General features: G+C 37.4%; 3 protein-coding genes and 1 pseudogene across 3 annotated transcripts; 3 read left to right on the forward strand and 1 right to left on the reverse strand.

The window, feature by feature from the left end:
• Nucleotides 1-3798: 3798 nt before the first annotated feature.
• On the forward strand, nt 3799-4747 carry OR6M2B (olfactory receptor family 6 subfamily M member 2B). The gene is given in 2 exon segments (NM_001388801.1): nt 3799-4155; nt 4157-4747. Coding segments are annotated over 2 exon segments (948 nt in total).
• Nucleotides 4748-21024: 16277 nt separating this feature from the next.
• Nucleotides 21025-21972, reverse strand: OR6M2 (olfactory receptor family 6 subfamily M member 2). The gene is given in 1 exon segment (NM_001388802.1): nt 21025-21972. A coding segment is annotated over 1 exon segment (948 nt).
• A 15780-nt stretch (nt 21973-37752) lies between these two features.
• Nucleotides 37753-38694, forward strand: OR6M1 (olfactory receptor family 6 subfamily M member 1). Its single transcript, NM_001388803.1, is given in 1 exon segment — nt 37753-38694. A coding segment is annotated over 1 exon segment (942 nt).
• A 452-nt stretch (nt 38695-39146) lies between these two features.
• LOC119872051 lies at nt 39147-39246 on the forward strand (annotated as a pseudogene).
• Nucleotides 39247-72089: the final 32843 nt, after the last annotated feature.

Genomic DNA, 72089 nt, shown 5'->3' on the forward strand with positions numbered 1-72089 from the left:
CCAAGTTTCTAGTTCCCTGAGGCTTCAAAGCAGCTCTCTAAGTTTCTCTTTAAATAAATAAAATAAACAACCAAGAGAATGTCCCAGGAGACCCTAACTTTTATAATGTGATTAGTTACTTCCAATCTAATGTTCTGTGATTGCAATAATAATAATTAACCTTTTCTTATGCCATAGTCCCAGGTGCCATTGTAAACCAAATCTCTGAAGAAGAACACAAAATCTCATTAAATTTCAGTTTATCCCATTGTAATCATTTTAATATAGGCAGGGTAATGTTATTATCTGAAGAGAGTAAATAAAGGCGGTTATATGTAAAATCAAGTCACAGTATACCTGATAAATGAACAGGGGTGACCCAGGTAAATAAAATTCTCACCAAGGGTGAGAGTTTAGACAGATGTTTCAAGGAATGCAAAAATGAAATCTTCTGACAATCAGGATGGATCCACAGAAGAAATGGAAATTTACTGAATAGATAAGAAGTCACATTCCCACAACTAAAAAAAAGAAAAAAACCCAGCTGAGATTTGGGAAGTCCGGGCCACTTTTGGCAGAGATCCAAAATAGAAGTCAGAGGACCTGCTCTAGCTAGATACAGGTGTGTGACTGCTGCATTCACCACCAACCCCCCCCCCCCCCCATTCTGTCCCTCTTAACAAGAATGTGCTCCAGAATCCATAGGACTTGAAACTCTGAGGAATATTCTCAGGTTGACATACACGGTCACATGAAAGATGACAAGGTAATATAACACTAGGACTCATTCCTAGTGTAAATAGAGACTTCGCTTTTCCTGTGGAAATACAAAAAGAATGGAGAAAAATCCACAGAGGTAATGAAGAAGGACAATTTCTCATTCAGAGGAAGAAGGATGGAGCACTGAAGCCAAAACTGAATAACCATTTGGTGTGGTTTTGATTAGCTACTTCATGGGGAACCGTCTCAGATGAGGACTGAGATTTACACACAATTCAAGGCTGAAGCATCACAGAATTGAAAGAATAACAGAGGGAATGCAGCAGGAAAAACAGCCAGCATTCCAGTTTCCTTGCATACTCGAATAGAGAAAATACCAACTGTGCCACAATCAGTATGATGTGAGTATACTTTATTATGCAATTATCCATATTTATATGTTAAATAGTTCGAGTCTCCCTAAATTTGTTTACATGTATAGTTTATGAATTAAAGTGTAATTATGGCTGTCCCTGAAATGACAGTGATGGCAGCTGTCAAGTATGATAGCTTTACTGTAAGTATGTAAATGAAAGTCCTTAATGTACTTTGGTTGCAATTAAATTTTGTCACGTTTTACTGACAGCGGCAAAGATCCCAAATTATCTCTTATCCCCACCCCCACCACATCTTAGTCCTTTTCTGTTCCTCCTTCCCCATCCCAATGCTCTTAACAAACATGTACCAAACACTAAGTATACATACATCACGGTATATAGAGGCCCTAGCTGAGGACCTCAATCTGCCACTGTCGTTATCTGCATTTTACAAAGCAGATGGTTAGGACAGGATGTTTAGGAGTCTCATTAATGCCACTTTTCAAGGATCCACAAATGGTAACGAAGAATAATCTTCCCGCAAAATGAAAGCCTTAACTTGGCAAGGTTACAGTTAAATCCTTAGACACAGATTGTCATAATCCAGAACCTTTCCCCCTGGACAGGATGGGCTCTAGAGAGGTCATCTGGAGAAGACCAACACAAAGCCAGCTTGCTCTCCAGGATCATGAAGTTAAGAGACTCTCCAAAGACAACAATGTTGCATCTCTAGTTCTTCTCAGAGTTTATTTGACCCAAATACAGCAGAATAGAAAGCTCTCGATGCCATTTTTCCCATTCATATGTGACCCAATGACAACCATGGCAAACGGTAACTGTATTTGTCTTCAACTATCTTGGAATCTTGCTGAAAAATGGCACAGTGCTTCTGCAGATCCCATCTTGTCTAACTTTTACAACACCGGGAAGGAATCAAGCTCCTATCAGGACAATCAGAAACTGAATACCCAAGAAGAAAAATGGAGGACTTTAGGGAAGTTGGGAAACAATTGGCTAGACAAATGGAAGCAACACTGGAATAGATGGCAGGCAGCTGCATGAGAATCCACATTCGTCCTCTTTAACACCTGCTATTCTCTAGTATGGTCAGTAAGGAAGGTGGGAGAGGGGAAAATGAAAGGGAATTTCAAAGCATTTCCACTTGCCCACATATCATGCTCTATTCTATTTTTATGTTAGATCTCAGTAACATTAACACGTATCCACCCAGACATGGTCATGCCTTTTTATGCTATAGTAATTAGTCTTGAGGTTTATTACCTGGGTATAGGATAGTGGGAGGAGGGGTGAATATCATCATATTTATGATGGAAGCATACCTACTGGTACCAAGGCCCTATTTTAATAGATCACCCTTTTGAGGTCCTTCGATAACTTAAAAGCAGTTTATCTTTGGAATTAATGAATCATGAATAAAAAAAAAAAATGAGCAACTACGGGAACCGTAAAAGTCACAGCAAACTTTTCAAATGGAAATCCATTCAGAGAAGTTTTTTTTTAAAGTCTTTAGGGCAAAAAAGGCTGCTATGAATTACTTTTCTCAGAGAGTATTAGGTAAATGACCTACTTTCAAGAGGAACCTCGCGGGCTCCAAGCCTGTAGGGATCCTAGCTCTTGTTCATAAATTAGTCATTTTAACATAAAACTAAAAGATTAGTCACAAAATAAAATACCAAAGGACAGAACTTCAATTGAATTAATCAGGCATGTAGTAGACATTCACCAAAGTTGAGCAGTATTCCATGAGAAGCATTTCAAACACCATCCATCTGCATCCACTTTCTTGGACTACCATTTACAATAAATGTCCAAATTGCTGAAAGAATATAAGGCAAAGTGCCCTATTTAAGAGAATCTGTAGGAATTCCCAATCAGGGAATGGGAGGGAAAAGTTTTGTTATTCTTCTGGATGTTGCCATACACACAACATTGCAAGGAACAAAGATTATTTTCCAAAAAGATGTTTTTCAAATGTATGAAATAGGTTATGTAAATTATGATCCATACATCATACACCTACTTGCTCCATAACAGAGTAGACATCAAAAACTTTTTACCAGTATAAGCAATAAGAACAACCTATCCAGCCTCATGAGAGACTGATTATTAGTACATCCGAACAATGTGGGTACAGCCATATATCACATTGAGACTCACACAATCCCAATAATAAAAGTGAGGGGAGACAAATGCAGGTCAGATTCCCTTTCTTTGGACTTTCTTGGTTTCTATTCTTTTATGTGGACAATACCTGAAGGGTCAAAATAACTTGGGGGGAAAGGAACTCAACTTTTGTTAACATTCCCTTGCACCATTTTGCAAACCAACTGGCTGGATTCTCAGTTAAGTATTCTCTCTTCTCAGGCACAGAACTTAGCTGGGAAAATAGTAGATTGAGAAGAAAGAAAGAAGAGAAGAAGCACTGGCTCAAAGACAAAAACCATTGCAAAGAGCAGAGTTTAGTGGGACCGTGGAGGTAATTTCATTCAATCAAAAATTTTAAAAATGAGAATACTGAGGTTAGAGGAAGTCACGTAATCTATCCAAGGTCCTATGTATAGGAGAGAGAGTAGCAGCATGAAGTCACTCTTGACTCTTCATCCAAAGGTTTTACTACCTCATCTTCAGCACTGACATCGGAGAGTTGAAAACTTACTGAACCTCATTTTCATCTCTATAATTTTTTTTTCAGAGACGTGCTGCCCAGTAGCTATTGCGTGTGATGGATGTGCAAAATCAGACCAGAGTGACTGAATTTACACTGACTGCCTTCCCTGTTATCCGGAAGCTTCAGATCTCCCTCTTTGTGGTCCTCCTGTTTACTTACATGCTAACTCTAACAGGAAATACTGTCATCATTTCCTTAATATGGGCTGATAATCGCCTCCAAACCCCAATGTACTTCTTTCTCAGTAATTTGTCATTTTTGGACATTCTATACACTACCTCAGTTACCCCAAAGCTGTTAGCTTGTCTCCTAGAGGACAAGAAGACCATATCTTTTGCTGGCTGCATGACCCAAGTATACTTCTTTTTTTTCCTGGGGACAGTGGAGTTTATCCTCCTGGCAGTGATGTCCTTTTGACCGCTACGTGGCCATCTGTAACCCTCTGCGCTACACCGTTATCATGAACAGCAGGGTCTGTCTCCTGCTGGTTCTGGGCTGCTGGATAGGGGCTTTCTTTTCTGTGCTGTGCCCAATTATCGTGGTCTCCAGACTGCCTTACTGTTATAGGGAAATTGGTCATTTCTTCTGTGACATTGCCCCTTTACTGCAGGTAGCCTGCATAGACACTCATTTCATTGAGATGATAAACTTCCTCTTGTCCTCCTTTGTCCTCCTGACCTCACTGGTATTCACCATTGTGTCCTACACCTACATCATCTCTACCATCCTGCGCATCCCCTCAGCCCAAGGACGTCAGAAGGCCTTTTCCACCTGTGCTTCTCACATCACGGTTGTGTCCATTGCCTATGGGAGCAACATCTTCATGTATGTGAGGCCCAGCCAGAGCCATTCACTGGAGTTTGACAAAGTGACAGCTGTCATGACCATAATGGTGACCCCTCTTCTGAATCCCTTCATTTATAGTCTAAGGAATGAAAAGGTAAAGGAAGTTTTGAGAGAAGCAATCTTCAAAATTATGTCCTTATGGCACAAGAGAACTTGAAAGTTTTTTTCCTAAAAAGGCTATTTTTAACCCTGGACTCCATGTGAATAACAGCATGCTTGAAGACCATAAAATTTGTGGGAAGAAGAAAAAAAAAAAAATTTGTGGGAAGATATAAAAAGGCTTCATGCCGCATCAGATATAAAGTATTTTAGTCAAGATCCAGAGGAAGCAATTCAAGCATAGAGAAAATAATACATTTTAAATCTATGAATGGACCATATCACACACAGAATATCATGAATTAATTTAAAATACTTAAGTAAAGACACAGAACATGCATTTTATGCCTGGATATACTAGTTTTTTATCATATGACATTTACACTATCTGAACTTTTGTTTTCTCATTGGCAAAGTAGGAAATATTTTACACTTTTCCTTTCTCTTTTTCTTATTATAGGCTTAATCTAAATGGTCTAAGAAATCCAGCCACAGATAATTATAAGTTAATGCTTCTTCTAGGTATTATGATGATGCAACATGATTGGCTTCATTCTAGAAAACTAAATACCACAAAAAATACTCTATTATTACTACTACTACTACTACTACTACTAATAATAATAATAATAACAAAACAAGGAAGAGCAGTAACATATCCAATGTTTGTTTTTATTTAGGTCATTGTTAGATAAAGATTAATATAGTTGCCCCTTTGTGTTGTTTTATTGCTTTTCATGACTTCCCATGTTACTCAAAAGCTCCAATCTGCTATCACTACTACAGAAACGAAAATCCTGAGCCAGTAAGAGAATTTAAACATAATTTTGGTATCCAACTATATCTGGCCCCAGGTTGGGCCAGACTTGACACTGAAAATGTATAATAACTTCATAAACTCTGAAAAATAACATAAATATACCTTTTTACTTTTATGTTGATTATTATTCTTATGATCAACACTGTTATAATATATAATGTATAATAATACATTATTATAATATATTCTATTATAATATAATAATGTTTCTACATTGATTCTTATTAGATACTTGTCCCAAATGTGGTGATAGCTGGGAAATCTCTTACTTTTGCCATACTCAACTATAACTGGGTGTTTTAAATACTCTTTTTCAATATGGGAAGAAGAAAGGAATAGACCAAAATAACCTATAGAAATTTTAAAGCACATCCACTTGCTAGATGAACTATATCCCTCCAACTATGGACAAAGGGCATGACAACCAGAGAGCCACTGTTTTATGTAATGAATTCATTGATCCTTCCTCTTGCCAGCCAATTCTCACATATTCCTTCCTCCTGACTCAGTTGTAAGAAAATGTTCAGTAGCAACAACTGAACAGACATCTCAATTACATCACAAATTCTCAAAAGCTGCAGTGAAGTATACCAAAGGATTTATTATCGGTGGTCAAAAGTTTAGCTAAGCTACTCCATGGTAGCCATTTGGCCAAGCAGCCTGGTGACTATAAACTGACACTAGCCCCTCCCACAAGCACATGCCCTAGATAGTGTCCTGCAGAGTCACAAACAAATGTAACTTTCTGACATGACCTCCCCAACAGCTTTTGTGCTCAACCATCTTCCTCATCCACGAGAATCTTCCCCTTCTGGGTCCCTTAAATAAGGTCCCAGTGCAAGTTACCAAAACTTGCTCTTCTAAAGATTGTATTTTTTTAAGATTTTATTTATTTATTCATGAGAGACACAGAGAGAGAGACAGACACACAGACAGAAGGAGAAGCAGGTTCCCTGTGGGGAGCCCAATGTAAGACTGGATCCTGAGCTGAAGGCAGACACTCAACCACTGAGCCACCCAAGAGCCCCACATGGTACCTTTTTATCTTACCATAAATCTGACTTTCACTTGAGGGTACTAATAGCCCTGGGGTTCCTGTAAGCAAGTGGCCTCCCTTCCATATACCAGGGGGCTAGTGGTACAGGGCTGTAAGAACAGGCTCAGTATTATTGTTGCTATTGTTGACAGTGTTCTTTTGCTCCCAATTTCCACTTTCAAATCACCATTCCTCTGGTTTTTGATAAAACTTCTCCAAGGCTTATATTACACAATCTTGTAAGATTTATTTGTTTCTGTCTTTTATTACCTGAGTTTCAAGGAAGTTTCAAGAAAGAACTGTCATGGAGCATTCAGATAAGACAATGAGGAAGGAATTTTTTTTTAATTGAATTTCAAAACATGAAAACCACTGGTGACATATTGAGTAAAGACATTTTTAGAGGTTTGTGGTCTTCCACTTCATCCTACAGATTACTATCATTGTAGGAAACCTTAATATCCAGGAGGTGCCTGGGCGGCTCAAGGGTTGAGCATCTGCCTTTGGCTCAGGGAGTAATCCTGGGGTCCTGGGATCAAGTCCTACATCGGGCTCCCCACAGGGAGCCTGCTTCTCCTTCTACCTATGTCTCTGCCTCTCTCTCTGTGTCTCTCATGAATAAATAAAATCTTTAAGACAAAAAAAGAAACCTTAATATCCATGTGAACAGCTCATAAAATATACTAAAATTTGAATTTCTTAATCTTACTTCCAGTGAGTATCTCTTGCATTCCTGTTCAATCATCAGCTCCATTATAACCTTGATGTTGCCGTTATATAGAATTACTCAAACTCTGAAACCCCAAACCAAGGTATCAATGGTGGACCACAATTTCCCAATCCTATAGTTTTATTTCTTCAACATGTACTCCATGGCCTCACCTGGATCTCCAGCCTATGGATGACACATTTTTTCTTATCAGCCTTTCTGCCTGATATATGGATATTTGTAAAAATGTGTATGTATAGATATTACATGTTTTTAAATATATATTCATAATATATATCTTCTACAAATATACATATTTCTACAAAGAGAAGAGAGAAAGGGAAGGAGAAAGAGAAGAGAAAGTGAAAGGGAATGTATAGTTCCTTGCAGTGGAATGAACACCTCCAAAATGGAAGCTGGCATAAAAACAAGAGCCTGTGGGCAATATATTTCAGGGAAGATATATTAAAATGCCTACTATTTTATGTGTAGTCTTGATATCTTCAAGCCTCAAGGGCCTCAAAGGCCTAACTAAGTTCTTCTACTTTTGCCAGATATACTCCCCCACATCAGGAAAGGCCCCATTTACTTGGTTCCCGTCTCAGCCAGACCAGCTGCATTATACACAGTCCTCAATTGACTGATGAGTGGGTAAAGAAGACTGATGAATGTGTTTACACACACACACACACACACACACTGAAATATTACTCAGCCATAAAAGAGAATGAAATCTTGCCATTTGTAAAAACATGGATGGACTTAGAGAGTATTACGCTAAGTGAAATCAGTCAGTCAGAGAGAGATAAACTCCATATTGTATTGGAATTGAAGAAACAAAACAAATGAGCAAAGGGGAAAAAAAAGAGAGTGAAAGGCAAACCAAGAAATAGATTCTTAACTAAAGAGAACAAACTGAGGGTTGGGCGGGGATGTGGGGAAGAGGGGTGACATAGGTAATGGGGATCAAGGAGTGCAGTTGTCATGATGAGCACCGGGTGTTATATGGAAGTGTCAATCACTATATTGTTCACCTGACACTAATAGTACATGTATGTTAACTAACTGGAATTTATTTATTTATTTTTAAGATTTTATTTATTCATGAGAGACACGCACAGAGAGAGGCAGAGACATAGGCAGAGAGACAGAGGCAAGTTCCATGCAGGGAGCCTGATGTGGGACTCAATCTCAGGACCCTGGGATCATGCCCTGGGCTGAAGGCAGGCGCTAAACCACTAAACTGCTAAACCCAGGAGCCACCCAGGGATCCCCAACCAACTGGAATTTAAATAAAAATTTAAAAACAATAACAAAACAAAACCAAAACGAAACCAACCAAACAAAAACCCCGAAAGGGTTTTGGCTGGCTGCCAACTAAGCAGTTGTTCATTCTGCCTCTGAGTGTATCCTCCATGTGGTCCCGCATGGCATGTGGCATCCTCCTTCCTTGGCTGTAGGCATATGTGACTAACACACTAAATGACAGTCCTATCTGTCCCATATCAGGAATCTTGTGTTCAGCCATCCTCACATCCCTAAGGCAGAACTCCATCCCTCACCAATGGGGTGAAGACTGTGAAGTTCCACATTTCTTTTCCAGCATGTGTGTGTTGTGTTGTGTTTGTGGTGTGGTGGTCTGTTGTGTTGTGTTGTGTTGTGTTGTTGTGTTGTGTTGTGTTTGGGATGCCCAGAAATGCTGTAAGTTGGGGAGCAGGTTAGAAGGAGTTCTGGTGAGAAAATATATAAGAAATAATAAATGGAAACAGTGGTAAATTAGATAGGACGGCATCTCATGATTGCCTTTAAATAGTTGCCATGTAAACATCTATTCTCTGTGTTCACCACTTTCAACACCCCAGCCACCAAAATCTAAAACAAATCCCTTATTCTTAACCCTTTAGAAAAATAAGATAATTTGCTTTTAAGGAGCCCCATATAAAAGGGATAAAATGTGGGAGGGGTGGTCTGTGGTATAGAGCAAACCTCTTCATTTACTGGCAAGCCAAAAGTGAGATTTTATAACAGATACATTTGACTTGAACACAAATTTTCTTTGGTGTTTTCCTGAATTTTCCTTCTCCTAACTCTACTCGATTATAGGAGATTTATTATCTATCTATATCTATATTATATTTCTAGAACTCTCTTCATTAGTGTTTAGTAAATGTGAACTGAATAGGAAGCTCAATGCCATAAAGAAATAATATTAAATTGGCAAACATAAGACAGGTTCTGGTTCTGTTCTCTTACCACCTCGATCTTGAAAATCCTACTCTCATTTTTCTCATTTGTAAAATGAAATATTTGAGAAAGATGCTCTCACAAGTCCTCTTATTGGTTTTCTTTGATTTTAGATCTGTATCTGTGGGAGGTACTCACCACAAATACTTTTATTGCAGTTTTTACCACAGAAGGGAACAGGATGGTGTAGGAAGTAGGAGCATGGCTTTTGAAGTTAGGCCCATGGTTTGACTCCACTCACTAGCTGAGTGACTTTGGGGCAGTTATTTAATCTTCAGCTCCTCAGTTAGCTCATCTGTAAAGTGGAGATGATAGTATCACTATAGGGTTATCCAATAGTGAAATAGGATAAAGCATGGACAACTTTAGCAAGTTGCCTTACACATGCACATGGTAAGCACTAAGCATTTTTATTAGCTGTGGCTGAGATTAAAGCTCATCAAGTCCCTGAGGATCAGTGCTTGAAGGAAGAAGTAGCAACGCTTTGTATGTTCCCTAAAATGTGGTAGCTTTGCTCCCGAAACACTTGTCTATGATAGACTGCTGTTGGACTAATAACTGAACTTGTGATAGGCCTTTATCTCCAAAGATAAATGGAGAAATATACTTCTGTCTAGAATTAAGCTACTTAACCCTGACTTTATAGACAGCTCATAAATATTTAAGGGAGTCTGAGAACTTGTACTTTCATGAAAAAATATAAATTTGTATTTGTGCATTTTCTTCCAGCAATAAGATTTTCCCAATAGGATTTATTTGATTTTATTTCTGATGCTCTCATTTTAATTACCTTGCTTGAATCTCATATTCTAACTCTGAAACTACAGGAACCCAAACACTACATTGTGAATTCTTGAACTCCTCAGCCTCTTCCAGTCTAATCTTTGTGGACTCAGGCAAGCCAGAGAACAGCAAATGTGGGAATAATTACCAAGGGAAGAAGACAGAGAACAAAAATGAGACAGAATCCAGAGGAGTAAAGTCTAATGAAGTAATTGTACATAGTTCTGCTCTAACACATTCAGAACCATCAGGAAATATGACCTGTGAGGAATTTTGCAACTTCAGGCATGCTGTTTTGTCTGTGAATATGCTGCCCACCTTAAATATTATTGGTTACTTACAATTTCTAGGGTAATAATCTTAAGATAGTTTATTTTCTTATATATACATATACTAATTTATTTTTAACTCATTCATTATGTACTGGATCCCTCTTTTGTGTCAGACATTCTGTTACACTTTTTCTATGATACCTTCCTGCTATGAACACTTGATTTTCTATGACTCTAGCTTAAATACATCATTATCCTTGAATAGAATTTTCCTTCTTTTTTTCATGAAATAGGCAGATAGATTCAATATATTGAAATTGTTTGGGAAGGACTCATTGAGCTACTAGTTGAACAATATTTTCATAAAGTATAACATTTCAGGAACAGCCCTCAACTGTTTCTCAAGTTATAAGCAAAAACCAAGTTCAACTGAGGTTGCATCTCGCCCTAAGGCCAGATGGACTATGACTCATTTGAAACAACAGTGACCCCTTTGAAACTTTTGAACACTTTACATAGTACATGCTCAAAAACATGTGAAGATAAGTCTGAAACTACGAAGGGAAAAGTACAATCAATTAAAATTCTCTTACAGAGATAATCATCGTTATCATACTGATGTAATTTCTCTTTTTCTCTCCTCTGTGCTCTACCCTTCAGGAGAATTGGCACTCAACCAGAGGTCTTTTCAGGTGGGTCACTGTGGACTGGTGTTCTTCTTGTCCACATGTACATGATATGGATATTGCTACAAAAGTAATTTCCACGGTTGAGGAACATGCTGGGTAAGTCCCTAGCTCCTGTCTGGCAACAAGGATTCCTGTTCTCCCTCAGATCATTAGGTACTTGAAAGCTACTGCTTTAACTCTTCACATCAGTCTTCACATTCACTGTCTTTGCCAAAAGTCAGATGTCCCTGCTGCTTACCGCAAGTGTGATAAGGGCCAACAACTCAGACACTTGAATGGCTTTTCCATTCTACCCTGAGATGAACTGTTCTTGGTTCTCTGAGTACCTGGTGCTGCCTCACTGGGAGCTGAGAATTTCTGAGCACATTGGCATCTTTACTTCCATGCTTTCCTGGTTGGGAGTTAAGCTGTTCTTTCCAATAGTCTCATTTTCCTTCCATCATTTTAACATGGATTTTCTTTTTCTTTTTTTCTTTTAAGATTTATGTATTTATTTGAGAGAGAGCACACGCACAAGTGGGAGAGGCAAAGGGACAGAGAAAAGGAGAGAGAGAATCCCAAGCAGACTGCATGCTGGGTGTGGAGCCTCACCCAGGGCTGATCTCACCATGCTGAAATTTTGACCTGAGCTGATCAAGAGTTGGCTTACCGGACTGAGCCACCCAGGTGCCCTGATTTTCATTTTTTAAACTAAACAGATTATATAATTAAAAGTGAATGAATTTTAAAAGTTTTTTTTTAATTTATTTTTTATTGGTGTTCAATTTACTAACATACAGAATAACCCCCAGTGCCCGTCACCCATTCACTCCCACCCCCCGCCCTCCTCCCCTTCCACCACCCCTAGTTCGTTTCCCAGAGTTAGCAGTCTTTACGTTCTGTCTCCCTTTCTGATATTTCCCACACATTTCTTCCCCCTTCCCTTATATTCCCTTTCACTATTATTTATATTCCCCAAATGAATGAGAACATATAATGTTTGTCCTTCTCCGACTGGCTTACTTCACTCAGCATAATACCCTCCAGTTCCATCCACGTTGAAGCAAATGGTGGGTATTTGTCATTTCTAATAGCTGAGTAATATTCCATTGTATACATAAACCACATCTTCTTTATCCATTCATCTTTCGTTGGACACCGAGGCTCCTTCCACAGTTTGGCTATCGTGGCCATTGCTGCTATAAACATCGGGGTGCAGGTGTCCCCGCGTTTCATTGCATTTGTATCTTTGGGGTAAATCCCCAACAGTGCAATTGCTGGGTCGTAGGGCAGGTCTATTTCTAACTGTTTGAGGAACCTCCACACAGTTTTCCAGAGTGGCTGCACCAGTTCACATTCCCACCAACAGTGTATGAGGGTTCCCTTCTTATATAGAAAAAGAGAAGTCACTCCTTCCTTCCCTTCTCTACTTCCTCACTCTTTTTCTTATAAGGAATTACTTTAAACACTGTTTTGTCTTCTAATATTACCTTCATATTTTAAATAAATGCTTATATTCTTTCTTAGTTTACCAAATTTACACATTGTCTATTAAATTCCTGTTATGAAATGAAAGTTGAGTGTTAAGTTCTTTGATCATTTTTCTTCCTCCTATATCTCCTGTACAGAGATATCATAATTTGGATTGAACAACCTGACTTTTTACACTATTGTGCTATATTAATACTGTTCACTGTTAATACAAGAAGGATATTTTAAGCACTTCTTTTTCTTTGGAAGATACTTTTTCTCAGAGACAAACCATAAGAAACTCTTTATCATAGGAAACAAACATAGGGATCGTTGGAGGGGAGGCAGGTGGGGGGGATGAGGTAACTGGGTGATGGACATTAAGAAGGGCATATGATGTAATAATGAGCACTGGGTATTATATAAGCCTGATGAATCACTGACTTCGACCTCTGAAACCAATAATACCTTATATATTAATTCATTGAATTTAAATAATTTTTTTTAAAAAGAAAGATACTTTTTTCTTAATATTAGTTCCATTATTTATTTCAAGGATTTTATTTTCTTAGAGCAATGCTGAGAGGAAGATACAAAGATTTCCCATATGCCCATTGCCCCTCTACGTGCACGGCCTCCTCCATGACCAACATCCCTCACCAAACTGGTACATTCGTTATCACTGACGAAGCCACGCTGTCACATGACACAAAGCCCACAGTTTACTTTAGGGCTCACTCTTGGTGTTGTACATTCGGTGGTGTGGACAAATGTACAATAACATGTATCCATCATCACAGTATTATACAGAGCATTTCACTGCCCTAAAAATGGTTGGTGCCTCGCCTATTCATTCCCCTCTAGTCACATCACCACTGATCTATTTACAGACAGACTCCATAGAATTTCATAGGGTTGGAATCACAGAGAAGTAGTTTTTTCAAATTAATTCTTTTGTTTGATACTATGCATTTAAATTTTCCTCCATGATTTTTTATGGGATGATAGCTCATTTCTTTTTAGCTTTAACTAATATTTCATCGTCTGGATGTACCACTGTTGATTAACCATTCAGCTGTCTTCTGCTTCTATTAAGATGAAAAAATAGTTTGTGTTAATGTGGTAAATTACCATTCTTGATATTTTAATGTCAAACCATTTTTGCCTTCCTGGGAAACACCCACCTCTTTTATATATTTTGTTTGCCAGGATTTTTGTAAGGATTTTTCTCATCTAGCTTCACCAGCGAGATTAGGCTGTGCTTTTCCTTTCTTATAAAATCTGGTATTGGAATCTAAATTAAAGTAGCCTTTAAAATTAATAACACGGAATTGTACATTTAAAAAATTCTCTTGGTGAGTTATAAGATTGAAATGATCTAGTCTCTGATATTTGGTAAATTTGCTTGTAAATTTGTCTGAGCTTGCGTTTTCCTTATGTGGGTGATATAAGAAAATTATTTACTGAGGCTTAATTTATATAAAAAGGACCATAATTTTAAAGTTAATTTAAAAGTTTTGATGATAGTATAGGACCGTAAACTACCATTTCAAACAAGATATAGAATGTTTTAATTATTCCAGAAAGATCCCCCATGTCCTTCCTCCTGTTTCTTGCAGTGATTTTATTTTTTTAATCTTTTTTCTTTTTTTTTGAGATTTTATTTATTTATTCATGAGAGACAGAGAAAGAGAGGGGCAGACACAGGCAGAGAGAGAAGCAGGCTTCCCACAGGAACCCGATGCAGGACTCAATCCCAGGACCCCAGATAACGCCCTGAGCAGAAGGCTAGCACTCAACCACTGAGCCACCCAGGCATCCCGAGATTTTCTGATTTCTAGATTTGCCTGTTTGTGGACTTCACAAAATGTAATCACATAGTTCTTTTGCATTGGAGTTATTTCTTAACATTTTTCAAAATTCATCCAGGTTATTGTATCAGTGATTCCTTCCATTTTAATGTTGAATAATATCCCATTGTAAAAACATATTATATCTGCTTATCCAGCATCCTGTGAACAGACTTTTGGGTCATTTTAAGTTTTTGGATATTATGAATGAAATGGTTTTGTAAATATAAGTACCGGTTTATGCTTTTGTTTCGTTTTTAAGTGAAAGAGAGAGATAGAGAGAGACATGAGCATGGGGAGGTGCAGAAAGAGTGAGAGAGAGAGAGAGACTCTCAGGTACACCTCCTGCTGAGCATGGAGATCCATGCAGGGCTCCATCTCAGGACCCTGAAATTATGATCTGAGCCAAAATCAAGAATCAGACGTTCAATAGACTGAGATACCCAGGCACCCCAAGTACTGTTTTTTTTTTTTTTCATTATCACTCTTGTGTCTGCTGCCTAAACAGAAGGAGACATGTTTGCCTAAATCAGTAAAATGACACACTGCATTTTTTGCATCCTCTCCTAAAGGATAACTCTGAATTCAGTTCTACATCAGGAGGATATATACATGTATTTCTGCACACTGGAAGAGACTATTTAAGTACTAAAGTATTATAATAACTTGATACTTAATTTACTGATTGTATATACTTCTCTATTTGACATGTTATTTCAAGTTCTTCTCTTTTACATTGACTGTGCAGTTATATGATGGTCAATTCTTTTCAAGATCTCTACTCAGAACACTAAAAACCTGGGATGCCTAGGTGGCTCTGTCACCTAAGCATCTGCCTTCTGCTCAAGTTATAATGCCAAGGTCCTAGGATCAAGCCCCAGGTGCGGGTCCCTGCTCAGCCAGAAGCCTGCTTCTCCCTCTCCCTCAGATCCTCCCTCTCTCTCCTCTCTTCCCCCTCTCCCTGCTCGTGCTCTCTCTAACGATTTCTCTCTCTAAATCTTTATTTTAAAAAAAATTAAAATAGGTTAAGAGTGAAAATATATTACTAAAAATTTTATAGCTAGAAAGAATTTATACATTATCATTTTCAACATTATCACCTTTTTTAAGGGGGAGGTTGCCTTACTTTCTGAAAAATGCTGAAGGTAAGAAAGCATATTAATGAATGAATCCTTAGCTTTAAACAATATACTTGGGGTGGGCCAGTAGTCCTAGATAATGAAAAAAAAATTGTTTTAATAAGATTTTAAAGTTCACAGAAGAACTACATGCCTCTGAAATGGACCACACATACAGACACAACTACTTTTTAGTACATTTCAAAAATGAAGTAAGTAGTCATATGTAGTTGTACCACCTTGTTATTAATTTATCAAGTTAACATTTCTTAAGTGGAGCAGAGGGTGCCAGATAGTGAGCTGTTGTTCAGCAGACCACAAGAGGAATTACAACAGAGTTTATTATTCACAGGTCCTGGCATGCCTTGGGGTGGGGAGCACCCTTGGAGAGACAGAGAGAAGCAGGTCCTGGGGCACATATTTTCATTAAAATCCATGGGTGGGGATCCCTGGGTGGCGCAGCGGTTTGGCGCCTGCCTTTGGCCCAGGGCACGATCCTGGAGACCCAGGCTCGAATCCCACGTCAGGCTCCCAGTGCATGGAGCCTGCTTCTCCCTCTGCCTGTGTCTCTGCCTCTCTCTCTCTCTCTCACTGTGTGCCTATCATAAAAAAAAATATATATATATATATATATATATATATATATATACATATATATATATATATATAAGAATCCATGGGTGGAGTGCGTTGGGGTTCCTAGGCCAAGACCAGATTGGTTAATTGCAACCAAAAGAGAAAATTTTGGTAAATCACACTGGAACCTTATTTAAGGGACCCAGAAGGGGAAGATGCTCGTGGATGGGGAAGATGGTTGAGCACAAAAGCTGGGGAGGTCATGTCAGAAAGGTAATATTTGTTTGTGACTCGGCAGGACACTATCTAGGGCATGTGCTTGTGGGAGGAACTAGTGTCAGTTTACAGTCACAGCAGGCTGCTTGGCCAAATGGGTGCCATGGAGTAGCTTAGCTAAACTCTTGACCACTGATAATAAATCCTTTGGTATATTTCACTGCAGCTTTTGAGAATTTGTGATGTAATTGAGACATCTGTTCATAGTTGTTGCTATTGAACACTTTCTTACAACTGAGTCAGGAGGAAGGAATATGTGAGAATTGGCTGCCAAGAGGAAGGATCAACTAATTCATTACATAAAACAGTGGCTCTCTGGTTGTCATGCTCTTTGTCCATAGTTGGAGGGATATAGTTCATCTAGCAAGTGGATGTGCTTTGAAATTTCTATAGGCTACTTTGGTCTGTTCCTCCTCTTCTTCCCATATTCCCATACTGAAAAAGAATAGTTAAAACACTCTTCTTCCCATATTGAAAGAGAGTAGTTAAAACACCCAGTTATAGTTGAAAAGTAAGAGATTTCCCAGCTATCACCACATTTGGGACAAGTAACTCAACTAATTAGAATCAATGTAGAAACTGATATTATTACTCTGTATTATAACAATGTTGGTCATAAGAATAATAATCAACATCAAAGTAAACCAGTATATTTATGTTGTTTTTCAGAGTTTATGAAGTCTTTTTAAATTTTCAGTGTCAAGTCTGGCCCAACCTGGGGCCAGGTATAGTTGGATACCAAAATTATGTCTAAATTATCTTATTCAGGGTACCTGGGTTGCTCAGTGGTTGAGCTCAGGTCATGATCCTGGGATCCTGGAATGGAGTCCCACATCAGGCTCCCTGCATGGAGCCTGCTTCTCCCTCTGCCTATGTCTCTGCCTCCTTCTCTCTGTGTCTCTCATGAATAAATAAATAAAATCTTTGAAAAAAATTTCTCTTATTCATTTAGGATTTTCTTTTCTGTAGTAATCATACAAGATTGGAGCTTTGGAGTAACAGAGAAACTCATGAAAAAACAGTAAAAGAGCACAAAGGGACAATTATATTCATCTTTACCTAACAATAACATAAATAAAAACAATCATAGCTGATATAAAATATGTATTTCCCAGATATTTCACTGCTTTTCACTAACCTCTTCATATTCTGAGATTTATAAATTCTTCTGATTCTAAGTGATGACAGCTAGAAAGAGTTTAGGATTGAGTATTGGCTTTAATAAATCATACCATGTTCAGTTCTTTATTTTGTCTTTTGTGGATCCTTACCACTGGCAACATAATGCTAAGAAGCAGAGCAGGGCAGCTGAGGTGGCTCAGCGGTTTAGCGCTGCCTTCAGTCCAGGGTGTGATCCTGGAGACCCGGGACCCTGCATGGAGCCTGCTTCTCCCTCTGCCTATGTCTCTGCCTCTCTCTCTCTCTCTCTCTCTCTCTCATGAGTAAATAAATGAAATCTTTAAAAAAGAGAGAGAGAGAGAGAGAGAGAGAAGCAGAGCAATCCATGCCCTAATCCCCAGAATCTGTGAATATGTTACGTTATTTGGCAGAAGGGACATTGCAAACGTAATTCAGGAAAAGGACCTTGAGTGGATTATACAATCCTGGGTATTAGGGTTGCCCCAATCCAATCAAATGAGTCCTTAAAAGTGGAGAACTTTGTCAGCCAAGTCAGAGAGGAGATGGAAGGAGGAGAAATTTGAAACTTGTGAGATACTTGCCCCCCTATTGTCGGCTTTGATAATGGAAGAAGGGGAGCATGAGCCAAGAACTAAAGCACCTTCTAAAAACTGGAAATGGCCCGTGGTTGATAGCCAGCAAGAAAACAGGACCTTCAGGGAAGGGGATTCTGTTAACAACTCAAATGAGTAGGAAGTGGATTTTCCCCTAGAGCACCTAGAAAGGAACGCAGCATGCTGAATTTGGCCTGGCGAGACTTGTGACCTACATAATGGTCAGATGATACATTTGTGTTGTTTTAAGCTGCCAAATTTACTATGACAGCATTAGGAAACCAATATAGTTACTTCCCAAATCTTATTTAGTGTCTTATAATGAGTAGAGAGCAGATCATTAGATGACTGCTTCATTGCTGGTGATATTGTCCTACTTTCTTTCAATCTTTAAACATTTGATCACTACAATATCTTCTGATGGACTATTTTCTTTTATGCTATTCTGAATCCATTCTTAAGGGCAGCACTTTCTCTACCTGCTGTCCTAAGATAGAGCCCATACCAATTGTTACGGTCTCTGCTTCATCCACAAATAGAAGGTTAATGACCACCTTGGTAGGACTTTTTTTTTTATCTTCTCTTTCTTCTCTCAGTACTGTGCTTTCTCCACAGCACCTGCCCAGTGGCTGAATAGAGGGCAATTTAACTCCTTGCCAACCTTACCTCCTACCAATGAGTGAATTAGGAGAAGACATCTCATTCTAATTGGATCAATCGGATTCTTCTTCCAGGAATTTGGATTTTGAATTCAGATCATTTTAAATATATAATCTAAATAAATTCTCTCTCTCTCTCTCCATATATATATATATATTTACTTATATTAGATATATATCTAAATAAATTCTCTATAAATACACACACATACATGCTAGTATATATGAATATATATCTATGACTATATGCATGTATTTACAAATGATTGAAACATCATTATCTCCTGGGTGCACAAAGAAGTGGAATAAAATAGTTGGCAGAGAGGGAAACAGAAATAAGATATGTATGGTTTGCTGCAGCTGCTGTAATAAATTACCATAAATTTGGGGTCTTAAAATGACACTAAGATACTCTATCACAGTCTGGAAACCAGAAATCCAAAATAGTTCCACGGTGCCTAAACAGGTGTCAGTGGGCTGTGCCACAGGCTCTACATAAGAAAGGACCCATTTCCTTGCTCTTTCCAGCTTCTAGAAGTGCATTCCTTGGCTCATGGCCCCATTCCCTATCTTCAGATCGTCAGCATAGCAATTTCAAATCTCTCTCTGCTTCCATTATCACATTACTGTCTCTTGTGTGGTCAAATCTCCCTCTGTTGTCTCTCACATGACACATGTGATTATAATTAGGACCCATCTAGATAATCCAGGGTAATCTCTCTTTCTCAAGATCTTTAATTTAATCACATCTGCAAAGTCCCTTTGCCATATGTACCTTATTTTTTATTTACATTCACAGGTTTTAAGGATTAGGACCTCGATATTTGAGGAGGGGCCATTATTTAGCTTACTGCAAGATATATGGAGAAAAATAGTAACACAGACATCATATGACCCCAGAGAGAGCAAGGGAAGAGGGAACTTGTCTTGGTTCCTCAAGATTTTCCAATTTCTGATTCTCATCCCTTAGCTGGTCTTCCTGTTCCTTATCTTCTGGGATTCTGTGTGGTGCTCTTGATTATTATTGTCATAAACACCCATTTTACTTAAGCTAGCTTGATTGATTTTTCTCCTAACCAAAGGAATTCTAGAATGCTTATTTTTTCTGCCTACGATTGTCCCATTGGCTGGCTGCCACAGTTGATTAGTCTAGACGCTTGGTCAGTTATGGCCTCAAGATAATTGATTTTCCTTTCAAACGAATTGCCTCTCAAGTCTATTGTGACTATAACCTGGTCTGCCCTGATCTGCAGTTCTGCCAAAGTGTTAGGACAGGCAGGAAATGCTCTAGCTTTCAGAAAAAGTGCATAACTTCAGGGGTTAACTCTTCCTCTCTCAAGTTTATTCCCATTTCATGTTTCCTGGTACAGTGAGGTGCTAAAGGAGACTGGAGTCTGCATTCTCTAAACTTGTGCCACCTTCTAGAGTGTAGTTTGGGGCAAGATGGTTAACCTCTGGGAACCTCAGCTTTTCTCATCTGTAAAATGGAGATAATAATATCAGCTTCTCAAGGTTGCTAAGATGATGAAGTGAGATATACACATGTACATATCTAAGTATACTGTACAAATTTGGGATATTCTTCTTCCTGGTTCCTCTAATTATCTGCAGTATTTAGCTATTGGGAATGAAGGCAATCATCTCAAACATCTGAGATGAACTGGTTAGAAAACCACACTTTTAGTTATCTGTGTTTGTATTTCTTAGACCATCTTGGCTAAGTTTATAAAGGAAAAGTGCCAACTGCATTTCCCACTTTATCAATGAGAAAACTAATATTCAGGTAGGCCACGTGTCATGTGATAAAAAAAACAATAGGCCCAGGCTTAAATTTCAGGTTTTCTGACTTCAGTTAAGTAATTTTCATTAATTTATGATATTCCGTGTGTGAGATAATCCAAAAATAGGGTTTAAAATGTATTATTATCTCTATAATTGAATTGCCTCCTCTGAGCCTTGACTACAATACTTTGTATCTAATGTGGCATGAAGCCTTTTTATATCTTCCCACAAATTTTTGACTTTATGGTCATCAAGCGTGCTGGTCTCCACATGGAGTCTGAGGGTTAAAAATAGTCATTATTAGCAAACAAACTTTCAAGTTCTCCTGTGCAATAAGGTTCAAGTTCTCTTGTGCCATAAGGACATAATTTTAAGGATTGCTTCTCTCAAAACTTCCTTTACCTTTTTATTCCTTAGACTATAAATGAAAGGGTTCAGAAGAGGGGTCACCATTGTCGTGAGGACAGCTGTCACCTTGTCAAACTCCAGTGAATGGCTCTGGCTGGGCCTCACATACATGAAGATGTTGCTCCCATAGGCAATGGACACAACCGTGATGTGAGAAGCACAAGTGGAAAAGGCCTTCTGACGTCCTTGGGCTGAGGGGATGTGCAGGATGGTAGAGATGATGTAGGTGTAGGACACGATGGTGAATACCAGTGAGGTCAGGAGGACAAAGGAGGACAAGAGGAAGTTTATCATCTCAATGAAATGAGTGTCTATGCAGGCCACCTGCAGTAAAGGGGCAATGTCACAGAAGAAATGACCAATTTCCCTATAACAGTAAGGCAGTCTGGAGACCACGATAGTTGGGCACAGCACTGAGAGGAAGGCTCCCACCCAGCAGCCCAGAACCAGCAGGAGACAGACCCTGCTGTTCATGATAACGGTGTAGCGCAGAGGGTTACAGATGGCCACGTAGCGGTCAAAGGACATCACTGCCAGGAGGATAAACTCCACTGTCCCCAGGAAAAAAAAGAAGTATGTTTGGGTGATGCAGCCAGCAAAAGATATGGTTTTCTTGTCCTCTAGGAGACAAGCTAACAGCTTTGGGGTAACTGAGGTAGTGTATAGAATGTCCAAAAATGACAAATTACTGAGAAAGAAGTACATTGGGGTTTGGAGGCGATTATCAGCCCATATTAAGGAAATGATGACAGTATTTCCTGTTAGAGTTAGCATGTAGGTAAACAGGAGGACCACAAAGAGGGAGATCTGAAGCTTCCGGATAACAGGGAAGGCAGTCAGCGTAAATTCAGTCACTCTGGACTGATTTTGCACATCCATCACACGCAATAGCTACTGGGCAGCACGTCTCTGAAAAAAAAATTATAGAGATGAAAATGAGGTTCAGTAAGTTTTCAACTCTCCGATGTCAGTGCTAAAGATGAGGTAGTAAAAGCTTTGGATGAAGAGTCAAGAGTGACTTCATGCTGCTACTCTCTCTCCTATACATAGGACCTTGGATAGATTACATGACTTCTTCTAACCTCAATATTCTCATTTTTAAAATTTTTGATTGAATGAAATTACCTCCACGGTCCCACTGAACTCTGCTCTTTGCAATGGTTTTTGTCTTTGAGCCAGTGCTTCTTCTCTTCTTTCTTTCTTCTCAATCTACTATTTTCCCAGCTAAGTTCTGTGCCTGAGAAAAGAGAATACTTAACTGAGAATCCAGCCAGTTGGTTTGCAAAATGGTGCAAGGGAATGTTAACAAAAGTTGAGTTCCTTTTCCCCGAGTTATTTCAACCCTTCAGGTATCATCCACATAAAAGAGCAGAAACCTTGGGTGCTAAATGAAAAATATATATGTACAGCCAAGAATACTTTATCCAATAGATGTCATTCAAATTAGGAGGGATAAAAAGCTTCCAGAACAAGCAGAAACTAAAACAATTTGTGATTACTAATCCAGGCCTACAAGAAATATTAAAAGGGAGCCTTTAAGTGACGAGAAAGCCCAAAAGTAACATAGACCAGAAAGGAGCAGAGAAAATATACAGAAACAGTGACTTTACAGGTTATATAATAGCATTAAATTCACATCTTTCAATAGTTACTCCAAGGGGTGCCTGGGTGACTCAGTCAGGTAAACATGTGATCTTTGACTCAGATCATCTATGTCTTTGACTCAGATCATGATCCTAGGGTTCTGGTATTGAGCCCTGCATTGGGCCCCCTGCTCAGTGGGGAGCCTGCTTCTTCCCCTCCTCCCTGATTGTGTTTTCTCTCACTATCTCTGTCTCTGTCTTTCAAATAAATAAATAAATAAATAAATAAATAAATAAATAAATATCTTAAAATAGTTACTCTGAATATAAGTGTACTAAATGCAGAAATCAAAAGACACAGGATATCAGAATTGGCGTAAAAAAGCAAGACTCATCAATATGCTGTCTGCAAGAGACTCATTTTAGACCCAAAGACACCTCCAGATTTAAACTGAGGGGGTGGAAAACCATTTATCATGCTAATAGACATCAAAAGAAAGCAGACACGGCAATCCTTCTATCAGACAGATTAGGTTTTAAACCAAAGACTGTAATAAGAGATGAGGAAGGACACTGTATCATAATTAAAGGGTTTATCTAATAAGAAGACCTAAAAATTGTAAATATTTATGTCTCTAACATGGGAGCAGTCAATTATATAAACCAACTAATAAGAAAATTAAAGAAGCACATCAATAATAATACAATAATAGTGGGGGACTTTAATACCTCACTCACTACAATGGACAGATAATCTAAGTAGAAGATCGACAAGGAAACAAGGGCTTTGAGTGACACACTGGACCACATGGACTTCACAGATATATTCAGAACATTCCATCCTAAAGCAACAGAATACACATTCTTCTCAAGGGCATGTGGAATATTCTCCAGAATAGATCACATACTGGGTCACAAATCAGGTCTTAACTAGTACCAAATGATTGGGATCATTGCCTGCATATTTTTAGACCATAATGCTTTGCTGAAACTCAATCAAAAAAGAGGAAATTTGGAAAGAACTCAAATGCATAGAAGCTAAAGAGCAACCTATGAAAGAATGAATGGGTCAACTGGGAAGCTAAAAAAGAATTTGAAAAATTCATGGGCACAAATGAAAATGAAAACACAATCATTCAAAACCTTTGGGATGCAGCAAAAGGTGGTCCTAAGAGAGAAATATATAGCAATGTAAGCCTTTCTCAAAAAACAAGAAAGGTCTCAAATACATAACCTCACACACCTAAAAGATCTGGAGACAGAACAGCAAATAAACCCTAAACATAGCAGGAGAAGAGAAATAATCAAGATTAGAGCAGAAATCAATGAAATAAAAACCGAAAGAATAGTAGAACATATCAACAAAACTAGAAGATGGTTCTTTGAAAGAATAATATTGATAAGCCCCTGGCCAGACATATTACCAAGAAAAGAGAAAGGAGCCAAATAAATTAAATCATGAATGAAAGGGGAAAGGTCACAACACCAAAGGAATACAAACAATTATAAGAACATATTATGAGCAACTATATGTTACAAATAGGCAATCTGGAAGAAATGGATGCATTTTTAGAGACATGTAAACTACCAAAACTGAAACAGGGAGAAATAGAAAACCTGCAAGGAAATTGAAGCAGTAAACAAAAAATCTCCCAACAAATAAAAGCCCAGGGCTAGATGGCTTCCCAGGGGAATTCTACCAAACATTTAAAGAACTAATACCTATTCTTCTGAAGCTATTTCAAAAAAAATAGAAATGGAAGGAAAACTTACAAACTCTTTTTATGGGGTCAACATTACCTTGATCCCAAACAAGACCTCGACCCCAACAAAAGGGAGAATTACAGACCAATATCCCTGATGAACATGGATGTAAAAAATTCTCACCAAAATACTAAGCAAGAGGATCCAACGGTCCATTAAAAAAATGATTCACCATGACCAAGTGGAATTAATTCCTGGGCTGCAAGGGTGGTTCAACATCCGCAAAACAATCAATGTGAAACACTTCATTAATAAAAGGAAGGACAAGAACCATATGATCCTCTCAATAGACACAGAGAAAGCATTTGACAATATACAGCATCCTTTCTTGATTAAAACACTTTACAGTGTAAAACCAGGGTGCCTGGGTAGCTCAGTGGTTGAGCATCTGCCTTTGGCTCAGGTTGTGATCCTAGGGTCCTGAGATTGAGTCTTGCATCAGGCTCCCCACAGGGAGCCTGCTTCTCCCTCTGCCTATGTCTCTGCCTCTCTCTGTGTCTCTTATGAATAAATAAATACAATCTTTACAAAACATTTCATAAAAACCATATATGGAAAGCCCACAGTCAATATCATTCTTAATGGGGAAAAACTGAGAGCTTTTCCCTTAAGGTCAGGAATATTACAGGGATGCCCACTCTCACCACTGCTGTTCAACATAGTACTAGAAGTCCTAGCCTCAGCAATCAGACAACAAAAAAAATAAAAGACATCTGAATCAGAAAAGAAGTCAAATTCTTACTCTTTGCAAATGATATGATACTTTATGTGGAAAACCCAAAAGACTCCACCCCAAAATTGCTAGAACTCATTTAGGAATTCAGCAAAGTGGCAGGATACAAAATCAATGCACAAATATCAATCGCATTTCTATACACTAACAATGAGACAAGAGAAAGAGAAATTAAGGAATTGATTCCATTTACAAATGGGATCAAATGGGTTTACAAAACCCTTAAGATACCTAGGAATAAACCTAACCAAAAGGGTAAAGGATCTGTACTCAGAAAACTATAGAACACTCATGAAAGAAGTTGAAGAAGACACAAAGAAATGGGAAAACATTCCACATTCATGGATTGGAAGAACAAATCTTGTTAATATGTGCATGCTACCCAGAGCAATTCATACGTTCAATACAATTATATCAAAATGCTGTCAACTTTTTCACAAAGCTGAAACAAATAATCCTAAAACTTATATGGAACCAGAAAAGACCCCAAATAGCCAAAGGAATGTTGAAAAAGAAAACCAAAGCTGGTGGCATGACAATTCCAGATTTCAAGCTCTATTACAAAGTTGTAATCATCAAGACAATGTGGTACTGCCACAGAAACAGACACATAGACCAATGGAACAGAATAGAGAACCCAAGAATAGACCCTCAACTCTATGGTCAACTATTGTTTGACAAAGCAGGAAAGAACATCAATGGAAAAAAGACAGTCTCTTCAATAGATGATGTTAGGGAAATTGGACAGCCACATGCAGAAGAATGAAACTGGACCATTTCCTTACACCATATACAAAAATAGACTAAAAAAATCAGTGAGAGACCTAAATGTGAGACAGAAATCCATCAAAATCCTAGAGGAGAACACAGGCAGCAATATCTGTGACCTTGGCCATTCAATATCATGATAGACACGTCTTCAAAGGCAAGGGAAACAAAGGCAAAAATGAACTACTGGGATTTCATTAAGATAAAAAGCTTTTGCACAACAAAGGGAACAATCCACAGAACCAAAAGACAACCAACATAATGGGAGGAGATATTTGCAAATGTCTTATTAGATAAAGGGCTAATATCCAAAATATATAAAGAACTTATCAAATTCAACACCCAAAGAACAAACAATCCAGTGAACAGAAGACATGAACAGACATTTCTCCAAATGGCCAACAGACAAGTGAAAAAATGCTCAACACCACTCGGCATCAGGGCAATACAAATCAGAACTACAATGAGATACCACCTCACACCAGTCAGAATAGTTGAAATTAACAAATCAGGAAACAACAGATGTTGGCAAGGATACGAAGAAAGGGGAACCCTCTTGGTGGGAATGTAAACAGTATGGAGATTCCTCAAAAAGTTGAAAATAGAGTACTCTATGACCCAACAATTGCATAATGGGTATTTGCCTCAAAGATACAAATGTAGTGATCTAAAGGGGCACCTGCACCTCAATTTTTATACCAGCAATGTCCATGATAGCCAAATATGGAAAGAGCCCAGATGTCCATTGACAGATTAATGGATAAGAACACGTGGTATAAGGGATCCCTGGGTGGCTCAGCAGTTTAGCACCTGTCTTCGGCCCAGGGCGTGATCCTGGAGTCCCAGGATAGAGTCCCACATCGGGCTCCCTGAATGGAGCTTACTTCTCCCTCTGCCTATGTCTCTGCCTCTCTCTCTCTGGTATCTCTCATGAATAGATAAATAAAATCTTTAAAAAAAACACAAGGTATGTATGTATATATGTACATATATGTATATGTATATGTATATATATATATACACAATGGAATACTACTCATCATCAAAAAATATTAAATCTTGCCATTTACAATAACATGGATGGAACTAGAGGGTATCATGCTAAGTGAAGTAGGTCAGTCAGGTAAAGACAAATAGCATATGGTCTCACCATATGTGGAATTTAAGAAACAAAATAGAAGATCATAGGGGAAGAGAGGAAAAATAAAACAAGACAAAATCAGAGAGGAAGACAAACCACATGAGATTTTTAAATATATAAAACAAACTGAGGGTTGCTGGATGGGAGCAGGTTGGGAGATGGAGTAACTGGGTGATGGGCATTAAGGAGCATTCTTGCTGAAATAGCACGGGATATTATATAAGACTGATGAATCACTGACTTCTACTCTGAAACTAATAATACATTATATGTTAATTAATTAAATTTAAATAAAAAATGAATAAACTTAAAAAAAAAAAAGAGCAGAAACCTGAGACTGGCCAAGAGGGTCCAATGAAAGGGAACCTGACCTGCATTTGACCTGCATTTGTTATTGGGATTGTGTTGAGTCTCAATGTGATATCTGGTTGTACCCACATTGTTTGGATGTAATAATAATTGATCTCTCATGAGGCTGCATAGGTTTTTCTTATTGCTTATACTGGTAAAGAGTTTTTGATGTTTACTCTGTCACAGAGCAAGTAGGTGCATGATGTATGGTTCATAATTTTCATAATCTATTTCATATATTTGAAAACGTCTTTTGAGAAAATGATCATTGTCCTTTGCAATGTTGTGTGTATGTCAGCGTCCAAAGGAATAACAAATCTTTCCCCTCCCATTCCCCAACTGGGAATTCCTACATGTTCTCTTAAATAGGTCTCTTATGTCTTATGTTCTTTTCAGCAATTTGAACATCAGGTTCTTAATAGTAGTTGAAATGCTGCTCTTGGAATACTACTCAACTTTGGTGAACATCTGTATGTCTGTAAAATTCAGTTGAAGCTCTTTCTTTTGGTGTTTTATTTTGTGACTAATCCTTTAATTTAAGTTCAAATGACCAATTTGTGAACCTGAGCTAGGATCCCTGTAGGTTTGGAGCCCACCAAGTTCATTTTGTAAAGAGATCACTTTCCTCACGATCTCTGTAGGGAAAAGTAACTCCCAGAAGCCATTTTTTACCTTAAAGACATTTTTTTTTTCTGAATGGACCTCCATTTGAAAAGTTTCCTGTGACTTTTTCTGATCCTTATAGTTGCTCTTTTTTTATTCATCTTTATTTATTTCAAAAATAAATTGCTTTTAAGTTACCAAAGGACCTCGGGGCCCCTGGGTGGCTCAGTTGGTTAAGCAGCTGCCTTTACCTCAGGTCATAATCCCAGGCTCCTGGGATTGAGCCCGGCATTGGGCTTCCTGCTCCACAGGGAGCCTGCTTCTCTCTCTCCCTCTGCCTGCTGCTCCATCTGCTTATGCTCTCTCTCTCTCTCTCTCTCTCTCTGTCAAACAAATAAAATAACTTTTTAAAAGTTATCAAAGGACCTCTAACATAAAAATAGAATAGAGCATGATATGTGGACAAGTGGAAATGCTTTGAAATTCCCTTTCATTTTCCCCTCTCCCACCTTCCTTACTGACCATACTAGAGACTAGCAGGTGTTAAGGCAGACGAATGTGGATTCTCATGCAGCTGCCTGCCATCTATTCCAGTGTTGCTTCCATTTGTCTAGCCAATTGTTTCCCAACTTCCCTAAAGTCCTCCATTTTTCTTCTTGGGTATTCAGTTTCTGATTGTCCTGATAGGAGCTTGATTCCTTCCCGGTGTTGTAAAAGTTAGACAAGATGGGATCTGCAGAAGCACTGTGCCATTTTTCAGCAAGATTCCAAGATAGTTGAAGACAAATACAGTTACCGTTTGCCATGGTTGTCATTGGGTCACATATGAATGGGAAAAAATGGCATCGAGAGCTTTCTATTCTGCTGTATTTGGGTCAAATAAACTCTGAGAAGAACTAGAGATGCAACATTGTTGTCTTTGGAGAATCTCTTAACTTCATGATCCTGGAGAGCAAGCTGGCTTTGTGTTGGTCTTCTCCAGATGACCTCTCTAGAGCCCACCCTGTCCAGGGGGAAAGGTTCTGGATTATGACAATCTGTGTCTAAGGATTTAACTGTAACCTTGCCAAGTTAAGGCTTTCATTTTGCGGGAAGATTATTCTTCGTTACCATTTGTGGATCCTTGAAAAGTAGCAATAAATGGCACATTTCAAGATTCCAGATTTAGTCAGAAAAATGTGGACTAATGGAAAAATCATAGCAGATTTGGAATCAGAGAACCTATGTTTTTTTTCTCCTTTGGCCACTTATAGCTTTGGATCTTTAATGAGACTCCTAAGCATCCTGTCTTAACCATCTGCTTTGTAAAATGCAGATAACGACAGTGGCAGATTGAGGTCGTCAGCTCGGGCCTCTATATACCATGATGTATGTATACTTAGTGTTCAGTACATGTTTGTTAAGAGCATTGAGATGGGGAAGGAGGAACAAAAAAGGACTAAGATGTGGTGGGGGTGGGGATAAGAGATAATTTGGGATCTTTGCCGCTGTCAGTAAAACGTGACAAAATTTAATTGCAACCAAAGTACATTAAGGACTTTCATTTACATACTTACAGTAAAGCTATCATACTTGACAGCTGCCATCACTGTCATTTCAGGGACAGCCATAATTACACTTTAATTCATAAACTATACATGTAAACAAATTTAGGGAGACTCGGACTGTTTAACATATAAATATGGATAATTGCATAATAAAGTATACTCACATTATACTGATTGTGGCACAGTTGGTATTTTCTCTATTCGAGTATGCGAGGAAACTGGAATGCTGGCTGTTTTTCCTGCTGCATTCCCTCTGTTATTCTTTCAATTCTGTGATGCTTCAGCCTTGAATTGTGTGAAAATCTCAGTTTTCACCTGAGACCGTTCCCCATGAGTAGCTAATCAAAACCACACCAAATGGTTGTTCAGTTTTGGCTTCAGTGCTCTATCCTTCTTCCTCTGAATGAGAAATTGTCCTTCTTCATTACCTCTGTGGATTTTTCTCCATTCTTTTTGTATTTCCACAGGAAAAGCTAAGTCTCTATTTACACTAGGAATGAGTCTTAGTGTTATATTATCTTGTCATCTTTCATGTGACACGTCCAGTGTATGTCAACCTGAGGATATTCCTCAGAGTTTCAAGTCCTATGGATTCTGAAGCACATTCTTGTCAAGAGGGATAGAATGGGGGGGGGGGGGGGGTTGGTGGTGAATGCATCAGTCACATACCTGAATCTAGAGCAGGTCCTCTGACTTCTATTTTGGATCTCTGCCAAAAGTGGCCTGGACTTCCCAAATCTCAGCTGGGTTTTTTTCTTTTTTTAGTTGTGGGAATGTGACTTCCTATCTATTCAGTGAATTTCCATTTCTTCTGTGGATCCATCCTGATTGTAAGAAGAATTCATTTTTGCATTCCCTGAAACATCTCTCTAAACTCTCACCCTTGGTGAGAATTTTATTTACCCAGGTCACCCCTGTTCATTTATCAGGTATACTGTGACTTGATTTTACATATAACCGCCTTTATTTACTCTCTTCAGATAATAACACTACCCTGCCTATATTAAGGTGATTACAATGGGATGAACTCTGAAATTTAATGAGATTTTTGTGTTCCCCTTCAGAGATTTGGTTTACAATGGCACCTGGGACTATGGCATAAGAAAAGGTTAATTATTATTATTGCAATCACAGAATATTAGATTGAAAGTAACTAATAGTAGTTATAAAGTTAGGGTCTCCTGGGACATTCTCTTCGTTGTTTATTTTATTTATTTAAAGAGAAATTTAGAGGGACACCTGGGTGGCTCAGTGGTTGAGTGTTTGCTTTGGGTTCAAGGCATGATCCCTGAGTCCTGGAATCAAGTCCCACATCAGTTTCTCCGCAGGGAGCCTATTTCTCCCTCTTGCCTATGTCTCTGCCTCTCTCTCTCTCCCTCTCTGTCTCTCATGAATAAATAAATAAAATCTATTTTAAAAATAAACAAAGAGAAACTTATCTGCTTTGAAGCCTCAGAGAACTAGAAACTCAGAAAACTTAAAACTTGTTTTTTTCTGAAATGATCATAATGTATTAAAATAAGCTTTAAGCTGTTTTCCAAACAGATTATTTACATAGATTTATATGTCTCTGTACCCATTTTAAATCCATTTCATTAGTGTACAATGTACACATAATACACAATTTAAGTATACAGTCGGTTGAGGTTCGACACATGAATCCATTCAGGTAGCCCCCAGCACCACTGTGATGGTTTATAATATTTCCATCATCTTAGGAACTGTGCCCTGTTGCAGAAAATGCTCTCCTCTCCCCAACTCAGCCCCTGATAACTACTGAGGTGTTTGTCAGGATAATTTGAATTTTCTAAAATTTTATATAAATGCAGTCTTACTGCATGTAGTCTTTTGTGTTTGTTTTCTTTCACTTAAACAGATACCTTGAGATTAATCCCAGGTGTTTCAGGTATCAGTTATTTCTTCCTTTGTTTATGAAGGATTATCTATAACATAGATTGTGAAGATGTATCACAGTTGGTTTATTCATCAGATGATGGATACTTGAGTTGTTTTCAGTATTGGCCATTATGAATAAAGCCTCTAAGAACAGTTCATGCTTTTAATTTTTTTTAAGATTTTATTTATTTTTCATGAGAGACCCAGAGAGAGAGGGGCAAAGACATAGGCAGAGGGAGAAGCAGGCTCCCTGCAAGGAGCCCAGTATAGGTCTGGATCCCAGGACTCCAGGATCACGAACTGAGCCAAAGGCAGACACTCAACCACCGAGCCACCCAGGCACCCTGAGTTCATGTTTTTACATGAATATTTGTTTTCACTTCTCTTAGATACATTCTGAGAAGTGGGATTACTATGTTTAAATGATAAGAATATGTCTAATTATAAGAAACTATCAAGATGCTCTCCAGAGTCATTGTATCATTTTCATTTGTATTGGCAATATATCAGACTCTCACAGTCCCACATCCTTAATAATGCTTGGCATTGTCAGTCTTTTTAATTTTAGCCAGTCTAGTGCATGTTGATGGAATAACCTAATGTATTATATTTTTTTATTTTTTAAGCTTATTTGATGTATAACTGTGACAAATGAAATTGCACATATTTAAAACATACATCATGAAGATTTGACATAAATATATATGTTGGGAAATGATTACCACAATCAATTAATTGACACATCCTTCACCTCATATAGTTACCATTTTTTTCGTTTTTGTTTTTGTTTTTGTTTTGGTGAGCATGTTTAAACTGTCTACTGGTTAGCAAATTTCAAGCACACAATTCAGCACTATTAACTGTAGTCACTGTGCTGGACATAAGATACCCAGAGCTTATTCATCTTATAACTAACTTGGTGCCTTTGCCTAGTATCTCCCCATTATCCTCTATTCCATATATGAGTGAAAACTTAATATATTTGTCAGATATGTTCATTGACTATCTACAATAGTCAAAATATGACACAGTTCAAGTGTCAATTGATGAATAAAGATGTAGCATATATATGCATATATACAGACACACACATACATTTATATACAATGGAATATTATTCAGCCATAAAAAATAATTAAATCTTGCCATTTACAACAACATGGATGGAGCTAGAGCATATAATGCTAAGCAAAATCAGTCAGAGAAACACAAGTACCATATGATTTCATTCATATGTGGAATTTAAGAAACAAAACAACTGAGCAAAGTGAAAAAAAAGAGAGAAATGCAAACCAAGAAACAGACTCAACTCTAGAGAACAAACTGATGGTTCCCAGAGGGGAGGTGTGTGAGGGATCGGTAAAATAAGTGATGGGAATTCAGGAGCACATTTGTTGTGATGAGCAACAGGTGTTGTGTGGAAGTGTTAAATCACTATATTGTAACACCTGAAACTATTATCATATTTTATGTTAACTAACCGGAATCTAAATAAAAGTTTTTTTTTAAAGGTAATATATTTTTTAAAAAACATGCTATGCTGATGGAGACAGAGGTAGTTGATGGCATCTGAAACTTGAGAATATTTATTGTCGGAGAGCATTTTCTATTGGATCAATGACTTAAAAAAAGGATGAAAAGTTTTTTAAGTATTATTTTTTCCTTTAAATAAGGCAAAATACCAAGCAAATCCCCCAGGAACCCCTAGCAGATTTGTTTGGCACCTTCTAAAACTTCATAATTGTGATTAGGTAGTTCAAAACCAACATTCTAAAAAAAAAAAAAAAAAAGGAAACAAATCAACATTCTTTTGTAACAATATTATTAATTAACTTTCTTTGACCTGTATCCCCAGGAGCTATTTTCTTCTAAGTCTCTAAGGCAAATAAGCCCAGGAAAAAACATAGTTCATCCACTTACAAAAGAAGAGAAAATTTACATAAGAAAGGAAGCTTTATAGAGAAAAAGAACAGGATAACTTTTAAAAAAATATTCAAGTCACTTTTAATCTGCTGATTTAGAGTATTCGAGGCCATTTAGTAAGCGGAAAATTTAATACTCTAGGAACCGTGAAGTTGGAACAAGACATCAAAAACTATATTAAGTCCCCGTCACTGGGCTGTCACTTGGCAAGAATGATGTAAGAAGGATTCTGCATCAGCCAATTCTGAGTTACTGTATGAGGTTCTATACCCAAAACAACCTGGCTTCTAAATAATTCTAACGATTGAGAATTAACCAAAGACTCAAAACTAGCCTTCTTGAAAGGGGAAAAATACCTGTGAATAGAGAATCAATGATTTTCTGGGATAATTCTTTCAAATAGAGTCAGGGATGATCTACTCTAATCCAGCTGATTAATGCCTGCAAGTTTTTCAAGCCTCTTAATATTTTGCCACCACATTCTCTGCCTGCAAAACCAGACTCTAGATTCATTTCTGTGTGGCACTCACTGGGAAGTTAGGGAGCAAAGGGGATTTCTAGATCATGGAGGTATTTAAGGGCTGCCATTTTGAAAAAAGGTCAGTATTTGGTTCGAAAAGTCAGAGCATGAGCATTTATTTGGAATTTACAAAGAAAGATTTTTCTATTCAACATAAGAGCTTTTTATTCAGCCAGTGCTAAAGCAAGATAGAGATTTCCCCCTCACTGAATTATCCAAGCCATGGCTGAATGTAAATGGTGGGGAGGATGCTAATCACAAGGACACATATTGGGGTTGGGTGGTTCAGTGACCCAGTAAATTTTATTTTATCTTTAAGAGATATTTCTATGAACTAGACATAAAAATAGAAGTGGCAAAAGAAAAATTTCAAAGTACAATATTTAGAGTAAATTCATGCACACATAATATCACAATTGGAGCCTCTTACTATGTCTACATGTACAAAACATGCTTGGAGAATCTTACATCATCTATACAATTGGTGAAATGTAAGTAAACTTTTTCATCTATGTTTTATTTACTAATACATTACTCTTGTTAAATGTATCTTCTCATGTATAGTCTCGCTAAAATCTGTCATATTCTTAGTGGGATCAGATGCAAATCTGGGGGATTCATGTTAAGAGTGCACTAAAAATATTCCTCAGTTCCAAATTAAACTTTCCATAATTTATTGCTATTTATTCAAGAAACAGTTTGCCCTAATTATTCACCTCCTTTAAATTTATCTCAATCCTTTCCAAACGAATTTTTTAACAAGAATCTCTTAATATTGTCACGTGTTTGATTTAATTTAAACCTCACAGTAGCTTATCTTGAATGTTGTATTTATCTAACACTTTAATCTGAAAGTGTGAACTATCATTTGTCTGTTGAACAACTTCATGGAAATAACAAGATGACACACACAAAAAAACAGACACGCAGTACCTCAGAGAGAAAGTTCATATGAGATTTCACACACTATTATACTGGTATAGATATTCATGATTAGCCACTTATGTGCAGTAATTTATAGGATCATTTGAGAGCTTGTTTACTAGAGCATAGATTAGAATCTTCATAGTGGGAAAGGGAATTGAAAACTAACTGGCAGCAGGACTTTAAGACATTGAATGGATCTTGTGAATGTGTAGTCCAACATTCTGATTTTTCAGATAAGAATACTGAAGTCCAGGCTGTCCCTGGCTGGCATAATTTGACGAGTTTGAACACACACACCTTCATAATATCATCACCAAAATTAAGGCAACACATACACTCAACACCTCCTAGAGTTTCCTTTACACAATCATGCTACCGTGAGATATTTAGCCAGTTGATTAGCATTGGTAATTTAGATGATCGACATTTCCTTCCTGTATAGATAATGACTGAGTAAATGTTCTTGCACGTAAATCACATAAAATTCATCAAATTATGAGTATTAAATATGGACTGTTCTTTGTTGTATTTTTTTAAGATTTTATTTATTCATGAGAGACACAGAGAGAGAGAGAGAGGGAGAAGTAGGCTCCTCACAGGGAGTCTGATGTGGGACTCGATTCCAGGACCCCAGGATCACACCCTGAGCCAAAGGCAGACACTGAACTGCTGAGCCACCCAGATGTCCCTCTTTATTGTTTTTAAGATTTTATTTTTAAATGACATCTACACACAACATGGGACTTGAACTCATGACCCCAAGATCGAGTCCCACTCTTCCCCAACAGAGCCAACCAGGTCCCTCATGTGCAGTTCTCTTTATATCAATTGTACTGCAAAAAAAAAAAAAAAAAAAAAAAGCCGATTTAAAAAAATGAGTGTGCAGAGTTCTAGTAATTGACATGGATTATTATATACAAAAAAAGAAACATTGGAAAAGTCAGTTACAAAATAGTATGTCAGCATCGTTTATTTTAGATACACATATGTATGTAATTTAATTTTGAAACAGGCTGGAAATACATTCGTCAAAATGTTGTCCCTGTATCTCTAACAGATTTGCTTACAGATTAAAATTTTCTTTTTTATATTTGCATATTCTAATTTTTTGCACTGAAAAATGTGAAGTTTTTTTTTTTTTTGTAGTGGGAAACAAAAAATGAAATAGGAAGGCAAAATTTTTATGTTGGAAAAGGGGTAGAGAGGGAGATGGGAAATGGAAATTGAGAGGTATAAACTCTATTTGTTAAGAATGAGCTAAGTAAAATCTAGACCAAAAAAGAGCATTGAGGTTAAAGCCTGGATGCTTTTAACCTGAAATGGGGATATCTGTGCCAAAGAACATTTCTCAGATACCAGGATAAAGAATAACTAGATGATCTTGATGCATAGTTTTATGATTTCAACTAATCAAGTAAATGGAGTGAGCTAAATAAATTACCTCTATTTTCCCCTCTTGTGTATAATCTGTACCTCTCTGATTTTATCACAATTATATCATGTCCCCTTAAATAATCAGCCAGACATAAGGGAGACAAAGAAAAATACCATATGATTTCACTTACATGTGGAATCTAAAAAACAAAACAAATGAATAACAGACTTGTAAATACAGAGAACAAGCTGGTGATTGTCAGAGAGGAGGTGATGGAGGAATGTGATTAAGAGGGTCAAATTTCCAGTTATAAAATAAATATGTTACAGGGATGAAAAGTATAGCATATGGAATATAATCAATAATATTGCAATAACGTATGGTGGTGACACATGGTAACTACACTTATCATGCTCAAACGAAGTAATGCATAGGATTATTGAATGAATATGTTGTATACTTGAAACACTGTGGATTAATCATCCTTCAATAAAAAATAATAATCAACCAGATATATGATGTATAGCCTACATACTTCACAGAATTTGTAGAAGATAGGTTTTGGACACAGGGCATAATCTAAAGATAAGATAAGCAGCACCATGCCCTTTTGATGTGTCACCTAAAGTGATGAGCAGGAACCATGAATCATTGTTCCTTTCAGATATTTCTGGTCTGTTTCCATAGATCTATATATGCAAGGAAAAGACTCAAAATGGACTCTGGAGATCACCAAATATCAGAAAAAAGAAATCAACCTTTATCTCTTACTCGTGGCAGGTCACCAATGTCAAGTGCCCAAGGGAAGAAAATTTGTTCTAGAAAGGGCTGGAAAGTATTTAAAAAGATTTCTCTCTCAGTAACTGTAAACTTCAGAAAAATAGTTCTAGTTAAAGTGTGGGTCGAGGGCGCTTGGGTGGCTTAGTGGTTGGGCATCTGCCTTTAGCTCAGGTCGTGATCCCAGGGTCCTGGGATCAAGTCCTGCATCCGGCTCCCCGCAGGGAGCCTTCTTCTCCCTCTGCCTATGTCTTCGCCTCTCTCTGTCTCTCATGAATAAATAAATGAAATATTTAAAAAATAAAGTGTGAGTCAGGTCTTCATACCACATTTTATTTATTTATTTATTTATTTATTTATTTATTTATTTATTTATTTATCTATCTATCTATTTTATTTATTTATTTATTTTCATACCACATTTTTAACCAGGAAAATGAAGCTGGCTGCAATGAAGAGAAGAGAAATTTCATTTAATGAGAATGAATAGAACTGTATTACTGAAAGAAAGCTTCAAAAAATTTTTAATTCACTCTTCTCCCTTGTTTTATGGGAAAAGTTGTGTCGAAATGGTATTTTGATTTTCCCAAGGATGCCCAATAATGACTTTCCAATAGAGGGTTGACCCGTCTCCCAGTGGAAGACACTCTCCATAACACATTTCCAACAGATATTTGTAAAATTTCGTCCTGAGCTGATTTTCCTTTTCTTGCTTCTTAAGGGAGACCCTGCCCACCTCGTAGCCATAGCCATGGGGAATTGGAGCATAGTGACCGAATTTACCCTAATTGCCTTCCCTGTTCTCTTAGAGCTTCGAATCTTCCTCTTTGTGGTTCTTTTGCTGACTTACACACTAACAGCAACAGGAAACATTATCATCATCTTCCTAATATGGACTGATAATCGCCTGCAAACTCCAATGTACATTTTCCTCAGTAATTTGTCCTGTCTAGATATTTTATATACCACGGTCATTACCCCAAAGTTGCTAGCCTGCCTCCTTGGAGAGAAGAAAACCATATCCTTTGCTGGCTGCATCACTCAAACATATTTCTACTTCTTTCTGGGGACAGTGGAGTTTATCCTCTTGGCGGTGATGTCCTTTGACCGCTACGTGGCCATCTGTAACCCCCTGCGCTACACCACCATCATGAACAGCAGGGCCTGCCTACTGCTGGTTCTGGGCTGCTGGGTCGGAGCCTTCCTCTCCGTGTTGGTACCAACCATTGTAGTGACAAGGCTGCCTTATTGTAGGAAAGAAATTAATCATTTTTTCTGTGACATTGCCCCTCTTCTGCAAGTGGCCTGTGTAGACACTTACCTCATTGAGCAGATAAACTTCCTTCTATCTGCCCTCGTCATCCTGAGCTCCCTAGCATTCACAGCTGGGTCCTACACCTACATCATCTCTACCATCCTGCGCATTCCCTCAGCCCAAGGCCGCCAGAAAGCTTTTTCTACCTGTGCTTCTCACATTACGGTTGTGTCCATTGCTTATGGGAGCAACATCTTTGTGTATGTGAGACCCAGTCAGAACTATTCCCTGGATTTTGACAAGGTAGCTGCTGTCCTCATTACAGTGGTGACCCCTCTTCTGAACCCTTTTATTTATAGCTTAAGAAATGAAAAGGTGAAAGAAGTGTTGAGAGAGACAATGAACAGAATCATGTCCTTGATACTAAGGAAAACTTGACATTCGTGTTTAGTATATCACACAACGTTTCTTATCTTCAATACATTCATTCTGCATCAATATAGTACCATGTTGACATTCCAGAAACCTGAGACTGTGTCAACAGGATGAGCAATGACTGTACCAAACTGAAGGAAATTCTGCTTACATCTAGAAAAAAAAAAATCTAAGCCATAAAAAAAAAAAAAAAATCTAAGCCATCAACTTGTATATTCAAGGCTTTAAACCATGAAACATTACCTAAATAGGATCTAGAGTTTCCCAGATCTAATCTCAGCTAAATCAGTGTGTTTTCTAGATGACTTTGACCATGTCACAACTTATCTAAGCCTTAATGTCTCCATCTCTAAATGAAATAATAGATAATAAAACATCACTACTTGTAGGAAGACAGTAAAGTTAGAACATTTAAGCTTCTTGGATTAGGCATTCTTGAAAATTTCAAGAGTTTCAGTTTTCACCTACACATACCACTAAAATTAGAACAATGCAAAGATTAGCATGGCCCTGCAGAAGGATAACATGCAAATTCATGAAACATTCCATATCATTTGGTGGCAGATGGTAATTAGACTTGTCATTTCATAATGTATAAAAATATAGAGTCACTATGATGTGTACCTGAAACTAACTTGTGTGTCAATTACATTTCAATTTTTTTTAAAAAAAAGGTACTTAAAAAAAAAAAAAAGCAAACCTGAGTGAAAGGTGGAGATATTTGCTGAGAAAAGGAACATAAGAAAGGCAGGTCACAAATGACTTTGGTAAAATATTTAATAGAATTTGGGGGGTAAAAGCCAAAATGAAGTAGGTACAATAATCTGAATATATAAAGAAACAATATAAATACAATCAATATTTTCAAGCAGGTTAGCTGAGATTATAAGCAGTATGATAATATAAAGGAAATGTGTGTTAGAAAATATTTTCTAAGAGGAGATGTGTTTGCTTTTTTCCAATACTAATTGGAGGAGGATAGTCGTGGCCTTAGGCTGAGGCAACAGGAGAGCATGAATGACTACTTTGATGGGTTACCCAAATGACCAAAGGTGAGGACATCAAGAACATGAAGGAAAGGATAGTTATTGGCAGAAGTTTGTATTACATACTAATAAATATGAATGGATGAATTCAGAAGTGGAACCTATAGCAACCAGGTGAAAATTGTCACAGTCCTTTGTGACGGATGGCCCAAAATGAACCTTAAGAAGAGGCTTAGCACCTAACTTTGGGTAGAAAAATGGCCAAAGAAAAAGTATAATTTATGTGTGAAGAATAGAGCAAATGACCTAGATCCCCATCCATCACATTCCTATTTATTTGTATGTAATACAAACTTCCACCAATAACTATCCTTTCCTTCATGTTCTTGATGTCCTCACCTTTGGTCATTTGGGTAACCCATCATAGTAGTCATTCATGCTCTCCTGTTGCCTCAGCCTAAGGCCACGACTATCCTCAGACATTGAATAACAAGCAGTGGAGGATCACGATTGCTGCAAGAGGGAATTGAAGTGAGCCTACAACTGCCCTGGGGTGCAGCCTAAATGCAGTTTCTAGACGGCAGCATGGGGCTGGAGCATTCAACCAGAGGCTGGCAGGGTCTCTGAATTGAGCAGAGATCAGAGTTTGGGAAGGTGGGTGACTTGTCTTTGTAGAGAAGAGGAGCAGGGATGAGAGACATACACAGAAAGAAAACTCTGGAGATAGGCAGAAGGATATCCTCAAGACTTCAGCTAAGTATAGAGCTAAGCATCCATTTAAAAAAAAATAAAACAAAAACAAAAACAAAAAAACAACCTGAAGGTGCAAAAGGATCCATGAGAAATAAATAAATAAATATTTTTTTTGTGATCACAAAGGGATGGACAGAGTTTTTTTTTCCTAGCAACCACAGTGAAAATTGAAACTACATGAGGCATAAGATAAAGTAATGGGGATAAATTACGCCAAAAGCAAAAGAAAACCCAGGTTTTTCTTGAAAGAGTTTCAAAATGAGATTTGAAAGGATTAACTTGATCCACAAGTAACTGAAGTGCCAAGGAGAACAACGTCTAACATGCCTTAAAAGAATTCAACCGATTCCAACACTTAACAAAGTAAAATACACGGCATCCAAACAAAAATGTGTAGGCAAAACAAAGAAGTAGGATATTGTAACACATAACCAGAAGGGAGGTCATCGACAAAAACAGACCCAGAAATGATGGGAATTACCAAGCAAAGAATATTTAAGTAGCTACTATAAATACATTCCATATGCCTGAGAATGTAGAATGTAAAATGATTTAATGGTGAAATCATTAAATGCATAAAATTAAAAATGACTAAAAGCATTTATGATATAACTACTCTCAAACAGTGGTCATAACCCTGCTCTATCATAACCTCCCCCTTCATCCTGCACTTTTAAAATCTTTATTTGTATTATTCAATGTTTTGTTAACAACCATTATTCTCAGACAGAATTGGCCATGATGATACCATATTCTCAAAGTATTAGACAAAGAGCTTTGTAGGAAATGTTTTTGCCTGAAATGCAATATACATAAACTATAGACAAAATGCCCAAGGTTTCCACTAGTTCTTCTACCCTTGATCTTGCATGCAAGATTACGTGTAATAGTTGGGACGCAATTTCCTCGTGACCTCACCAGTCTGTGAACATGAAGCAGGTCACAATAAAATTCCAAATGTCACTGGTGCTCGCCCTTCTCACCCAGACCATGTACCATAGGTTCTCACTCTCCTATGCGATTCCAAGTATTTCTTGGAATCCCCAAGAGATGTTTCATGTATAGTTATGAACTGTCACTTAATATTATCTGGCTCTGTCTGTCCTTTGCTGATTTATACCATCTTTGAAGTGGCTTGAAAATACAACTTTCTCATTGTCACTGCAGACTACTTCCTCAGTAAGAAAGTGGAAATAAGTGACAAAGAAGCTTTCAATGTCTTTGAGTGATCCTAAAATACCAGACCACTGAGATGCCAGAAATGCTGCTCTGAGCTCTGATATACCTGCTGTAGTTAGGGACACTAAGCCGTATCCCAAGCAGAAGTCAGGAGAACCCCCATTATCCACCTGGGCACAGATGTAAGAAGGCTTATGCCCTGTATCCCAAAGAGCCCCTCACTTTCTTCAAACAGCCCCTTTGTTTATAAGATTTAAAAATGATGGAGCACCTGGGTGGCTCAGCTGCTTGAGGGTCTGCCTTCAGCTCAGGTCATGATCTCAAGGTCCTGGGATAGAGCCCTGCATCAGGATCTCCACTCAGTGGGGAGCCTGCTTCTCCCTCTCTCTCCTCCTGTTGCTCCCCCTGTTTGTTCTCTCTCTCTCTCTCTCTCTCAAATAAATAAAATCCTTTTAAAAAAAAAGATTTAAAAATGAACCCACAGGGCTTGGGTAGACAACCAATATCTGAGACAGATGTCACGTTATCTTCCCCACCCTGGTGTTACCCACACATGTCCACCACCCCCAGCTGAAATTCTCATATAAGTTTATGGACTCAGAATTTCTTTACCTGCCAATGTGTCACATAGTCTCCACTTGACACCCCTAAGTCAAACAGAATTCAAATGTAGTATATTTGAATATCTGAGATGACTTTGTAAGAACTCTCATATCCCTTTCAATTCATGCCCCTGTCCTTTGGATAAACTGAAGAAACAACTAAAGCAAAGCTGTGCATGCTTGGTATTACCCTACATGAAACAGACACAAAGAAGAGTAAGATATTAAATTTCTTGGAATTGGAGTGCTCATGAATGCCTTAGAAGTTTGAAAGTGATTAGCATCTATTAGAAAAATTCTCTAGAGATTTTTATATTTATGAATTTAACCCCTAGTTTTTAATATAATCAAACGGAAAAGAAAGATTCAATGATAAATCCATCTTAGCGGCAAACTGATAATCCATGAAAATCCATTCTCTTAACTAAATTGAATTTAAATAAAACCAAAAAAGAAGAAGAAGAAGAAGAAGAAGAAGAAGAAGAAGAAGAAGAAGAAGAAGAAGAAGAAGAAGAAGAAGAAGAAGAAGAAGAAGAAGAAAAGAAAGAAAAGGAAAGGAAAGGAAAGGAAATCCATTCTCTCAATTAGTAATTTGCCAGGTATAGATCTTACTGATAGAAATTTGATGCTCTGCCCTTTAAATACCTAATCACAAGGCACCTGGATGGCTCAGTGGTTGAGCATCTTGATTTGGCACAAGTTGTGATCCCTGGGTCCTGGGATCCAGTTCCACATCGCCCCCCCACACACACACCCCCGCAGGAAACCTGCTTCTCCCTCTGCCTATGTCTCTACCTCTGTGTGTGTCTCTCATGAATGAATGAGAGAAAAGAAGAGAGAAGAGAAAGAAGAGAAGAGAAGAGAGGAGAGGAGAGGAGAGGAAAGGAGAGGAGAGGAGAAGAAGAGAAGAGGAGAGGAGAGGAGAGGAGAGGACCGGAGGGGAGGGGAGGAGAGGGGAGGGAGGGAGGGGAGGGGAGGGGAGGGGAGGGAGGGGAGGAGAGGAGAGGAGAGGAGGAGAGGAGAAGAGAAGAGAGAGAAGAGAAGAGAAGAGAAGAGAAGAGAAGAGAAGAGAAGAGAAGAGAAGAGAAGAGAAGAGAAGAAGAGGAGAAGAGAGAGAAAGAAGAGAAGAGGCCTAATCATTTTTTTGTTTGTTTTCATAATCATCATAAGAAGTTCTTGATCTTCGCAGGGTTAAATTTGAAAAATAAGTTTCATTCGCAACACACTCCAACCACAAGGGGGAGAACAAGACACACACAGCACCTGTCACACAGACACACGCAAAACCCCCAAGCACTTTACCTCCTCCTGTCAGAGGGGTTGTAATTACCCAGTTAACTGAATTGTGGTATTCCAGGGGATCACGGCTCACATTGTACTCTATGACATATTTCAAATTCAGGATCTATAAAGCCTATGTGTTCGGGGGCTTTAGATGTGATAAGCGCATCAGTTAAAATGGTTAAGAATCCTTGGAATCCATTTTTTCAGAGAAGTATATATACTGCACATATATATGGTTCAGTAAGAGAGACCTTCCTCCTACTGAGGAAGACAGGTTGCCCTTCCCCTATGATAATTCCCACATTAAACTATTATTGGTACAGGGCAGAGAGACATGACGTCTTTATTGAAGGCATGTGGCTCTAGGTCTTACAGACAAATTCTTTTTTTTCTCCCCCTAGTGTGCTTTCCCTTGGATTCTTTCCATACTTTTTCTTTTCTTTCTTTAATCTTTGAATATTTTGAAATATTTATTTTTTATAAACAAAATATTTCTCTCTGAAAGCTCATACCCAAAAAGTAATTTTATAAAAATGTAAAATGACTTATGCCCTTGTCCATTAAAGTAACCTCAATGATCTAAATATTGAAAATTAATAAAAAAAGAAAATTAATATCAATAGAATGAATATTTTTATATGTACTTTAATCAGTTTTTCTAAGAATGCATCTTTTTCCATTCAGTATTACTTTTTAAACATGTCAACAACTGGGGCACCTGGGCGGCTCAGTTGGTGAAGCTCCGACTCTTGATTTCAGCTCAGGTCATGATTTCAGGATCTGAGATCAGGCCCCACAGCCAGCTTGGCACTCAGCAGGGAGACTGAGATTTTCCCTCTCCTTCTGCCTTTCCTCCCATTGTGCATGCACTCTCTCTCACTCTCAAAACAAATAAATAAATAAACATTTCAACAACAAAAAATCTACAATTTTTTTCAAGTCTGCCTTTTTCTTAATTAAAAAAACTATACATACACAGAGTGACTGAAATACAGCTGTTTTCATCATGGGCTAATGGTGGATGTAATGAAATTTAGGGGAATTATTATCTTCGTTTCTGTAGCCACTTTAATTTTATACTGTTTGAAAGGCATTTAGATTTTGGTTGCATTTTGTTCAGAGTAAACCAACAATGTTCAACCAAACTTTTAACAAATGGAATGCCCAATAGCTTCACATTTTGAGGTGTTAGGAAATAGCAATTATTGAAAATGGAGTTTGCAAACATTAAGACATTGAAATTTATACATACTAAAGCAAGGGAAGAGTTGAGCAAGCTATAAAATTAAAACTCCAATGGCATACAATACTTAATTTTGAAATCCTTTTAATTTTTTAGGGTAATTTTGTGTATACATCCAGTTTGTTTTAAGGAAACAGATTTCTAGAATTAAAACTATTTAGTCTTGAAAAATATGAATGTTTTTAAAATTTAAATTGCCTTCCACAAAGTTTATATTAGTTTTAACTGCCAAATACTGTTTATAGAAACTACCTCTGACTTAAAACATACTCCTGAAAGAGTATAGTAGGCTCATCAAGATATAATCTCAGAAAACAAAGGTAGACTGATAGATAATAATATTAGTTAGTGAATAATTAATACTAAGTATGTCGTGATAGATTGCATTACTTTAAGAGTAATTTTTTTATTATAGTAGCAAGACTACTTCACATGAGATCTACCTTCTTAGAATTTTAAGTGTACAATATAGGATTGTAATCTATAAGCACAACTTTGCACAGCAGATCTCTAGAACTTGTTTAACTTACATAACTCAAACTTTAGATCTTTGAACAGCAATTACGCCCAGCCCCTGGCAACCACCATTCTATTCTCTGTTTCTTTTAATTTGGCCATTTTAGATTTTTCAAATAACTAGAATCATGCAGTATTTGTCCTTCTGCAAACTGCCTTACTTCATAATGGACTTCAAGTCCATCCATGTTGCAGGATGGTAGGATTTCCTTCATTTTTGAGGCTGACATTCAGCTATATACATTCCATTTAAGGTATACAGCACCCTTTTCTTTATCCATTAGCCATCAGTGGACACTTGGGTTGTTCCCATATCTTGACTATTGTCAATAATGCTACAATGAACAGGAGAGTTTAGAGGAGGAAAATGTTTTCTTCTCCTATTCCAAGTTCTTTGTCTGGACTAATAATTGGTATCAGACTGGGGCACCTGGGTGGCTCAGAGGTTGAGCATCTGCCTTTGGTTCAGGTCAAGATCCCAAGATCCTGGGATCAAGTCCCACATCAGACTCCCCACAGGGAGCCTGCTTCTCCCTCTGCCTATGTCTCTGCCTCTCTCTCTGTGTCTCTCATGAATAAATAAAATCTTTTTTTTAATGATATAAGACAGATTAACAGAAGAAAACCGAATTTAATTCCATATTACTGAAGTCACACAAAGAGGGCTCTGAGAAAATCAGGCAAATGAGGTTTGTATGCCATCCTGAGTTAGAGAAGGGGAAATGGGAAAAGCAAATGTTTGCCAGGTGGAGAAGTCATTAAGTTAAAAAAAAATAGAATCTTTGGTGGTAGCTCTCTTTCTGGCACAGGCTCCCTATCTAAATTCTTTTAGGCAATTAAAGAGGAGGTAAAAAGCTCTCCTTGAGTCTATTGGACCTTGATCGTCTTCAGCTAAAAATAATCTGCATGCTAAAGTGGCACAGTCTTGGGCGCTTGCTCTAAACCCATCGGGGTGCAGCAATCCTGATTCAAGATTGTGATTTCAAATAGTTTGGATATATACCCAGATTTCTGGATTATGTAGTAGTTCTATTTTTAATTTTTTGAGGGACCTGCATACAGTTTTCCATAGTGGCTGCACCATCTTATATCACATCAATGGTGTCCCTGGGTTCTAGTTTCTTCAATTCTTGCCAACACTTGCTGTCTTTTGTTTTTGTAAAATACCCATTTTAACAGGTGTGAGTTTATATCTCATTTTGGTTTTGATTTGCATTTCCCTGATGATTAGTAATGGTGAGCATCTTTTTCATATACCTATTGGCCATTTTTATGTCTTCTTTGGAGAAATGTTTATTCTTTTGCCCACTTTAATCAGCTACTTGGGGGATTTTTTGCTACTGAAATATAGGAAATCCTTATGTATTTTGGATATAATCTTTTATTAGATACATGGTTTGCAAATTTTTCTCCCATTCTGTTTCTGTCTTTTCAAGCTGTTGATTTTTTCTTTTATCATGCAGAAGCTTCTTCGTTTGAGGTAGTTCCACTTGTTTATTTTTGGTTTTGTTGTCTATGCTTTTGGTGTCAAATCATTGCCAGTCCCACATCATGAAGTTTATCCCGTTTTCCACTGTAAGCAGCCTTACAGTTTGAGATCTTATGTTTAAATCTTTCAATCCATTTTGAGCTGATTTTTATAGATGATGTGAATCCAGTTTCATTCTTTTGCATGTGGATAGCTAATTTTCTCAACATAATTTACTAAAGAGACTGTCCTTTCCCCTGTCCTTTCCCCATTGTGCATTCTTGGCTCCTTTATCAAATATCAGTTGAGTTTATATGCAGGGATTACATATGGACTATTTTGTTTATTAAAAAGAAAAACCACAGGCCCAAAATGGAGTCACTTAGGCCGAGTCAATGGCCTATTAAGTCTGGGGCTTAATATCTAACCTAACTGTAATTTCAACCTCCCCCAGTAATGTAGTCTTAACTGATCAGTCAGGAATTTTCTGGTCAGGACCAAAGAGGTAATCAGTGACATGGACCTCTCCATCCCCCAGAGGAAGATGAGGTAATCTGCATGATAAGATCCACTACTCCTTCCCTTAAGGGAACATGATCTTGCCTGAAACAATCCCTTCTTTTCCCTTTGCTAATTATCCCACTCTCTCTCTGTTTATAAAAATCCTTCCATTTTGTAGAGCTCCTTGGAGCTTTTTGCTGATTGCTAGGTGTGATGCTGCCTGATTCATAATCACTTGATAAAGCCAATTAAATGTTCAAATTCAGCAGAAGTTTGTTTTTTAACATGTTTCATTAACATGTTTTAAAGCCAATTAAATGCTCAAATTCAGAGTAGAAGCTTGTTTTTCAACATGTTTCATTGGTCTATATGTCTGTTTTTATGCCAGTGCCATACTGTTTTGATTACTGTGGCTTTATGATATACTTTAAAAATCAAGAAATGTGAAGCTTCCAGCTTTATTCTTTTTCAAGATTGCTTTAACTATCCTGGAGTCTTTTGTGGTTCCATATGAATTTAGGATTTTTTTTTCTATTTCCTTAAAAAAAATTACCATTAAGACTTTGATAGGGATTACATTGAATCTGTAGATCACTTTGGGTAGGATAGACACTTAACAATATTAAGTCTTCCAATCCATGAACATAGATGCCTTTCCATTATTTATTAATGTCTTCTTTAATTTCTTTCATCAGCAATTTATAGTTTTCAGTGTGCAAATCTTTCACCTCCTTGGTTAAGTTTATTCCTAAGTGTTTTATTTTTTGTATACTATTATAAGTGGGATTATTTATTTTTTGGATATTGTTAATGAATAAAAATGCAACTGATTTTTCTATGTCAATCCCCTTCTTTTTCTTTATGCCATCAAAATAGGAAGATATCAAGGACCAATATTAGAGTGTAATCCTGAGGTGTCAACTGAAGCTACTTTTAATGGTGGATCTACCTTCTTTTATAGGCAGGAGAAGTCTTGGCATCAAAGTCTCACATCAAAGAAATACATTAAGATTGCACTCCAAGACTAGTGACAAAGAGCATTTCTTTCCTGGCCTTATCGTCTAGGCACTCGTGGGAGAAGCTGCAGCTGCTATAGACAGCTGGTTGCAAAATTGAGAATTTGGTATCATGGGTCCCAGCCATCTCTCTTTCTATTGATTTCCACCTTAGACAAAAATTTTAAATTTTTGAGAGAAATGTATTGAGCATACATGAGAATTTGAGTTTTTATTATTTACAGATTATATTTTGGATAACAGAAATGAAGACTTTAGAGATACAGGTCATAATAGTTGGCTTTTGAAAAATTCAATAACTTACATAGCAATTTACTTCCAACTTCCAACCTAGAAGGGTCCTGGTGTTGAAGTAGAATCAGGTTCACAGAATGGAGAACTCAAATTTCATTTAATAAAGAATATTTTTTAAGACTTTATTTATGTAACACCGAGAGAGAGAGCATGGGGGTAGGGGCAGAGGGAGAGAGAGAACCAGGCTCCCCTCTGAGCAGGGAGCCCAATATGGTGCTAGATCCCAGGGTCCCAGGTTCATGACTCAAGCCAAAGGCAGATACTTAACCATCTGAGGCACCCCAACAAGTAACAATTTTTAAGAAAGTGAGAAACAGAAGTCTCCTATATCAAGTGTGACAAGGAGGTCCTAAATGGGCCAATTCTATAAACTTATAAAATATAATCATTTCTACAAATATTAGTAAGGCATCAGTGATATAAACTGGCAATTTGGGCCTAGGTCACATGGCATATTGATAGAAAGTCCAAGTGCACTCTCTGTTCTTCATGCATGAGAACATTCTGCAAGTCCACAATGCCAGGAGGCCACTGGCAGGAGGAACACACAGCTGTCTTCTATCCATGGATCATCATTGAACTGAGAAGTTAAGAGCAGCTGACAGGAACAGCTGAGGCTTACAACAAGCTGGCACAGATGAGAAGAGTGAAAACCTGACCAGGAATGAACTCTATGAAACCTGGAAGTGGCAGACTAGATGGTGGTTTAGAAATAACCCTTGAATGGGAATCAGATACTCTGGGTTCCAGTCATGGTCCAGCCACAAACTAGATCAGTAGCTTCACATAAGTCACTAAATTTCTGAGTTGCTTCCATGATAAAAGATGTGATTGTGTTTTATATATCAGGCCTTCATCCAATTCTATAACAGTGCTTCTCAAACTCAAATACACATACCAATTACCTGAAGAACTTCTGAAAAATGTAGATTCTAATCTACTAGATCTGATGTGGAGCTCAATCTTTTGCATTTCCAATTAGCTCCAATGAGATGCAATGCTATTTCTTTGCAGGTTGTGCTCTTGTAGAAAGGCACCCGAATTTGCTGGTTCAATACTCCTAGGCAGGATCAATCAATAAGGGAACATTAAGTGTCTGATTGGCCCTTTCAAATAAAGGGCTGAAGAAGGAAAGTAAGTAGAAGAGAGATTAGGCCAGGAAATTTGACAAAGGTCAAAGCACAACCCCAAAATATAAGGAACTGAAGTCAGGGCTTACCATGCAAGTAGATGTTCAATGGTTGTGTCAAATATCAAAATATATGAGCATTGCTAAGAACTTTTGAGTCAGTAAGGAACAGCAGCCCTAGGGGAATTTCATTTGTCAAGTGGGTTATGCTGCTAATGGTTAAAAATACTTGTAAAAAATAGTCTCCTAATTGGTCATTTGTGTATTAAACTTGCCCAAAGAGTACTTTGTTGAAAAGAAGTCTTAGTTTTGAGATAACTCAAATTTATCAATTCTTTGAGTTATAATTTATAGCTTTGAACTTTAGTTTAATCAAAACAAAAGCACTCACCCCAGATTACAAAGCCATTCTCCTACATTTTCTTCTGTACAATTTTGTTTTGTTTTGTTTCAGAGGACTCAGGCAAGAGCAGGGTGGTAGGGGAGGGGCTGATGGAAAGGGAGAGAAAGAATCTTAAGTAGGCTCCATGCCATGCAAGGAGTCTGACTCGGGGCTCCATCTCATCATCTCATGACCTGAGCCAAGATGAGAGTCAGATGCCCAACTGACTGAGCCACCCAGGTACCCCTCTTCTTTACAATTTGTTTTACTTTTTCCACATTGAGGACTTTAATCTGTAAGAATCTTCCTTTTCATGAGATGTTTCATACACAGTTTCAATTTTCTCTTCTGTTTGTCGCTCTATAAGCCTTCTCAATTAGAGATTTATTTTTTCCTAATTTTGGGAAATGTCTCTATTATTTCCTCAAATATGACCTCTCTATTTTTTTCTTTCCTACTGAAACTCCTCTGTATCTCTTAGCTTTAAATATATATATATATTTTTTTTTTCTATCTTGTCCTTCTTTCCTGCTGCCTTCTAGACAGTCTTCAGTGTGATCTTCCAACTCATTAGTTGTTCTTCAGTTATATCCATGCTACAATTTAGTTGTTTTCTTTTAATTATTAAATTTCACAGACTAACTTTTCTTGTTTGGTTCTTGTGTCTGACTTCCTATTCTTTTTATTTCTCTAGTATCTTCCCTTATTTCCTTGAATATTCTTACTTTGCATATTTAAATTGCCTTCTATTAGTATGCTACTTCAGTTGGTAGCTGGTGATCTTTTGTCTTTTTTTTTTTTTTTTTTTAGGATTTTATTTATTAACTTGAGAGAGAGAGCACAAGAGAGAGGACAGTGTAGGGGACAGAGGGAAGGGAAAAGCAGACTCCCCACTAAGCAGGGAGTCTGACTCTGGGCTTGATCCCAGGACCCTGAGATTATGACCTGAGCTGAAGGCAGATGCTTAACATCAAAGACTGAGCCACCCAGGTGCCCTCCTGTTTTGTCTTTTTTTTTTAAAAATAGACATTTTATTCTTTTTTGTCTATTGTTTACCTGTGAACTCATGTACCTTGGGAAACGCCAACTACTCTTTTTGGTAATTCATGTTGATAAGGAGCCAAAGGCCATGTACTAGTCTTTGATCTGATAAATGTAAGGCAGTAGTCTGCAAACTATGGCCCATGGGCCAAATTGGCCCCATTTTCCATTTTATAAAAATTATAAAATTTATAAATACAGTTTATTGGAGCATAGAAACTGCCATTTGTTTATATATTGCCTATGGCTGTGTTAGCACTCTAGGGACAAAGTTGAGTAGTTGCAGAGAGATCATATTATCCACAAGGCCTAAAATATTCACTATCTGGCAGTTTACAGAAAAAGTTAGTCAACCCCTGATTTAAGAAGTGGAGAGAGGGGACACCTGGGTAGCTCAGCGGTTGAGTGTCTGCCTTTGGCTCAGTGTGAACCCGGGGTCCTGGGATCAAGTCCTACATCGGGCTCCTTGCAGGGAGCCTGCTTCTCCTTCTGCCTCTCTCTGTGTGTCTCTCATGAATAAATAAATAAATAAGTAAAAGCTTAAAAAAAAAGAAGTGGAGAATTGAGACCCAAGGTAGGACAACTATCATAAACCCCTGTCGTAGTGTCCAACTACTGCTCCTCCATCAGGCAATACCTCTGATCTGGATCACACCTGGCAGTGTCTCCCTGAGACTGTAACACCCAGGCCTTGATGGTTTACAGGGGAGCCATGAGGGCACAAAGACTTGTGTGTGGTTGGTCCGTTTACACCTATTTCCATCACTTCCTCACTCAGTCCAGAGTTTGAACTGCCCTGATATTTCATGCTTAAACTGTTGCTACTTATTTTTGTCATGATAGGGCAAGCAAGGATTGTCTAAAGGCATTGCAGATGAAAAACAATCTAGTCTCCCAATGCTTCCTCTTCCTGCCAAGGACTAAGTGGCCACTGTCCACCCAGGAAAAAAAAGATGACCTTCTGTCTCCTTGGAGTTTCTTATGCTTTGTTATTGTCGTTTCATAGTAATTATCATTAGATTCTGGAAAGCCTGCTTCCCTCTTGTTCCTTTGGTTTCTCCCAGATTATTTTTTGTCAGGGAGCCAACAACACATGTTGCTTCACCCTTTGACAGAAACCAGAAGTCTCTGATGTTTATATAGATTAAGCTCATCTCCATAGTAACATCTTTTCCAAGCCCTTCTTCACTCATTCCTAATCCCTCCCAACACAAAACCAATACAGACATGCCTCCTTGCTTTATTTTATTGCACCTTGCAGATACTGCATTTTTTATAAATTGAAGGTTCGTGGCAACCCCGAATCAAACAAGTCTATTAGTGCCATCTTCCCACAGCATTTGCTTCCTCTATGTCTGGGTCACATTTCAGTAATTCAAAAACCATTTCAAACTTTTTCATTGTTATTTATATTTGTTATGGTGATCTGTGAATCAGTGATAATGACTTGCTGGTTAGCATTTTTTAGCAACAAAGTATTTTTTTCAAAGTATTTTTAATTAAGTTATGCCCATTTTTTTATACATAATGCTATTGCACACTTAACAGACTACAGTATAATGTAAACAACGTTTATATGCACTGGGAAACCAAAAAAAAATTTATTTGACTCATTGTATTGCAATATTCACTTTACTGCAGTGGTCTGGAACTGAACCTACAATATCTCCAAGGTACAACTGAAACTCAGAGGGAACTGGGGAGCCAAGAGCTAAGGAAGAGTAAGACTTATGGTGATTTTTCTCTAGGATTCTTATTTAGTGGTCCTTCCTTCTCATGGGCTCCACACAGCTTATAATATATATCACCTGCTGTTATGAACCCAAAATTCATAAGTCAAAGCACTAATCCTCAGCTGATAATATTTAGAGATAAGATCTTTAAGGAGGTAAATGAGGTTAAATGAGGTCATTAGGAAGACACCTAACCCAATATGACTGGTGTCATTAGAAAAAGAGACACCAGGAGTATACATAGAGAAAAGTCCGTGTGGGAAAGTTATAGCAAGAAGGTGACTCTCTATAAGCAAGAATGAAAGGGCCTCACCAAACACCAAGCACCTTGACCTTCATCTTCCAGCCTCCAGAACTATGAGAAAGTACATTTTTGTTATTTAAGACACATATTCTGTGGTATTCCACTATAGTAGCCTGAGTAGACCAACTAGCACTAAAAAGTGCCCAGAGGATTCTGGACATTTTAAACATCCAGATAGCAAGGTTGCTGCTTATAAAACATGCCTTCTCCAATATATCCAACACACACACACACACACACGTATATATGTATATATGTGTGTGTATATATATATATATATACACACACACAAGATTTTAAGAATTTATACATATGTGTATGTGTAAGAATTTAAGAATGTATATATATGTGTATGTGTGTGTATATATATATATATACACAAATATATACACAACACAAATTTGGTGTGAGATATATATCTCACACCAAATTTCATACATCCTATATCACAAATTCTGAGAAACAAAAGAACCCCAGTTGTAACTATCCAACTATATTCCAAATGCATACCATAAAAATATCCTATATGAAGAAAAGTCCTTCTCTGGTAGAGAAAGCAGATGTTGAATGTCTATTCCCACATACCATAACCCCACCTTGCCAGATAAAGAATGTCTTAAATCTGGATGAGGAAAGTGTGTTAATAGAAAAAGAATGATCCATCATCCAAGCACAGTCTAGAGTATCATAGAACTTTCGAGGCATTTGGAAGATAGTTCCTATGCTAATCACAGATAAAGAAAGGCAAGAATTTAAAAGCCTGGAAAGAACATATACTACCCAGAGCAATCTAGAGATTCAATGCACTCCCTATCAAAATATGAACAGCATTTTTCACAGAACAAACAATCCTAAAATTTGTCTAGAACCAGAGTAGACCGAGAACAGCCAAAGCAATCTTCAAAAAGAAAAACAAACCTGGAGGTATCAAAATTCCAGACATCAAGCTGTAGTAATCAAAACAGTATGGTACTGGTACAAAATAGACACATAGGTTAATGGAACAGAAAAGAAAGCCCAGAAACAAACCCCACAATTATATGGTTAATTAATCTTCCATCAAGGAGGCAAGAAAATGTGATGTGAAAAAGACAGTGTCTTCAACAAATGGTGTTGGGAAAACTGGACAGCTACATACAAAAGAATGAAACTGGACCAATTTTTTACACTATACACAAAAATAAACTCAATATGAGTTAAGGGTTTCAGTGTGAGATCAGAAACCATAAAAATCCTAGAAAAGAACAAAGGCAATAATTTCTCTGCATCAACCATAGCAACATTTTTCTAGATATGTCTCTTGAGGTAAGAGAAATAATAGCAAAAATAAATTATTGGGGCTATATCAAATATGCACAGCAGAGGAAACTCAACAAAACTGAAAGACAACCTACTGAATGAGAGAAGATATTTGCAAATGATGTATCCAATAAAGGCTTAGTATCTAAAACATATAAAGAACTTATACAACTCAACACCAAATAACCCCCCCAAATAATGCAATTTAAAAATGGGTAGAAAACATGGATAGCTCCAAAGACATACAACTAGTCAACAGACACATGAAAAGATGTTCAACATCACTCATCATTAGGGAAATAGATATTGAAACTACAATGAGATATCACCTCACACCTGTCAGAATGACTAAAATCAGAAACAAAAGAAACAGTAAGTTTGTGAAGAAAAAGGAACCCTTGTGCCCTATTGATAGTAATGTAAACTGGTGCAGCCACTGTGGAAAACAGCATAGAGGTTACTCAAAAAAATAAAAGATAGAATTACCATATGATCAAGTAAATGCACTACTGGGTATTTACCCAAAGAATATGAAAACACTAGTTCAAAGGGATACATGCACCCTTATGTATATTGCAACATTATTTACAATAGCCAAATTATGGAGGTAGCCCAACTGTCCAACAATAGATGAATAAAGAAAATGTGATATACATGATGGAACACAAGGGAATATTACTGAGCCATAAAAAGAATGAGATCTTGATGTTTGCAACAACATGTATGGATCTAGAGAACATAATACTAGGCAAAGCAAGTCAAATAAAGATACCATATGATTTCATTCATTTGTGGAATTTAAGAAAACTAACCAATGAACCAATGAAAAGAGAGAGAGAGAGAGAGAGAGAGAGATAAACCAAAAAACAGACTCTTAGCTATAAAGAAAAACCAGATAGTTCCCAGAAGGAGGTAAGTGGGAGGAATAGGTAAAATAGGTGGAGGGGATTAAGAGTACGCTTAACATTGATGAGCACTGAGTAATATATAGAATTGTTGAGTCACTATATGGTACATTTGAAACTAATACAACACTATATGTTAACTATATTAACTAACTAAAATTTTTGAAGAATGATAAGATTAAAAAAACTTAAATACATAAATAAAAGCCTGGAAAGAACAAAAAGATAAAGAATATAGTGAAGAGAGGTTTACATATTCCATTTACACCTGGCTATCCCCTTTCCAGCCCTCTCAACATATTGCATACAAGGGGATTGTGGGGTTCTCCAATCAGATAGGGGGCCACCAAATGTGGGGCATCCCACATTATGTGGGGGCTTACAGCCCAAGTGGTGAAAGAATTCACCCAAGGCAGAACAAAAGAGTTAAAAGAGTATTGAATACACTGCAAAGGAGCAGCAGACAGGACAACAAAGAAAAGAGTGTCTGCAATGACCTGGTGGTGAGGAACCACAGTTATAAAGCTGAGTGAAGAGGTACGGGAACATACAGAATTTTACCTTTTTGGTAATAGTGCCTGATTGTAAGTAGTCCATTGGTTAGTTAGGGCCTGTGGCTATGTCAAGGTGCATTGCTTAATGAGCCTGTTTGCATTGACCCCCCACCCCCGGGGGGGTGGGGGGGGCACTGTGAGCCCTTTTGCCTTGATCACAATTCCATGACTCAAGCCTGTTGCCTAAAAGTGGCCTCTACAGGGATCTTCTCCATGAATCATCATGAATTTTCTAAGATCCTTTAAATGGAGAGGATATTAGTTAATGTGGGTCCCCCTAAATATGTAAGACTTAATTGCAACATAAAGAAAAAAATTTTTTTAAATGTTTAAGCCAGACAAAATTTCCTTACATGGAAAATAAAAGTCAGCACACAAATTACCAATATTACACCCATTCCCCTTTCTGATTATGTACTTGTTGAAATCAGAAATCCTCCTCTGGGGACGCCTTGGTGGCTCAGTGGTTGAGTGTCTGCCTTTGACTCAGGGTGTGATCCCGGAATCCCGGAATCCCGGGATCGAGTCCCACATTGGGCTACCTACATGGAGCCTGCTTCTCCCTCTGCCCATGTCTCTGCCTCTCTCTCTCTCTCTCTCTCTCTCTGTGTCTGTCATGAATAAATAAATAAAATCTTTAAAAAAATATCCTCCTCTGTTAAGGAAATGGGATGCTATGATCCTGTATATAGAGAACCCAAAAGACTCCACCCCAAAATTGCTTAGAACTCATACAGTAATTCAGCAGTGTGGCAGGATACAAAATCAATGCACAGTAATCAGTTGCACTTCTATACACTAACAATGAGGCTGAAGAAAGAGAAATTAAGAAATTGATCCCATTTATAATGACACACAAAAAATGAGATGCCTAGGAATAAACCTAACCAAAGAGGTAAAGGATCTATACTCTAATAAAAAACTACAGAATACTTATGAAAGAAATTGAGGAAAACACAAAGAGATGGGAAAACATTCCATGCCCATAGATTGGAAGAATAAGTATTGTGAAAATGTCTATGCTACCCACGGCAATTACACATTCAATGCAATCCCTATCAAACCACCACGGACTTTCTTCACAGAGTTGGAACAAATAATCCTAAGATTGGCATGGACCCTGAATAGCCAGAGGAATGTTGATAAAGAAAACCAAAGCTGGTGGCATCACAATGCCTGACTTCAAGCTGTATTACAAAGCTGTGATCATCAAGACAGTATAGCACTGGCACAAAAACAGACACATAGATCAATGGAACAGAATAGAGAATCCAGAAATGGATGCTCAACTCTATGGTCAACTATTCTTTGACAAAGCAGGAAAAAATATCCACTGGAAAAAAAAGACAGTCTCTTCAATAAATGGTGTTGGGAAAATTGGACAGCCACATGCAGAAGAATGAAACTAGACCATTCTCTTACACCATACACAAAGATAAACTCAAAATGGTTGAAAGACCCAAATGTGAGACAAGAATCCATCAAAATCCTAGGGGAGAACACAGGCAGCAAACTTTTTTAACTTGGCCACAGCAATTTCTTGCAGGACACATCTGTAAAGACAAAGGAAACAAAAGCAATAATGAACTATTGGTACTTCATCAAGATAAAAAGCTTCTGCACAGCAAAGGAAACAGTCAACAAAACTAAAAGACAGGGATGCCTGGGTGGCTCAGCGGTTGAGCAGAGGTCTGCCGTTGGCTCAGGACGTGATCCTGGTTGTGGGATTGAGTCCCTCATTGGGCTCCCTGCATGGAGCCTGCTTCTCCCTCTGCCTGTGTCTCTGCCTCTCTCTGTGTGTCTCTCATGAATAAATAAATAAAATCTAAAAAAAAAATAATAACTGGCCAAACCCAACACCCAAAAAACAAATAATTCAGGCACGAACAGACATTTCTCCAAAGAAGACATACACATGGCCAACAGACACATGAAAAAATGTTCGACATCACTTGCCATCAGGGAAATACAAATCAAAACCACAATGAGATACCACTTTACATGGGTGAGAATGGCTAAAATTAACAAGACAGGAAACACATTGGTGATGGATGAGGAGAAAGGGGAACACTCTTGAACTGTTGGTGGAATGCAAGCTGGCGCAGCCACTCTGGAAAACAAGGTGGAGATTCCTCAAGATGTTAAAAATATTACCCTGCAATTGTACTACTGGGTATTTACCCCAAAGATACAGATGTAGTGAAATGATGGGACACCTACACCCCAATGTTCATAGCAGCAATGTCTGTACTAGCCAAATTGTGGAAGGAGCCACGATATCCCCCAACAGATGAATGATAAAGAATATGTGGCCTATATATAAAATGAAATATTACTCAGCCCTCAGAAAGGATGAATACTTACCATTTACATCAACGTGGATGGAACTGGAGGGTATCGTGTCAATCAAAGAAAGACAATTATCATATAGTTTCACTCATATGGAATATAAGAAATAGTGAAAGGTACCATAAGTGAAGGAGGGGAAAGTGATCAGGGAAAAATTACAGAGAAGACAAACCATGAGAGACTCCTAACTCTGGGAAGCAAAGGGTTGCAGAAGGGGAGGGGAGTAAGGGAATGGGGTAACTGAGTGATGGGCACTAATGAGGGTACTTGATGGGATGAACACTGGGTGTTATGCTATATGTTGGCAAATTGAATTTAAATTTTTAAATTTTTAAAAATTAAAAAAAAAAAAGGAAATGGGATGCTAAATGGTGAGCATGTGCTATGTGCTCACCTTGCAGGTTAAGGCTAAACAACAGTTCAAAGCAAATGCCATGGAAGAGAGTGTCCCTTGCCTAAATGTGCTCCCCACTACATCTAAAACAATTCCCTGCACATAACTTGTACATCATAAACACTCGATAAATGAAAAAAAGTAAAGAAGACGTAAGAAGGCACAAGACACAGTAAACTGATGCAAATGGAAATGTCACCATTATTGCTGATGGAATGGATAGGGGAACATGTGTTTGGCTCACCTCTACTCCATCCAAGAATCAGAGGTCACATGCTCTGGTCACGAGCAGTGCTATAAACAAACATCAGAGGAAGGTCTGCTCAGATAAGCCTACCCATGGTGACACAACAGACTGAAATACGGCGCACCCTCTCCGGAGGTGGCCACGTCTGAAAAACAAGAGCTCCAAAAAACTAAGTCAAACATGTTTAACTCTTTCTCCCAAACTTACTAACGAGATAAATATGTTGTCCTCCTTCAGATGAGTGGGTGGAGGTGTTCAAGTATCTCCACAAGATAACATGCCTCCAGGCATTCTTTGTTCTTTATTTTCCCACAACTTCTAAAGTTGGATGCTTGCCATGATCATTTTCAGTCCTTCTCCTTTCCTTAGATGCTTTTCTAAGCATTTAAAGCTATAAAATGCCTTTTATATACCACTTTAGCTATATTGCATATACTTTGATATTTAGTATTTTCATTATCATGCAGTTGCAAGCATTTTCTAATATACATTATGATTTCTCTCTTCAGCCAGGTGTTTCTTAGAAGTGTGATTTTAAAATTGCGAAGATAGGATATGTCTTTAGTTACCTGTTTAAAAAAAATTATTACTTTCATCTAATTTAATTTCATCATAGTCTGAGAAGGTGTGATCAATTATGATCCTGATTTTTAAAGTATTTTTTAGGACTCGATTTATGATCTATGTAAATATCCTGTGAATGTCTGAAAAGAATATGTATTCTCTAGTATGGGGCTAAAAGTCTTCACTCCCATATTAGAGAATACACATTCTTTTATCTATGTTCATTAGGTCAAGCACATTGTTATATGATTCCAGTGGTCCATAATCTTATCATTTTTGTCTTCTTGATCTATAAATTATTGAGAGAGATGTGTTAACATGTCCCACCAAAATAATCAATTTATCAACATCTCTCTGAACTGTCTCAAGTTTTGTTTATGTAGTTTGGAGATATTTATTGGGTGCATGAAGGTTTAGATTCCCATTGTGTCTATCTTCTGATGAGTTATATGTCATATCACTAGTAGTGTTATTCTTTATTTATAATAACACTTTTAAAAAATATTTTATTTATTTATTCATGAGAGACACACAGAGAGAGGCAGAGACATACAGAGAAGCAGGCTCCCTCTAGGGAGCCCGATGCTGGTACTCGATCCCAGGATCCCTGGGATCATGACCTAACCAAAGGCAGATGCTCAACCACTGAAGCACCCAGGTGCCCCTATAATAATAAATTTTTATCTTAAATTTCATTTGATATCATATAAATAGAGCTATACCTGATTTCCTTTGTTTTGTATTTCCCTGGTGTATAATTTTTGATGCTTTTACCTTTGACCTTTTTTTGTTCTTATATTTTAGGTATGTTTCTTGGAAATAGCATACAGTATGCTTCTTTTTTCAAATCTAATCTGATATTCTGTCTCTTACCTGAAGAGTTTAATTCATTTACATTTATTTTTATTATTGCTATATTTGAATTTATTTTTACTTATATTATTTTTTCATTTGTCCATATCAGTGCCTTTTTTTTTCTCTTCTGTTGTTGTTGTTGTTGTTGTTATTGTTAAGTAAACCACTACATTCAACATGGGCTCAAAATCATGACCTCAGGATCAAGAGTCACATGCTCTACTGACTGAGCCAAAAAGGTGCCTCTCTTACTTTGTTCTAAATTAAAATTTTGGTTGGTTTGGTTTACTGATTTGAGAGTTATTATATTTGTTTTCTTCTGGGAAATAAGTGGGAATTCTTGAGTTTTTTTAAGTGCACGTTTAAAGTGTATAAATTAATACCCTTCCCCTCCTTAACAATAAAAGACCTTTATATCTCCACTTTCTCCTGACTCAAGTACTATTGGCATCCACAAAGCTTTGCCTTTTTTAGGCTCTCAAATTAGATGTCTTAATAGAATTTTTTTCATTGAGACCCTTTTGGTAGCAAATGGTCTCAATCTTTGTTATTCTGAAAATGTCTTTTTGTTTGTTTTTTTAAGTTTGCTGGGTGTGAAATTCTAGGACGGCAGTAATTTTTTCTCATATTTGGCTACCATTGTATTGTGCCATAGTCAGTAGTCTATTTCATGTTCCTTCATGGATAATGTGTTTCTTGACTCATTTTATGGTCTGTTCTCTTTGGTGTTCTGCAGTTTCACTTTGATATGTCTGTGCGTTGAGTTCCTTTTATTTAATCCACTTGGGATTAAATTGGTGACTTTATGTTTCAGTGATTAAGTGATTCATTTTTTTAAATCTTGCCTTTCCCCAGTATCTTGATGCTCTCGTTTTTCTATCTGTAATTAATTAGTCATTAGAACACTAGTCCAAGGGTTAGCAAACATTTGTGTCCACTGGAAGCCATCTGGTTTTATAAAATTACAACTGGATCACAGCCACACCAATTTATGAATTGTCTGTGGATGCTTCCAGGCTACAACAGCAGACCTAAGTAGTTGTGACAGACATGAGAAGGGTCCCTGGGTGGCTCAGTGGTTTAGCGCCTGCCTTCCGCTCAGGGTGTGATCCTGGAGTCCTGGGATCAAGTCCACATTGGGCTCCCTGCATGGAGCCTGTGTCTCTGCCTCTCTCTGTGTGTGTGTGTCTATCATGAATAAATAAATAAAATCTTTTAAAAAATGGTTTTTTTTTAAAGAAACGAGAGGCTCACAATGCCTAAAATATTTAGGCATCTGACCCTATAAGAGAAAATTACCTGATTTCTGCTTCTAGCCTTTGTGACTTCTTTTTTTTTTTTTTACTTTTTCATTTTTTAAATTTGCTAAATTAAATTGCTTTTCTAAAAGCCTCATCATCTATTTCTTTTTCACATCTTACTTGGTTGTTTTTTCATTGTCTTTAGGTCTTAACTCATTTTTTATTCCTCTCATCTTTTTAAACACATTAAACATACCTTTTTTCTGGATTAAATAATTGTGATATTTTAATATCAAAGTTGTTACAAGCCTACTTCTGATGCTTATTGTTTCTGCCCATTCTTGTTAACAGTGCCTCATATCCTCATGAGTTTTGTACTTCTTTTTTTACCATGAGGTTGTATTTCTTATATCTCTATGGGGATTGTTTCAGGCCTGCTTTAGGAATGCTTTCCTCTGCAGAAGATTGCATTTGTTCCTGCCTATTGACTGGAGAGCACTACACTATCCGCCCAGCTCTACTTTAAATTACATTTACTGCTTATAGTTTTCAAAGAATAATGATGTAAGGGTCATTAAATCACAAAATGACTATTTTCCCTCAATTCATAGCCAAGGTCAAAATACAAAAATAGGATGGAAATCTTTTCTAATTCTCTCTTTTTCTGAGAGTATAGCTCTTCCTTGGTCTGTTTTATGTGAGGGGTTTAATCCTGCCTCCATACCCTTCTCGGTTGCAAGGCTTTGCCTCCCATACCTGAGGGTATTTCCATCAAAACCAAAGCTCAAGGCTACCTGGTGTCAGGAGGTGCCATGTACAGCTGGCTTGGTATCCCCACTCTCCTGGCTTGAGAGGCTGCCACTACTCTGTCAGGTTCACTTATGCAATTGAAAGACTGGGGTTTTATTTAATATTTTCAAAGGTTGTATAACATGAGACTTTTAAAATATGTGGTCTGTAATATTGCCAGGAGTAGGTCAAGGTTAATTATATTTAATTATTTTAAAACTAAAACTTCTGCACAATAGAAAACTCCCATTAATTGTGAGGTGATGAGAGATGCTTAGACAGAGAGATAATAATTGCAACACAAGAAATAATTTGTATACAGATTATACAAAGAATTAATTTTTTAAAATGGTTGAATTATCTCAGGAAAATAAGCAAAATAAAGGCAAAAAATACATGAAAGATGTTAAATTCAAGAGTAATAAGGAAAAAGTGAGTGTCTATGTCTTTGTCCGTTTGGACCACTGTATCAGAATGTCACAGACTTAAAAAAAATATTTCTTTATCACAGTTCTGAAGGATATAAAGTCTAAGATCAAGGCGCCAGCAGATTCACTGTCTGAGGAGAGCCCACTTCCTGGTTCATAAACAGCAGTCTTCTTGCTGTATCTTCCCATGGCACAAGGGGTAAGGAAACACTCTGGAGTCTCCTTTACAAGGGCACTAATCTCATTCATGAGGGCTCCACCCTTGTGACTTACTCACCTTCCAAAGGTCTCATATCCTAATACCATCATATTGGGGATTAAGGATTTCAACATATGGATGGGGAATGGGGGAACAAACATTCCGTCTATAGCTACTTAAGATCAGGCAAATTCACTAGAGAGATATATTATCTAAATATTACACTCTGCAGAAGATATGGGCAAGAAAATGGATACAATAATTTTCATTAGGGGATCCCTGGGTAGCACAGCGGTTTAGCGCCTGCCTTTGGCCCAGGGCACGATCCTGGAGAACAGGGATCGAGTCCCACATCAGGCTCCCTGCATGGAGCCTGCTTCTCCTTCTGCCTGTGTCTCTGCCTCTCTCTCTCTCTCTCTCTCTCTGTCTATCATGAATAAATAAATAAAATCTTTAAAAATAATAATAATAATTTTCATTATAACAAGTTATAATTCTGAAAAATTGGAAACAGTATCTGTTCAGCAGGAATCAAGTGAATCAACTCTAGTTTATACCTACACAAAATATTACACAATAGTTAGCAAAAATGAGTTCAAACTTGTATGTGTCAACTTGGACAAATCTAAAAAAACAAATTATTAAATAAAAAAAGACACAGTATAAGATAACAATTGTACTACAATAGCATTTATATACATTTTAAACACACAAAACAACACTGTATATTATTTATGGATACTTAAATATCTACAAAAATGTAAAAACATGTATGGGGTCAATACTTGAACTTTGGGGAAATATTTCCTCTAGCAAGAGAAGCAGAAAGAGAAAAGAATGGTGTTTTAGCACTACTTGCAATTTTCTTTTTAATAGAGACATATCTAATGCTATTACAGTAAAATATTAACATCTCAAATATTAATATGTTGGGACTCCTGGGTGGCTCAGCAGTTGAGCATCTGCCTTCAGCTCAGGAAGTGAACCCAGGGTCTAGGGATCGAGTCCCGAATCAGGCTCCTTGTGAGGAGCCTGCTTCTTCCTCTGCTGTGTCTCTGCCTCTCTCTGTGTCTCTCATGAATAAATAAATAAAATCCTTAAAAATATATATTAACATCTCAAATTTGGTGCTAATTATTTTCTGTGCACTTCTGAATGCCTAAACCACTTTATAATTATTTTTTTAAGATGAAAACAAAATTAGAGTGGAAAATTGCCAAATGTTTTTTTTTCCAAATTTTTTTGGACAAGAACACTTATGAACAGAGATTTGAATATATAAATATATGTACTACCATAAGAAAATAAAAAATTAATCGGGGTTTCAGAATATAGTCCAGAAACCAGCCCAAGTGTTGACCAGATTGTAAATTCCATAAGAAAAAGAATGTTAACTGTTTCCTTTTCCCTGAATTACCAGCACCCAAATAGAGACTAGCACATATTAGCATCTTAAAAATCTTAAATTTCTGCATGATAAAAGAAAGTATAATCAAAGTCAAAATGCAAATGATGGAGTACGGAAAATATTTGCAACATACATAATGGGAAAAGCTTAATATTACTAACATTTTGAAGACATCTACAAATTAATTACATATGAAGGGCAACCTAATAGGAAAAAAATGTCCCAGATACATGAACCAGCAAGTCATTAAAGAAATTGCAAATTGTCAACAGACACATGAAAAGATAGGCACTTTAATTATTAATTAGGGAGATATCAATTGAAACAATAACTTCTCTGCATATCTAATTGGCAAAAATTTCAAAAGACAAATAACATCCAGAATTGGCACTGGTACAGGGAAACTGACACATTTACAAACAGTGTATAAAACTATGACTGCAAAAGACAGCAAAGCCCCAAATATGCATATAAATAAATCCCTCAAATCATTGTCTGCCTCCTAAGATGCTCAAGAAACCCAGAGAAAAGCAACATCTGGAAGGCTGAGAAACCAATACTTCAGTTCCTGCTTGGGACAAAGGAAAGAAAGTTTGGAGCTTGAATTCTATCAATTTGGAAGGGTTAGTAAACAACTTGGAGTTTCCACCGAAATTGCTGAGGTCTAACAGCTGTGGCTCAACACTGGGTATTATACAAGACCGATGAATCACTGACCTCTACCTCTAAAACCAATAGTACATTATATGTTAGTTAATTGGATTTAAATAAATAAAAAATAAATAAAAGCTGTAGCTCAAAACTAAGGAGTTGTTCAAAGAATAAAAGCAAAACCAAAACAGACCAGCCTCTAAAAAGTATAAAAACAAACCTCCACTGGTTCAAAGTGATTGGCCAATTACTTGTTCCTGTATAGAAATGCTCTTTGGAGAAAGATTATAGAACACTGAGTCTCTATAAATTATCATTCTCTAGTACCCAGTATATATGACAACAACACAAGCAAATCTCATTAAATCTGTGAAACACGTGACCTGTAATCAAAAGAAAAAATAGTTAATAGAAACCAACTCATAGATGACCCAAACACTAGAGTCAGGAACAGCTTTAAAACAGATATTAAAAATATTTTTTAACTTAAAGAAAAATATGGTCAAAATCAATGAACAGATGGGGAAATCTCTGGAGAGGAATGGGAATATTCGAAGAAAAAAAATGGAAACTCAAGATTGAAAAGCAAAATATCTGGAATGCAAAAGCCATTGGATGGGTTTCATGGTAGAATAATGGTAAAATGAAGGATCAGTGACCTCAAAGACAGACCAGTAAAAATTATTCTATTTAATGAAATAGAATTTTTTCAATAAAAAACAGTATAGAATTTTCAGTGACCTCTGAAATAGTATCAAGGAAATGTGTAAGAATTAAGCCATTTCTATTTGAATTCCAATAGAGATGGGCATTCATTATAAGTATGCCAAACTCTTTTGAGTTGTTTAATTTTGTTCAAATAACTGCATTGCTAAATATGAAATTTTTATTCTATAAGATCTGAGGGATCAGAGATATTTTCTTTTTTTAATAAATTAATTTTTTATTGGTGTTCAATTTACCAACATACAGAATAACACCCAGTGCTCATCCCGTCGATCAGAGATATTTTCAAAGAGAATCTCAGTCATTCTGTAAATAATGAGAAAATAAAAAGAAGTATGTTAAAGAAAAGACGCCTGCTTGCAAGCACCACTTCTCTTTCTTAGCCCCTCCTTTCTCTTAAGTTTTTGGCCATTAAATCATTGCATGACTTGCTTTCTGATTATAAAAAAATTAACGTGAGATTTGTCTAGTTCAGAATGATAAAGTGTTTTGGGTAGGGGGAGTTAGAGAACAGAGGAGTTTAAGGTAATTGCTACCTAAAAACTAATGAGCATCTTTGATGGTGCCCTGCTTTGATGTCCTTTCCTTCTATTTCTTCAGTCCTTCCCTCCAATTCTTTTCCTTCCCCCACATATTTCTTTGAACTCAACTACAGCCTAAAATTAGTGCAAACACACATAATTGAATATAAATGTAAGGGACCTTTGATAAGACTATGTGGTCATTAAAATATTTATTCTGCCCAGGGCCTCAAATTTTATCTTCTATAAACTTCTTGGGTCCATCACCTTTCTCACAAGAGCCCTAGTGTCCTCTCATTCTTTCCTCATAACTGCCTAGTGTATACATTGGAAGAAATGTTTGTGTTTTAAGTAAAAAATGCTCTTACAAAGCTATTGCTTGGTCAACTATATTTCCTGGGAAATCCAACTCTGTCACATTTGTATGATCTCTTGAAACAAGAGCTGAAGATATAGATTTGAAGAAATCAGGCCTCCAGAACCCCATCACCCACAGAGTTTGCAACTGCAGGACAAGCTGAACAAGCTTGGCTAAGGCGAACCTGCCTGCAGCTGTTGGAGAATTATTCCCAGGAGTTTCTAGAGTTGAGGCTTCTTCCTGCCAAGTTCTCAGGATGTGACTCCTCTCCTGCCAGAATGCAATGTCATCTAAAATCTCTTCTCCCACCAGTTCTCACTCCTTTCTACTTTCCCCAAACCAGCTACTCTTCCCCTCCACACAATTTTATGATTCCTTTCTCTTGATGGTTTTGAAAATTTTCAAAATAAGACTGACTTTTTCTCCCTTTGTCAACTTTTTTCTAAATGCAAATTAATGCATGGTCATCATAAAAATAATTGTAAAACTGAAAAGACATATAGAAGGAGTTCACTTCACCCAAAGACAATTGATTTTAATTTTTTACTGACTGATTCTTTTTGGGTTGAAATCCATTGGAAAAGATAACCTCAAGAAGTGTGTGTGTGAATTAGATAGCCAACAACAATTATGTATCCAGCTGTAGAGCCCTATAGGGAGGCACTGCAATGAAATGTATGAAGGATAATATGGAGAGAGTTCTGGAAAGTTCCAGAAAACCAGTGTCCTATCCAGGTTCATCCACTAAATCACTGTGCAACAGTGATGAAAATCACTTTATCTCCCTGAGGTCAGTTTCTTTATCTGTATAATAAAGGAACTAGACTTGAAAACTTTAGGTTTACTTCCACCTGATATTATTAATTTTTTTTGACCCACCCAATTTGCACTTGACTTTCTTGTGCATTTGGGTTTTGTAATTATTTGTTTGTATCTGTGCTCCTCTGTTAAGTTAGTAAATTAGTCTTGACAGGGACAAGGTTGCCCCAAAATATGCCACTTTTGGCATATTATTTTGAGTTAAAATTATATGAGAAAGAGCCCATGCAAAAAGGACACTCTTACTCTCTTTTGTCTTCCTGAAAGCAGGAAATAAATCTGCCTTGTGAAAGGAACCCTCCCTGTACCAGGAGGAAGAGAGACATTCTTATCACCAGAGACAGAATTTAGGACCAGGAAGGTTGTTTAAATAAACCTTGTTACTTTACTAACTTACCATACCAAGCCCAAACTTCTTTGCCTTGTAGATTCCTCACAAATGTATTGTTTCTTTGGCTAAAAGATATAAAAGCTTTGGTCATTTATTTATTATTTGGTCTCATATTTCTATGTACTTCCATACATGTGAATTAAATGTGGTTTTCTCCTGGGATGTCCAGGTGGCTCCATGGATTAAGCATCTGACTCTTGATTTTGGATCAGATCATAATCATGCCCAATCCAGGTCCTGAGATTGAGCCCTGCATTGGGCATGGAACCCATTCAAGGTTCCCTCTCTCCCTCTGCCCCTCCCCACCCACTGGCTCTCTCTCTCTCAAAAAAAAAAATGTTTTTCTCCTGTTAATCTGTTTTATGTCAACTTAATTATTAGACCAGCCAAAGAACCTAAAAAGGAAGAAAGAAAAAATTTTCCCACCCCTACAGCCCTCTTATCCTATGCATCTGCCCAAATAGTGTTGGAGGAAAAAAAAAAAAAATGAAGACATTTGCCCTCCCATGATAGCAAACCAAGACTGAATTACAGTTTTAGCATACCCCAGAAATGTGACCTTTTAAAAGTCCATCTGAAATTTCCTGATCAGCTGCTAGTGAAGTAATGTGCAGATAAAAAACCCTGTTGTTTCCTTCCCCTGCAAAAGAACATGTCCCAGCCTGAAATAATTGTTTCTTTTCTTTTTCTAATAACCTCTTGTTCCACCCTCCATCCTATAAAAACCCTTCATTTTGTACAACTCCTTAGATCATCTCTCTACTTGCTAGATTGGGTGCTTTCTGAATCATAAGTTGCTTAATAAAGCCAAAGAGATCTTCAAATTTGCTTGGTCAGATTTTGATTATTAGCAATAGTTATAGCATCTAATAGGTGCTCAATAAAGGTAGGAAGGATGGAAGTGAAGGGATTCTTAAGAATATGGAAGATAGTTTTTACCCTTTCAAAGACTCAGATAACAGCTTGTAGAAAGTAAAACAGATTTACTTACAGATTTTACTAGAGTCTAGGCTTTTGAAGAATTGGCTCACCAAATAAAAGGAAGAAACAAAATCACCAAAGTTACCAAGTTTACAATTAATCTGTTCATAGTGGGAAATAAGAATATTCTAAAAGAACTGGTATAGTACCTCTGGATGGCTCAGTTGGGTAAGCCTCCTACTCTTGGTTTTGGCTCAGGTCATGATCTCACGGTTGTGGGATCAGCCCTGCCTTGGGCTCTGCACTTGGTGGGGAGTCCGTTTGTCCCTCTTCCTCCCTCTCTGTCTTGCAATCCATCTCTCTCTCAAACGAATGAATAAATCTTTAATATGTATATGTGTGTGTATACATAAAATACATATGTATACATAAAGTATATATATACAAAATATATACACACATTTATAGTAATATCCACAGAATGTCATTATATGTATCTTTACATAACAGCATTGTGAAGGCTAGGAGCAAAGTTGTTTTTGTTAGAGTCAGTAATCTATAGGAGTTGCTCAAGATTTCATTTATTTTATTTTAGGGACTCAAACCACGGAGAATGACCTTGTTTGTTTTCTTGGGGGGCTGGGGATTGTTTATCTCAGCACCAGGTGGCCATGGTGGTGTCCTTGTTCCTGTAGCATCTGGTGTCATTGACACTGCTCTTAACTATGGAGGCGCTGTGTACAATCACCCCCAGTTTGTTTGTTTGTTTATTTGTTTCAAATATTTTATTTATTCATGAGAGACACAGAAAGAGAGGCAGAGACATAGGCAGAGGGAGAAGCAGGCTTTCCCGCAGTGAGCCCAACTTGGGACTGGATCCCAGGACACAGAGCCAAAGGCAGAAGCTCAATCACTGAGCCACACAGGCATCCCAATCACCCCCAGTTTAAACGGGAAGGTAGCAGTTTCATTCCCCTAGCCGTTGAAAAGAATAAAATAGAAAAGGATTAAATGAGCCAGAACAAGAGTAAGAAGCAGATTTTTCCTATAAATATACAACAACGAAGACTTGCAGTAAAGATAGATTTCCCAGGTCATTCTAACTCTTTTTCCCTTGTTTGAAAATAAACTGAAATAAGAGGCTGAAAGGGAATTCTTTTGTCATGTAAATAATTTTGCTCCCAAATTCATTTGTTTGCAAATTACAGATTAAAGGTCAAGATTATAATGTGAAATATTCTGTGGAGTAATGTAAAGGGTTGTCCCATTGGGAAGGACCTGAGGAGAACTGGGGGTGCAGAGGAATTGTTCCCACTGTGGGAAGAATTTTTCCTCACGTTCACGTACACTTCCACCTCCATGCATCCTCCTCATCCCGCCTGCCAGTCTGGCCTTTCTTTTCATCTTATCTCATTCTTTACTTATTTTCTTGGGACAACTTTGAAGGCTCAGCTTGAGTTAATTTGGTGTGCCCTCCAGAAATGAAGCATGTTCTGTTATGTCTTGAGGCCTGGAAGGGATGGTGGGGTCAGGGATTTATTTGCCTGAAAATATTTGGAAGAAATGTGAGAGGGGCTTAAGATGTCATGGAGCAGATGTTTGTTGAACCAAAAAAATGGTTGTTTTTAGTCACCATTTCCATTGCCCTCTGTCTGTCCAGGATTGCAACCACCCAAGACACTTGGCTTAGAAGATCTCTATGCCTATTAATAAGTCATGAGAATTCATGTGCAAATAGTCTACTTGGGAAATTTTTGTGAAGAAGGTGAATATTGAGTAGAGCCTTCAAGTATGTAGACTTCATGTCAGGGTGAGATATGGCTTTATAAAGAGAAAAGTGGACATCTCAAGCAGAGAGTATACTGTGTACCAAAGCTAAATGATGAGGTAAAAAGAAATTTTATATATATATATATATATATATATATATATATATATATATATAGTAAAATTGATATCGATTGTGGATAAACATTGGCTTTGAAGCTAATAAAAGTAAAGAAATTTACCTGCTGGGTATTGGTTCTCTAGGAAGTTAGGACTGAAGCCCAACATACTTACTTATCTACCAGCAATATCACATCAAAAATAGTGTAGCCAGGAGTGGTTCCTCAAAAATTTCCCCCTAGATTTTAAAAAGAATATTTGATGTTCATGTTTCCATCACTTTTTGGTTCCTTCTCTCTGCTCCCAGATCACCCTGCACTGTCGTCAGCTCCACTTGCCTATTTTCCTTAGCACACTGAACATCCTCATTGGTATATTTGCAAAGAGTAATTTTAAGTGGTACCCTACCCATTTGGATGTTTGAATTTAAAGAGGGACTAAAGACTCAGAATAACCTAAGATCAAAAATAATTACTCTCCCATGGTGATTTTCAGGTAGATAACAGGGTAGATGATTTTGGACAGGTGACTTCCTTGCTACTGCTAAACTTCTATCACATAGTCTGATTTTCCATAAAGTAATCCCCAGGTAAATCTACAATGGAAAACAGTGGTATCCTCAACCATTATAGGTTTGTAGATTCTAATTCCTGCCGTTTGCACTGAGTTTAACCAAGACTACCTGTGCACAAACTTATACAAAAGCAAATTTAAACCACAGGAAATGATGATTCAGTACTAAAATGCAAAGAGATCATTTGTGACTAATGTTTATGTATCATAGAATCACACTAGATTTCTCTTATAGAAGTATTCACTTACGGCCTATTTACCTCTCAAAGTTGCTATGAGATTAACTAGAGTTATATAACTTAAAAAATGGGATATTAAAAGCACTTATAGGGGCACCTGGAGGCTCAGTCGGTGGAGCATGTGATTCTTGAATTTGGAGTTGTGAGTTCAAGCCCCACATTGGATGTAAAGATTGCTTAAAAATAAAGTCTTTAAAAAAAAAAAAAGCAGTATAAATGTTACAAATGTTTTATCTGATTTATATAGATTATTGTGATTCTAAGCTGTTTTACTACATAGCTGCCAGTTCATATTTATTTTTTCTGCCAGACCCCAGGGAATAATAGTGATTTGTGGTTATTTACAGCAGAAAGGACAGTCTGGGAAGAATATGAAGTTGGCAATTAACATATCTCTTGAAAGAATCACAGCTGGAACAAAATGAAATTTCAGAGGGCCCCAAAAGATGAAAATAGACCATAACAGAACATCTGAGGCAGGTAATACTCAGGAGCCAACCAGTCGGCATATAGCATCCATGTAGATAACCAACCAGTAGGAAAGGTTCCAGTTACCAGGATGATGCTGGGGCAAGATTCCAACTCTGGGAGGAGGTCTAGGGAAAGCCTAGTTATTACAGATTTAACTTTGGGTTGGTAGAAGTTTGGA

Source organism: Canis lupus, chromosome 5 (assembly GCF_011100685.1).
Source record: "Canis lupus familiaris isolate Mischka breed German Shepherd chromosome 5, alternate assembly UU_Cfam_GSD_1.0, whole genome shotgun sequence".
Classification (NCBI taxonomy): domain Eukaryota; kingdom Metazoa; phylum Chordata; class Mammalia; order Carnivora; family Canidae; genus Canis; species Canis lupus.